The sequence below is a fragment of the Odocoileus virginianus genome, chromosome 20, assembly GCF_023699985.2.
Source record: "Odocoileus virginianus isolate 20LAN1187 ecotype Illinois chromosome 20, Ovbor_1.2, whole genome shotgun sequence".
NCBI classification, from domain to species: Eukaryota; Metazoa; Chordata; class Mammalia; order Artiodactyla; family Cervidae; genus Odocoileus; species Odocoileus virginianus.
In genome coordinates this window covers 1,837,711-1,909,077 of record NC_069693.1, presented here as the reverse complement: position 1 = coordinate 1,909,077, position 71,367 = coordinate 1,837,711, and the positions used below count along the sequence as shown (strand labels likewise).

At 44.8% G+C, this 71,367-nt stretch overlaps 3 protein-coding genes and 2 pseudogenes across 9 annotated transcripts; 1 reads left to right on the top strand and 4 right to left on the bottom strand.

Moving 5' to 3' along the window:
• The first annotated feature begins 9,870 nt into the window (after positions 1-9,870).
• LOC110123237 (non-histone chromosomal protein HMG-14 pseudogene) lies at positions 9,871-10,616 on the top strand (annotated as a pseudogene).
• Positions 10,617-23,352: 12,736 nt separating this feature from the next.
• LOC110121682 (zinc finger protein 773-like) lies at positions 23,353-32,949 on the bottom strand. 5 transcript variants are annotated; one of them, XM_070451701.1, is made up of 5 exons: positions 32,868-32,949; positions 28,128-28,153; positions 27,603-27,644; positions 26,556-26,682; positions 23,353-25,324 (listed from the first exon to the last, which is right to left on the bottom strand). In XM_070451701.1, the coding sequence occupies exons 2-5, from the start codon at positions 28,140-28,142 to the stop codon at positions 24,177-24,179; spliced, it is 1,332 nt and encodes a 443-aa protein (XP_070307802.1). In that variant the 5' UTR covers positions 28,143-28,153; positions 32,868-32,949; the 3' UTR covers positions 23,353-24,176. The 5 variants fall into 5 exon arrangements, with proteins under 5 accessions (XP_070307802.1, XP_070307801.1, XP_070307805.1 ...); XM_070451700.1 differs by lacking the exon at positions 32,868-32,949 and adding an exon at positions 30,438-30,528; XM_070451704.1 differs by lacking the exon at positions 27,603-27,644.
• On the bottom strand, positions 32,198-47,084 carry LOC110121684 (zinc finger protein 547-like). 3 transcript variants are annotated; one of them, XR_011482332.1, is made up of 7 exons: positions 46,558-47,084; positions 45,548-45,792; positions 43,951-43,989; positions 42,182-42,308; positions 39,245-40,870; positions 36,045-36,163; positions 32,198-33,016 (listed from the first exon to the last, which is right to left on the bottom strand). XR_011482332.1 is itself a non-coding variant. In XM_070451705.1 (5 exons), the coding sequence occupies exons 3-5, from the start codon at positions 43,963-43,965 to the stop codon at positions 39,699-39,701; spliced, it is 1,314 nt and encodes a 437-aa protein (XP_070307806.1). In that variant the 5' UTR covers positions 43,966-43,989; positions 45,548-45,792; positions 46,558-47,084; the 3' UTR covers positions 38,892-39,698. The 3 variants fall into 3 exon arrangements, 1 of the variants encoding a protein (XP_070307806.1); XR_011482333.1 differs by lacking the exon at positions 45,548-45,792; XM_070451705.1 differs by lacking the exons at positions 32,198-33,016; positions 36,045-36,163 and having other exon boundaries at positions 38,892-40,870.
• A 1,547-nt stretch (positions 47,085-48,631) lies between these two features.
• Positions 48,632-61,682, bottom strand: LOC139029990 (zinc finger protein 773-like; annotated as a pseudogene).
• Positions 61,587-70,145, bottom strand: LOC110121685 (zinc finger protein 548-like). Its single transcript, XM_070451681.1, has 4 exons — positions 69,897-70,145; positions 67,796-67,837; positions 64,996-65,122; positions 61,587-63,365 (listed from the first exon to the last, which is right to left on the bottom strand). The coding sequence occupies exons 2-4, from the start codon at positions 67,829-67,831 to the stop codon at positions 61,783-61,785; spliced, it is 1,746 nt and encodes a 581-aa protein (XP_070307782.1). The 5' UTR covers positions 67,832-67,837; positions 69,897-70,145; the 3' UTR covers positions 61,587-61,782.
• Positions 70,146-71,367: the final 1,222 nt, after the last annotated feature.

Below are 71,367 nucleotides of genomic sequence, written 5' to 3'. Positions count from 1 at the left end.
TGCAACTGGAATTCTATCACCTCCACTAGCTTTGTTTGTAGTGACACTTCCTGAGGCCCACTTGACTTCACATTCCAGGGTGTCTGGCTCTAGATGAATGATCACACCACCAGGTTATCTGCGTCATGAAGATCTTTTTTGTATAGTTCTTCTGTGTATTCCTGCCACCTCTTTTAAATATCTTCTGCTTCTATTAGGTCCATAATGTTTCTGTCCTTTATTGTGCCCATCTTTGCATGAAATGTTCCCTTGGTATCTCTTAATTTTCTCGAAGAGATCTCTAGTGTTTCCCATTCTATTGTTTTCCTCTATTTCTTTGCATTGATCACTGAGGAAGGCTTTCTTATCTCTCCTTGCTATTCTTTGGAACTCTGCATTCAGATGGGTATATCTTTCCTTTTCTCCTTTACCTTTAGCTTCTCTTCTTTTCTCAGCTATTTGTAAGACCTCCTCAGACAACCATTTTGCCTTTTTGCATTTGTTTTTTGGGGATGGTCTTGATCACTGCCTCCTGTACAATGTCAGGAACCTCCTTCCATAGTTCTTCAGGCACACTGTCTGTCAGATCTAGTCCCTGGAATCTATTTGTCACTTCCACTGTATAATCATTAGGGATTTGATTTAGGTCATACATGAATGGTCCAGTGGCTTTCCCTGCTTTCTTCAATTTAAGCTGGAATTTTGTAATAAGGAGTTTATGATCTGAGCCACAGTCAGCTCCAGGTCTTGTTTTTGCTGACTGTATAGAGCTTCTCCATCTTTGGCTGCAAAGAATATAATCAATCTGATTTCAGTATTGACCATCTGGTGATGTCCATGTGTAGAGTATTCTCTTGTGTTGTTGGAAGAGGGTGTTTACTATGAGCAGTGTGTCCTCTAGACAAAACTCTGTTAGCCTTTGGCCTGCTTCATTCTGTACTCCAAGGCCGAACTTGCCTGTTACTCCCGGTATCTCTTGACTTCCAACTTTTGCATTCCAGTCCCCTATGATGAAAAGGACATATTTTTTGGGTGTTAGTTCTAGAAGGTCTTGTAGGTTTTCACAGAAATGGCCAACTTCAGCTTCTTCAGTATTACTGGTTGGGGTATAGACTTGGATTATTGTGATGTTGAATGGTTTGCCCTGGAAAGGAACAGAGATCATTCTGTCGTTTTTGAGATTCCACCCAAGTACTGCATTTCAGACTCTCTTGACTATGAGGGCTGCTCCATTTCTTCTAAGGGATTTTTGCCCACAGTAGTAGATATAATGGTCATCTGAATTAAATTCGCCTATTTCACTCCATTTTAGTTCACGGATTCCTAAAATGTCGATGCCCATTCTTGCCATCTCCTGTTTGACCACTTCCAATTTGCGTTAATTCATGGACCTAACATTCCAGGTTCCTATGCAATACTGTTCATTACAGCATCAGACTTTACTTCCATCACCAGTCACATCCACAACTGGGTATTGTTTTCACCTTGGCTGATGTCTCTTCATTCTTTCTAGAGTTATTTCTCCCTTATTCTCCAGTAGCATACTGGGCACCTGCCGACCTGGGGAATTAATCTTTCAGTATCAGAAAGATGTCAGAACCCCCAGGGAATTTGACTTTGGAGGGCAGTGGGATTTGATTACAGAACTTACACAGATTGGGAAAACAGACTCTTGGAGGGCACAAACAAAACGTTATGTGCACCAGGTGCCAGGAGAAAGGAGCAGTGACCCCACAAGAGACTGACCCGGACTTGTCTGGGAGTGTCTGGGAGTCTCTGGCAGAGGCGTGGGTCAGTGGTGGCCTGCTGCAGGTTTGGGGGGCTGACTGCATCAGTGCATGCATGGGCCCTTTTGAAGGAAGTTACCATTATCTTCACTACCTCCACCATAGTTTGGTCTCACGTCAAACAATAGGGAGGGAACACAGCCCCACCCATCAACAGAACAAAAAAAAAAAAGATTTAATGAGCATGGCCCCGCCCATCAGAACAAGACCCAGTTTCCCCCATAGTCAGTGTCTCCCATCAGGAAGCTTCCATAAGCCTCTAATCCTTCACCATCAGAGGACAGACTAAAAGCCGCTATCACAGAAAACTAACCAACCTGATCACATGGACCACAGCCTTGTCTAACTCAAACTATGAGCCATGCTGTGTAGGGCCACCCAAGATGGACAGGTCACAGTGGAGAGTTCTGATAAAACGTGGTCCACTGCAGAAGGGAATGGCAAACCACTTCAGTATTCTTGCCTTGAGAACCCCATGAACAGTGTGAAACAGCACTAGTAAATTTAAACCAGGGAAACATCTTAGGTGTGTGGGCAATGTACTTCTTTCCTTGTCCTACATAATCACACAGCATAGTTCTGGAGGTTAGTCTTTGTGAAGGAGGAATCAGCCAGGAATTGAACTGCAAGCATTCAGACATCTGAGGGAATTTCTCTTAAGTCCCAAGTCCACTGGAGACTTTCACGGTAACCTCATCCTTTGGGACCTGCCTGGAATCCTTGCCAGTATCTGTTATGGAGCCTTCCCTCCTCCACTACATGGCATGGATGCAGTGCATGTGAGTCACTGTACATGTAGAAAGTAACACTTTTACCCTTCATCTGGAGGGCTCAGCAGCCTCCTGACTTTGGGATGTCTCCCTCCGCCCACCCAAGACAGTTTTGGGTGAGGTGATATACAGCTCTGGACCAGATGACTCTAGCTGCTTCTGCATGCAGCTTGTGGAGACATCCCTTCTTGGTGAGTATATCTGATTGCCTTGTAGTTGTTGGGTTAATTTTTCCACCCTCAAAGTCACCTAGGCCCGGGTTATCAGCAGAGCTCAGAAGGGATTTGAAACTCCTCTCTCCCCGCATCAAAGCTCTCTAGACACAGGGACCACCACCCTACTCACCTGTCTGACAAGGTCAAGATTCCCCATTCTGTCGCTCATGAGCTCTGTCTTGGTAACAGAGATGTTCCATTGCTCGCATCTGCTCTCACGTACGTGTACCATTCTTAATGATGCCCTTCTTCCCTGTTCATGTCTCTGTGGGCCATGTCATCCCACCCCTCAGAGCTCGGTGCTTGCTGTGTGGAGCATCCAGGCCACTGGTGGCCCCCCTCTGAGTGACCACAGCCATGAAGATGATGCAGAGAAAACTGGATGATAGAATGAACCCTAGTGGGCCCTTCGCCCACTGAGATGCAGGTCATTCCTAATTCTAGTTTGGGGGGTGGGGGGGCAGGGCCCTGGTCTCCTTACAGGCCCCTTTGTCCCAAAGCACTCCCAGGAATGGAAAGAACAACTCTCTGCTTCGAACCAAGAATCATTTCCTGAGAGTGAATTCTCCGCCATCTCCAACTCATGGATCCCAGGGCTCAGATTCAGGTACAGCTACAACCCTGCTACAATCTTGCAAGCTAAAAGAGTGTACATCTTCAAAATGTTACTTTCGCAAAGAATATAGAAACCACCAGCTATTCGTCAGACATTGCACATTTAGCAGGGAAAAATGATTATTTTCTCAATGAGAGCTGTGTGTGTCCTAACAACATAGGATAGACCACCCACAGGAGGGTTTGTGCCCTTGGCAACACAGAGTGTGCATTTGATTATATAAAAGGCGCCAAGGAGGGCTCAGAGTGAGGACTTGTTATATCTTTGTGGACAATGCTTTTTTTAAAAACCAAAGATCACATTGATTATTTAATCCAGTTTTGAAATTAGCCCCAAAGATTTTTCCAGCCATAGAAGGGAATTTGAAAACATCCTGACTGATAAGAGCGTCCTAGGGGCATCAGACTATAGGCGTTGACTGTGGGACTCACACATGCTACGGGATCACCCTGGTTTGCCTGGTAAAGTTCTAGGCTCTTTTTAACACTTCACAGAAACTTTTTTCTTTTTTTCTGCAAAAAGCATTGTGGTTTCCCTTTGATTGTTTCAGCTTGAGGCTGAACCTTCGGAAGAGAAACTCGCCCAGCCCAGCCTGGGGACCAGCCAGCCTGTGGAGGTTGGTCAGGTGGGCAACCATCATCATCTGAGTTTCAGCTGCTTCTGCAGGACGTGGCTCCAGGAAGTCAGGGAGGTGGACACGGCATGGGGAAAACCTGGGGCCTGGGGACCCACGAAGGCCTGGCTTAGGTTCTTCTCCATGAGCAGGGTGGCCCCATGGCGTCCGGGGTCTGACCCCCTCATCCCCAGACCACTTCTGCAAGTCCTGGAAGAGGGCGAAGCCACAGCGCTGGATCTGCATTTTCAAGAGGCTCGGGGACCTCCTGCTTCTCCTTCATCAATCTGAGGAACTGTGTCCCACCCCCTCCAGAGTCACCTCCTCATTGGGGGTGGAAAGAGACGCCCTCAGAGGTAGGGTAGGAGGCCCGCAGATGCATGTTTACCAGGCAGGTGACGTGGCCTCCATCTGGGTGGAGAAATTATACCGAATCTGGAAGCTCACAGCTGGCTGGCAATAAGCAGCTCAGCTCAGAAAACGGTGTTGGCTGGTCCCAGAGTCCAAGGATGTTGAGTGGGTGATCCTGGAGGTTACGACTGAATAAAGGGTTGGAGGGGGATCGCAGGCTGAAGGAAGGGGCATCCTGGGTCTGTTCCGACCAAACACTGTGGAAGTTAAGAGACAGACCTGTGGGATCGCCCAGAAGCTTTCATAATATTAAGCCATGAGATTTCTTCTCCATGTTTGTTTTTCTGAATTTAACAGGAATTTACCTTGCATGCATGGTTAGTCGCTTGTCACACAACCCTTTGCGATCCTGTGGACTAGATCTCCACTGTCCATGAGATTCTCCAGGCACGAATACTGGAGTGGATTGCCATGCCCTCCTCCAGGGGATCTTCCCAACCCAAGGATTGAACCTGTATCTCTTGTATCTCCTGCACTGGCCCACGTGTTTTTTTTTTTTTGTTGTTGTTGTTGTTGTTTTTACCACTAATGCCACCTGGGAAGCCTGGAATTTAATTTAGATATGTATTTTACTGGGATTTGTGTAGCTGCAATTCAATACATAGCAAACTTCTCAGGTAGTCTTAGAAATGCTTGTCCCCTTGAGAGGAAAGACTTGAAGAAACACCAGGAGGAAGAAAGAATTAGGACTCACCCAAGACGGTCACACAGCTCAGTGATCATCTCTGCCCCTCTGGGTAAAACAAACCATCCAAACAATGGCTAACACTCCAGATAAATAGTTCTTCCCTTCCCCAAACCGTTCTTAATCCACTGTCACTGAAACTCACTCGGCGCATGCTGACCCTCCAGTAGAGACCATCTCCTCCACCAGCCCTGTCACCAGCTCTGTGCCCTTCAGACCGGGCCCTCACAGCAGGCATTTCCCATAAGGTTTGCTGCTTCCCGCACGTGGGTCCATTGCTCCTGTGTGCAACTGGTCTTCAAACGTGAGTCTGCCAGAGACGCAAGGTGAGCACCAGCTCCTGTTCCGAGCGCCATCAGTGTAGAACCCTAGGCAGAGGTGACTGGGCAGAATCAGTCCATCTCCATGGCAACCACTGTCATGGGCCATCTTGTTTGTCATGACCCATCCTGTCCCTAATCAGCCAGTTCCCATCTCCATATTAGGTAGGCCAAGTGGGCACCAAAAGAGCCCGGACCAATGACTTAATGCCATCCCTGTCCATAAGAATTTTCTTTATCCCAAGCCTATAAAAATTGGCCAAAACCCCACAAAAGCATTGGCTCTCCCTGTCTGTCAGGAAGTCAGCCTGCTGTCTTCTCAGTGCCCCTCACTACCTCTTCCTTTTGCTCTCAATAAACTCTCTCTTCTAAAATACTGCATCTGGAAACTCTTCCAACCCATGCTCAGACTGCCCCAACCATCAGCACACCATCAAACCTGCAGGGGTGGTGCTAGGATGGGGAAGGACGGGGCTGTCTCCCAGCCAGGTAGAGGCTGCCTGGTCACACTAGTCCATGTGCGTGATTGTGGTCCTGTGTGTGACCCACACACCAGGACCTAGGGCCTCCCTCTCCCGTGCCTGCTCCCTGGAGCCTGTGTGCATTTGTGTCATCACACTCCTATCCATTCCCACGAGCCTCTGATGTGTGTCGCATGCCCTGGTTGTGTTCTCACGTCTCACGACTCTCACACGCCTCTTCGGTCGTGGATGTGGAGGAACGTGTATGTGTGCACAGGCTTGCAGAGGGGTGTCAGCCTGCAGACCCCACCACAGTGCCCCTAGGATGTCTGTGCACGACCTACACGTTGTGCTTAGTGTATCTTCGGTTCCTTCCCTTGGCGTGCATAGCCAGGGAACACACCAAGAACTTTCGGGTAATTCAGAGGCATTTATTCCTTGTGACAAAGAGACAGGAAGCTAGCTCACCAAGCCATGCACTAGGGAAGAAGTTGTACTCCTGAGGGCATGCATAAATGCATATTCATGAAAGACAGCCTGGGAAAGGTCACTCGAGTTTGCCACTATCTGGGAGTCAGTAGGCCCCAGGCTGTTTGCTCACACTGTATAATCTTTTCTCTTGGGATTCAGTGTAACCTTCTCAGAACTGTTGGGTTTTGCAACTTCCTGCAGTGAATCTGCAATCTCTTAGAGCATTTCCCTTAGCAAACAAACCCCTGGTGGTAAAGTCTTTCTCTGTCCCTTTGAGATACACGGTAAAGCTTCTGAAGTACTTCCCTAGTGGCTCAGCGGTAAAAAAAAATCCGCCTGCCAACGCCAGATACACAAGAGATGTGGGTTCGATCCCTGGGTGGGGAAGATCCCCTGGAGGAGGAAATGGCAAACCTACTCCAGTGTTCTCACCCAGTCCATCGACCAGCTGCTGCAGGGAGTGGGAGAGGGTCTCCCGAGACTGGCCCGACCCAGCCTGCCTGTGGGCAAACCAGGAAACCCCGAGGCCAGGCTCCGCCTCCCCTACCCTCGGACCCTGGGGTCTGGGACAGCGGGAGGGCCTGGGCGCCTGGACCCCCATGCACGGGCGGAAGCAGGGGTGGTTTGATCTCAGTGCGGTGGTTTTCTTCACAGGAAACTAGCGCGGCGCCCCGGCCCACTGGTGGCTCAGTGGTGAAGAACCCACATATGACGCAGCAGACGTGGGTTGGAGCCTTGGGCTGGGAAGATCTCCTGGAGGAGGAAATGGCAATGCACTCCAGTAACCTTTCCTGTAGGGCTACAGTCCATGGGGTCACAAAGAGTCCTCACAGCCAAGGTGAAAGGTCACACTGACCGCGGGCGGGAACGCGCCAGCTGGAAAATGCTGACAGAGAAGCCCCCGCCGGAAAGTCCCAGGGACAGACATCCACCAATCAATGGCCCGTTGCCAGGCAGACTGACGGACACAAAGGTGCCAAGACTCCGGCCAATCAAAAGCTGGCACGAGACCAGAAAGTCCGACCAGCACTCTAGAGCCCGACCCTAACCGCATATGGGAAGGTCCCCCCGCGTCCGCAGCCGCCAGAGTATATAGGTGTCGCCCCCCTTCCCGCGGGTTGCAGACTCCCGCTTTCCCCCTGCGCGCGCCTGGGAGCTCTGCCCGGGAGGATTGCCCAGTAAAAGCCTCTTGATACTCCGGCGCTCTCTCTGTCTTGCCGCGGCGTTCTTACACAAGGGTTGTTTTTTTTCCCCCTAATATTTGGAGCCACCTCTTTAGAAAGGGAAACCATTGAGGAAGATGGGGCCTCCATATCCCAGGCTCCTGGCGTGTAACAGAGGCGTCATGCTCCGGGATGAGAAGTTCTAGGATTCCTCTGGATACAGGCAAGTGGCTCGTCTAGTATCATCTGAATTTCCAGGCACATTCAGGATAAACTAACAAATGGAGTTTTGTCAAGCCTCCTCTCCCTTGAAGACAAATGAGCGTTCATCTTGAGTTCCTGAGTGTAGTGGGCCTCTAACTGATAACGGGCCTCTAACTAGCAGGGAAAACCACTAGACCATTCAGGTATGACCTAAATCAAATCCCTTACGATTATACAGTGGAAGTGACAAATAGATTCAAGGGATTAGATCTGATAAGCAGTGCCTGAAGAAGTATGGATGGAGGTTCAAGACACTGTACAGGAGGCAGGGATCAAAACGATCCCCCCCGCCCCGAAAAAAAACCCCAAGAAAAAGAAATGTAAAGAGACAAAATGAATTTGAAAAAAAGAAAAAATGATTGCCTGAGGAGGGCTTACAAATAGCTGAGAAAAGAGGAGAAGCTAAAGCCAAAGGAGAAAAGGAAAGATATACCCATTTGAATGCAGAGTTCCAAAGAATAGCAATGAGAGAGGAGGAAACCTTCCTCAGTGATCAGTGCAAAATAGAGGAAAACAACAGACTGGGAAACACTAGAGATCTCTTCAAGAAAATTAAGAGATACCAAGAGAATATTTCATGCAAAGATGGGCACAATAAATGACAGAAATGGTATGGACCTAACAGAAACAGAAGATACTAAGAAGAGGTGGCAAGAATACACAGAAAGGAAAAAAAAACAAGAATACACAGAAAGAAAGTGAAGTCGCTCAGTCGTGTCTGACTCTTTGCGACCCTAAGGACTGTAGCCTGCCAGGCTTCACGGTCCATGGAATTTTCCAGGCAAGGATACTGGAGTGGGTTGCCATTTTCTTCTCCAGGGGACCTTCCCGACTCAGGGATGGAACCCAGGTCTCCTGCATTGCAGGAAGACTCTTTACCATCTGAGCCACCAGGGAAACATAAAAAAGATCTAATGACCCAGATAATCATGGTGGTGTGATCACTCACCTGAAGCCAGACATCCTGGAATTCGAAGTCAAGCAGGCCTTAGGATGCATCACTACAACAAAGCTAATGGAGGTGACGGAATTCTAGTTGAGCTATTTCAAATCCTAAAAGATGATGCTGTTAAAGTGCTGCACTCAATATGCCATCAAATTGGGAAACTGAAGCAGTGGCCACAGGACTGGAAAAGGTCACTTTTCATTTCAATCCCAAAGAAGGGCACTGCCAAAGAATGCTCAAACTACCATAGAATTGCACTCATCTCACATGCTAGCAAAGTAATGCTCAAAATTTTCCAAGCCAGGCTTCAACAGTATGTGAACCGTGAACTTTCAGATGTTTAAGCTGGATTTAGAAAAGGCAGAGGAACCAGAGATCAAATTGCCAACATCTGTAGGATCATCGAGAAAGCAAGAGGGTTCCAAAAACACATCTGCTTCATTGACTATGACAAAGCCTTTGACTGTGTAGATCAGAACAACCTGTGGAAAATTCTTCAAAAAATGGGAGTATCAGACCACCTGATCTGCCTCCTGAGAAATTTGTATGCAGGTCAAGCAACAGTTAGAACTGGACATGGAACAATACAGTGGTTCCAAATCGAGAAAGGGGTATGTCAAGGCTGTATACTGTCACCCTGCTTATTTAACTTTTATGCAGAGTGTAAGGTATAATTTGGGCCAAGGCAGAAAAGGAAAGATGACCTCAACGGAAGTAGGTTATCTTTATTCAGGCAAGGAGGGGCGACAGTTGGCCTAACGACCAGGCTGAGCACCGAGAGGGATCAGGGAGGCTTCATATTTATAGGGAGGTTTGTGGAAGCGATAAGGGAAATGTTAATCAGGTGGGATATTTTGAGTATTCTTTAGTTGAGATGACATTTGTAGTTGGGCAGTGGGTGACAAGTCTTCTGGGCAGGTTTTGGGGGTGGAAGGTTTCTGGACAGGGGGGGATAAGTACCAGACAGACGCAGCCGGCATGGAGCATCAGGGCGGAACTAAAGTTCTGTCTTGTTTTCTCTGAAGTTAGATGATTCAGCAACGGGCCTTTGAGACTGTTGTTTTCTTTTCTAGGCCCAAAAGACTCCTTCACAGAGTACATCATGAGAAATGCCAGGCTGGACGCACCACAAGCTGGAATCAAGATTTCTGGGAGAGGCGCGGGTCCCAGCAGCTCGGGCGGCGGGAGGAGAGGCAGCGGTCAGGCTACTCAGCTTCGCGAAGGCTCTCGGCGCGGCGCGGCCCTCAGGCACTCGGCTCTCGCCCGCCCCGCCGCCACGATGCCCAAGAGGAAGGTCAGCTCCGCCGAGGGTGCGGCGAAGGAGGAGCCCAAGAGGAGATCGGTGAGGTTGTCAGCTAAACCGGCTCCTGCAAAAGTGGGAACGAAGCCAAAAAAGACGCGGGAAAGGATAAATCTTCAGACAAAAAAGTGCAAACAAAAGGGAAAAGAGGAGCAAAGGGAAAACAGGCGGAAGTGGCCAACCAAGAGACTAAAGAAGACTTGCCTGCAGAAAATGGAGAGACTGAAAACGAGGAGAGCCCAGCCTCTGATGAAGCAGAAGAGGAAGAAGCCAAGTCTGATTAATAACCACACGCTCAGTCCTGTCAGTGGTCCCTGTTTCCCTTCTTGTACAATCCAGAGGAATATTTTTATCAACTATTTTGTAAATGCAAGTTTTTTAGTAGCTCTAGAAACATTTTTAAAAAGGAGGGAATCCCACCTCATCCCATTTTTTAAGTGTAAATGCTTTTTTATAAGAGGTGAAATCATTTGCTGGTTGTTTATTTTTTGGTACAACCAGAAAATAGTGGGATATTGGATATGGGAGGCTTTGATTGTCTTGGGTGTCAGCTTAACATTCCATAGATGGGGGGTAGCTTTTATATCCTATAATACAAAAGCATACTAAATGGCAGTTTGGAGTCAGTTGTGCATTTAATGTCCTGAACACTTTAAATTACTTCTCTTCCCATATTGTTTTGGTAGAATTATTTCCTACAGCAAACCACTTTTTGATCTTGGCTCTCCTGGTCAGAATTTTGTGCACTATACTATAACATCTTTGGTCGTGGTAGTCCAGTTTTCCTAGTAACTTGGTTAATGTGCTGTGAAAGATTGACAGTTTGGGTATGTAGTGTATATGATATTAAATTGTGAATCAGTGGGACTTATGATGTAACAACATATCAATATTTGAAGATACTGGTACTTGATATCCTGATAAGGAAAGTTTGCTCCAAATTTTAAGCTGGAAAGTCACTGGAATAACTGTTAAGAATCACAACTACATGATATTTTAGATTCCTGGTACGTATGTGAGAATTGTGTACAAATTGAAATGTCTGTGTAGTGATCCTCAAAACAACCAATAAAATCTCAGTTATAAAAAATTCCTTGAAATGCAAAAAAAAAAAGATTTCTGGGAGAAATATCAATAATCTCAGATATGCAGATAATACCACTCTTCGGGCAGAAAGTAAAGAAGAACTAAAGGACCTCTTGATGAAAGTGAAAGAGAATGAAAAAGCTGACTTAAAACTCAACATTCAAAAAAGAAGATCATGACATCCAGTCCCATCACTTCATGGCAAATAGAAGGGGAAACAATGGAAATAGTGACAGACTTTATTTTTTGGGCTCCAAAACCACTGCAGATGGTGACTGCAACCATGAAATTAAAAGACACAGCTATGACCAACCTGGACAGCATATTAAGAAGCAGAGACATTACTTTGCCAACAGAGGTCCAGACTAGTCAAAGCTATGGTGTTTCCAATAGTCATGTGTGGATGTGAGAGTTGGACTATAAAGAAAGCTGAGTGCTGAAGAACTGATGCTTTTGAACTGTGGTGTTGGAGAGACTCTTGAGAGTCTCTTGGACTGCAAGGAGATCCAACCAGTCCATCCTAAAGGAAATCAGTCCTGATTATTCATTGGTAGGACTGATGTTGAAGCTGAAACTGCAATACTTTGGCTACCTGATGCGAAGAACTGACTTACTGGAAAAGATCCTAATGCCGGGAAAGACTGAAGGCAGGAGGAGAAGGGGATGACAGAGAATGAGATGACTGGATGGCATCACTGACTTGACGGACACGAGACAGAGCAATCTCCAGGCGTTGGTGATGGACAGGGAGGCCTGGTGTTGCTGCAGTCCATGGGATCACAAAGAGTTAGACACGACTGAGTGACTGAACTGACAGCAGACTATTAGCTATAAAAAAGGAACAAAGTAATATCATTTGTAGCAACAAGGATGGACCTAGAGATTGTCATGCAGAGTGAAGTAAGTCAAACAGCAAGAGACAAATACCATATGATATCCCTTATACGTCAAATGTGAAAAAAGAAGAAAAAAAAAAAACCAAATGAACTTGTTTACAAAGCAGAAATAGACCCACATATGCGAAAAGCAAACTTGTTACCAGTGGGGAAAACAGGGATGAAGGGGACGGAGAAGTAGAAAAATTGAGATATATAAAAATATATGTATATTTAAATATATTTATAAATATTAAATATAAATATATAAACACATATAAACATCCCTATATATAAATCAGGGATCACAGCCTTGTCACAGTGAAGTGAAGTGAAAGCCATTCATTCATGTCTGAGTTTTTGCAACCCCATGGAAAAAACAGTCCATGGAATTCTCCAGGCCAGAACACTGGAGTGGGTAGCTATTCCCTCCTCCAAGGAATTTTCCCAACCCAGTGATCAAACCCAGGTCTCCCGAATTGCAGGCGGATTCTTTAGGAGCTGAGCCACAAGGGAAGCCCACGAATACTGTAGTGGGTAGCCTATCCCTTCTCCAGGGGATCTTCCCAAATCAGGAATCAAACCAGTGTCTCCTGTATTGCAGGTAGATTCTTTACCAGCTAAATACCAGGGAATATATATATGTGTGTGTTTGTATATATATATATATTCATGGTGAAGGGGTTGTATAACTTCACTGTATAACTCAACAAAACTATGAGTCATGCCGTGAAGGGCCACCCAAGACAGACGGGTCATGGGGAGAATTCTGACAGAACACTGTCCACTGGATGACAAACCACTACAGTATTCTTGCCACAAGAGCCCCATGAACTGTATGAAAAGGCCAAAAAAGATATGACACTGGAAGATGGGCCCCCCAGATCGGAAGGTGTCCAATGTGCTACTGGGGAAGAGGAGAGGGCAATGACCAACAGCTCCAGAAAGAATGGAGTGGCTGGGCCAAAGTAGAAACAATGCCCAGTTGTGGCTGTGTCTGGTGATGAAAGTAAAGTCCGATGCTGTAAAGAACATTATTGCATGGGAACCTGGAATGTTAGGTCTGTGAATCAAGGTAAACTGGATGTGGTCAAGCATGAGATGCAACAGTGAACATCAACATCTTAGGAATCAGTGAACTAAAATGGACAGGAATTTATTTAATTCAGATGACCATTATATCTACTACTGTGGGCAAGAATCCCTTAAAAGAAATGGAATAGCCCTCAGACTCAATAATAAGAGTCTGAAATGCAGTACTTGGGTACAATCCCAAAACTGACAGAACGATCTCAGTTCTTTTCCAAGGCAAACCATTCAACATCACAGTAATCCAACTGTGGATTACTACAGTAATAATTCCAACTACTGCTGAACAAGCTGAAGATGACCAGTTCTATGAAGACCTACAAGACCTTCTAGAACTAACACCAAAAATAGGTCATGTTCCTCGTAAGAGATTGGAATGTAAAAGTAGGAAGTCAAGAGATACCTGGAGTAACAGGAAAGTATGGCCTTAGAGTACAAAATGAAGCAGGGCAAAGGCTAATCAAATTTTTCCAAGAGAACGCACTGGTCATAGTAAACCCTCTTCCAACAACAAGAGAGAGGACTCTACACATGAACATCACCAAATGGTCAATACTGAAATCAGACTGATTATATTCTTTGCAGCCAAAGATGGAGAAGCTCTATATCATCAGCAAAAACAAGACCTGGAGCTGACTGTGGCTCAGATCATGAACTCCTTATTGAGAAATTCAAACTTAAATTGAAGAACATAGGGAAAACCATAGGCCATTCAGGTATGACCTAAATCAAATCCCTTACGATTATACAGTGGAAGTGACAAACAGATTCAAGGGATTAGATCTGACAGAATGCCTGAACAACAATGGACAGAGGTTCGTAACACTATACAAGTCAATGACCAAATCCACCTCAAAGAAAAAGAAATTCAAGAATGCAGAGTGGTTGTCCAAGGAGGCTTTACACAGAGCTGAAGAAAGAAGAGAAGCAAAAAGCAATACAGCAAGAGAAAGATGTGCTCAACTGAATGCAGAGTTCCAAAGAATAGCAAGGAGAGATAAGAGAGCCTTCCTAAGTGAACAATGCAAAGAAATAGAGGAAAACAATGGAATGGGAAAGACTAGAGATCTCTTCAAGGAAATTAGAGATACCAAGTGAGCAGTTCATGCAAAGACGGGCTCAATAAAGGACAGAAATGTACGGACCTAACAGAAGCAGAAGAAAATAAGAATAGGTGACAAGAATACACAGAAGAACTATACAAAAAAGATCTTAATGACCCAGATAACCAAGATGGTGTGACCACTCACCTAGAGCCAGACATCTTGGAGTACGAAGTCAAATGGGCCTTAGGAAGCATTCCTACAAACAAAGCTAGTGGAAGTGAAGGAATTCCAGCTGAGCTATTTAAAACCCCAAAAGATGAATCTGTTAAAGTGCTGCATTCAGTATGTCAGCAAATTTGGAGAAGTCAGAAATGGCCACAGGACTGGAAAAGACCAGTTTTCATTCCAAACCCAAGGACAGGGCAGTGCCAAAGAATGTACAAGCTACCATGCTTGCAGTCATTTCACATGCTAGTAAGGTCGTGCTCAAAATCCTTCAAGCAAGCGTTCAGCAGTACATGAACGAAGAACTTCCCTATGTATGAGCTGGGTTTGAAAAGGCAGAGGAGCCAGAGATCAAACTGCTAACATCCACTGGATCACAGAGAAAGCAGGAGAATTTCAGAGAAACATCTACTTTTACTTCCTCGACCACGATAAAGCCTTTGGCTGGGTGGATTACAACAAACTGTGGAAAATTCTTAAAAGAGATGGGACTACCACACCACCTTACCTGCCTCCTCAGAAAACCTGTATGCAGGTCAAGAAGCAACAGTTGAAACTGGACATGGAACAATGGACTGGCTCAAAACTGGGAAAGGATTACAAAGATGTATATTGTCACTCTGTTTGAAAGTCAAAGTATTAGTCACTCAGTTGTGCCCAACTTTGTGACTCCATGGACTTTAGCAAGTCAGGCTCCTCTGTCTATGGAATTCTCCAGGCAAGAATACTGTTGTGGGTTGCCATTCCCTTCTCTAGGGGAGGTTCCTGACCCAGGGATAGAACCTGGGTCTCCTGCATTACAGGAGGATTCTTAATCATTTGAGCCACCAGGGAAGCTGTTTATTCAAGTCACTCTGTTTGTTTAACTTATATGCAGAGTACATCATGCAAAATGCCAGACTAGATGAAGCTCAAACTGGAATCAAGATTTCCAGGAGAAATATTAACAACTTCAAATGGCAGAAAGTCAGTGAACAGGAATTAAAAAGCCTCCTGATGAGGGTGAAAGAGGAGAGTGAAAAAGCTGGCTTAAAAACTCTCATTCAAAACACTAAGATCATGGCATCCAGTCCTATCACTTCATGGCAAATAGATGGGGAAACAATGCAAAGAGTGACACACTTTATTTTGGGGGGCTCCAAAATCACTGCAGATGGTGACTGCAGCCATGAAATTAAAAGACACTTGCTCCTTGGAAGAAGAGTTGTGACCAACCTAGACAGCGTATGAAAATGCAGACATTATTTTGCTGACAAAGGTTCATCTAGTCAAAGCTATGGTTTTTCCAGTAGTCATGTACGGAATGGCGAGTTGGACCATAAAGAAGGATTAGCCCCGGAGAACTGGTGCTTTTGAACTGTGGTGCTGAGAGGACTCTTGAGAGGCCCTTGGGCTGCAAGGAGATCCAACCAGTCAATCCTAAAGGAAATCAGTCCCGAATGTTCGTTGGAAGGACTGATGCTGAAACTGAAACTCCAATACTTTGGCCACTTGATGTGAAGAACTGACTTACCGGGAAAGACCCTGATGCTGGGAAAGATGGAAGGCAAGAGAAGAGGGCAGCAGAGGATGAGAGGGTTAGATAGCATCACCAACCCGATGGATATGAATCTGAGCAAACTCAAGAAGACAATGAAGGACAGGGAAACCTGGTGTGCTGCAGTCCATGGGGCTGCAAATAGCTGGACACAACTTAGCAACTGAACTTGTTGCTATATATAAAATAGCTAACTGATAAGAACTTAGTGTATATAGCAAAGGACTTCTACTCAATACTGATGAATCACATGGGAAAAGAATCTACAAAAGAGTGGATATATGTATTTGTATACATGATTTACTTCCAGTACACCTGAAACTAACACAACATTGTAAATCAACTACACTCTAATAAAAATTATTTGTAAAAAAATTATTAATAAAAATTATTTGTAAAAAAACCCTCTAAACGTGTGTATGTATAAAGCTGTAAGTTTATGTACTGTATAATAAGTGTTTTCAAAATCTACAAATGGAATAGATAAAACATGTATAATATATAATAATTTCATGCACAGAACTAAGTGAACACTAGTAAGAGAGAGCAAAACAAAATTAAAAAGTGGACATGTACATTTAAATACAATAATTCCAACACACACATTAGAAAATGCAGGCTGTATATACCCCAGAACACATGGCAGGTATGGCCACAGCAGTAATATTTATAAATACAGGAAACAGGGCAAAAAGAAAAATAAAGAAAAAACAATCCATAAACAAAGAAGAGCTTTCCACAGGAGTACTTATAAAGACATCTTACTCATATATTCACACCTACAGAATAAAGCCCAAGAAAGGAAAAACCATGTGTTAGGGAACTGCTGACTGAAACTGCCTGCCCTGGCCAAGCACAATGACAACCACTTGCCTGGGATGCCTACCAACAGAAGGTCCTGAGAAAGACCGAGGTGCTGTCTCTGAAAACTAACTGGGAGATTTCGCGCGGGTCTGAGAGGAGGGAAGAGATGATATGTCCTGCCTACCTCCCAGAATCCCTCACACTAGAATCCATCTTGGCAGGGAGGTGTGGTGTGCCTCCAGGAAGGACCCTGAGTCAGAGAGATGGGCCAGAGACAACCCGCAAACGAACCCCATTACCATAAAACTGGAGCCGCGTGGTGGGGCTGCTCTTCTGGGTTCCCTGGCCCTGCTGCCCCCACCCAGGTGCCCCTTTCCAATAAAGCCTCTGGCTCTGTCAGCACCTGTGTCCCTTGTAACAATTCATTTCTGAGTGTTAGACAAGAGCCCACTCTCAGGCCCAGGAAGGGGTGCCTCTGAGACTCTGCAACCCATATACCAGGACTTGAACTGGCCAGAACCCACATGGGGACTTTTAATTGAGATGGCACATCTGGTTTCAGATCTTAATGAAGTGCAGGTTCTTGATGCCTCCTCACAAAAAGAATTCGGTGAGAGATAGGTAAGAACTGGATTTACTGAGAGAGAAACACTCCACAGAGTGTGGGCCATCTCAAAAGCGACAGGCCTCAAAATATGATGAGGTTGCTTCTTACGCCCTGGGTAATTTTACAGGCTAATGTGTAGGAGAATTATTCCAACCATTATGGGGGAAGTGGCACTTGGTTCTACCCAGCTTTGGTCACCTCCTATGGACATGTCGTTCTTTTAAAGGCTGTGACCGCTCCCCTTACCTCTTCACCCCTTCCTGCAACAAATGCATAGCCATGAAAAACATGGGTAAAGTCACACCATATTGTGCAAAAGAAAAAAGTCATAAAACATTCATCTTCATAAAGTTTTAAAACAAATGAGTGAAACTAAACAAAAGTCATCAGATATTTTCCACATGGTTGGCACAAAAAGCAAGAAAGGAAAGGAGGGACTTCCCTGGTGATCCAGTGGTTAAGAATCTGTCTGCCAGTGCAGGGGACATGGGTTCGATCCCTGATCCGAGAAGATTCCACAGGCCTCAACTACTGAGGCCTGCTTGACCTACAGTCCATGCTCCGCAACAACAGAACCTTGCCTACTGCAACGAAGAGCAGCCCCTGCTCACAACAACTAGACAAAGCCCTTGGGCAGTAAAGAAGACCCAGTGCAGTAAAAATAGATCAATTAAAAAAAAAAATAAAATAAAGGAAATGTTTACTTAAAACATTAACCAATAACCAATATATTAACTTTCTGAGTACGGGCAGAGCTGTTTTGAAAGAACCCCACACGCAGCTTCTGAGGTCCGATGTACATACCACTTTTGACATGAGCAGTGAATAGATATTAATTTTACAGCTTATTCAACTGCACATTGAAGTTCTTGGCACTCCCACCCACCGCACAGGTCATATTTCAAAATTAAGAGAGCCAAGGTTTTGGGGGACAAAGGAAAATAACTATAGTTTCCCTGGTGGCTCAGTGGTAAAGAAGGGGCCTGCCAATGCGGGAGACATTAGTTTGATCCCTGGGTTGGGAAGACAGTCCCTGGAGAAGGCAACAACAACTCACTCCGGTATTCTGGCCAAGAAAATCCCACCGACAGAGGAGCCCGTGGGTTACGGCACATAGGCCCCAGACTCTGAGAAACCACACAGCTTACGCATGGACATGCTTGTTCAGTCATGTCCAACTCCTTGCCTCTTCCAGGGGATCTTCCTGACCCAGGCATCGAACCCAGACCTCCTCCTGCGGCTCCTGCATTGGCAGCTGAATTCTTTATCGCTGAGCCACCTGGGACACCCCCGTGTAATTTAACAAACTAATAAAAAGTATTTCTCTCTGAGAATCCTTGGCCTTCTAAAGCATCTTAAAGTTAGCTGGAGGTTGAAAGAAATTTTAAAATCTGTCAGATATTTAACCAAAGTAAAAAGACTTCAACAGCAAACACAGATCACTTAAAGGCAAAGGAACGCACCAGCTGTTATCAAAAGCAGTATTCCAAGAAAACTCTGAAGGGAGAAACAGACTCCGGTTTTGTTCTAGCCCCTTCCCAACAAAATCCATTCACCCAACTAGATTTAATCCAATCTAAGAAAACCCTGCTGGTACACAACTCTAAAAACATGTACTTTCTTACAGAAACTAGCTCAGGGTTGCTAAAGGTTCCAAGCACCTTTAGTTTCCTAAATAAAATACCTTTTATCTCTCTCTGTCAAGGGAAGCCAATATTAACTAATTAATGTTTCAGTATCTTATTTTCTCTAGGCTTCCCAGGTGGCTCAGAGGTTAAAGCATCTGCCTGTAATCTGAGAGACCCAGGTTCAATCCCTGGATCGGGAAGATCCTCTGGAGAAGGAAATGGCACCCCCACTCCAGCACTCGCCTGGAGAACCCATGGATGGAGGAGCCTGGTAGGGTACAGTGCACGGGGTCGCAAAGAGTCGGACACGACTGAGCGACTTCACTCACTTCCCAGGTGGCTCAGTGGTTAAGAGTCCGCCTGTCAATGCAGGAGACGCCGGTTCGATCCCTGGGTGGGGAAGATCCCCTGGAGAAGGGAAAAGCAACCCACTTCAGTATTCTTGCACGGAGAATTCCGTGGACGGAGGAGACTGGTGGGCAACGGTCGACGCGGTGACGAAGAGTTGGACACGACTGAACGACTAAACAACAGCAGACCACAGATAAAGAACAAAAGCGCTGCTGAATGAGAAGAGTTGGGGGAGGAAGACGCGGCATTTACCTGAATGGGAGACACCTAGGCCGAGCCGGGGAGCAGCGACATTTGCTGGCGAAGACGCAGCCGAGCACAAAAGCACCTCCCGGCCCGAGACAGAGTCAGGCCGAATGGCGCCCATGCCAATCCTCAACTCAAACTGAGCAGTGGGTGCAGCGCTTCCCAGCTCCCCGACCTCGGCCGGCCAGCGTTCAGAGGTTCCCCACGAGCACGCAGGAGCGCGGGAACGACTCGCGGGTAGATACCGGAAGGCCCGCCCACACACCGTCCGCTAGAACGGAAGTGCCTCTGTCCTGAGCCGTCATTGGTCCAGAGGCGCCGAGGAAAGAGTGCCTGATTTTCGTGTCCTGTGGACTTGGCAAGGGGCGAAGCTCCCCGCCTGCGGGAAGCGTCCCGCCTCAGCACCAGGCTGGCTGAGTAAGACAGTCCTGAGGCTCTGAGGATGGGGGTGGGGTTTCACGCTTCCTAAAGAGGATGAACTAAAATTTTTCATGGAACGTGGTCTTAGCTGATCAGAGAGGTGGCCAGACATAATATTTCAGTTGCTTCCAAACCAACAAAACCAAGTGGGTACATGATACCAGCTTGTCACTCAGATATAAAGTGCATCCACTTACGTTATTGTTCAGTCGCTAAGTCGCGTTCAACTTTTTGTGACCGCATGGACTGCAGCATGCCAGGCTCCTCTGTTCTCCACTATCTCCCGGAGTTGCCCAAATTCATGTCCACTGAGTGGGTGATGCTTTCTATCTCATCCATGCATATCTGGGATCTGATAGACATTGTTTTATTGCTCTTCCAATGGATGTAGGCTAAAGTTTTAGACTCAATTTATGAGTTGCATTCTGTCAGGTCAGAGTCAAGAGAAAAGACTCCAGACACGGTCATGGTGAACAAGGCAGAGTAAGGATGTGGGGCGACAAGAAGCCGGTGGACCCTGCGTTGTTTCTCTGGTTCCCTCTGAAAACAGCAGAGCCAGTGATGGTGTCCCATTCAGGGAAACCACTTTTCTATCTGTGAAGAAGCACGTAATGCACACACCAATTACCTCACCTTTTCGCTAACCTGTCCCCACACCTAAGACCACGCTCTCTCTTTGACCCCTAAATATCACAAGCACCTGGCCTTCAGGAAGGTAGATATGAGACTGTCTCCTGGCTTGGCTGCATTGAGAATGAACTTCCTCCCCTGCAACCCTTGGCATGTCAGCATTTGGTTCCTTGCACCTCTGTTGCGGTAAAAACTTAATATTCATAGCATGGAATTGCCCACAGTTGGAGTACTCATATCAGGGAAATTGGCAAACACAACCATCAAAAGTGGGGTGGGTATATTTTTTATATGTGTCTAGACATAAAGTAATGGAAACTGTGTTAATAATGAGGAAGGACTATACTTGGTGAATAATATTGTGAGCACAAATATTTATTCCATCCAGCAAAGACACTGAAAAAAATTTCCAGCAAATTTTTGCTTTCTCAGTTACTAATAAAAGACTCACATTTTATCATAGACACACAGCTGGCAAATGAATATAAGAATGAATCATTCAGGAACTTCAATCAGCATAGTGAGATACAGCTATATTTTATTTTTGGCTTCACTGGGTCTTCACTGCTACAGTCTTTCTCTAGTTTCAGAGAGGAGGGGCCACTCTGATTGAGCTGCAAGAGCTTTTCATGTTGCAGAGAAGGGCTCCAGGGCACCTAGGGCTCTAGGTGCGTGGGCTTCAGTAGTCGCAGCAAACATGCTCAGTAGTTGCATCACGTGGGCCCTAGAGCATGCAAGTTCAGTAGCAGTGGTGCGCCAGATTAGTTGCCCCACATGAATAATCTTCCCAGGCGAGGGATCAAACTCATGTTCCCTACACTGGTAGGCTGACTCAACCACTAGACCACCAGGGAAGTCTACCGCTACACTTTTTAATGAGGTAATACTCAAAATACTGGCCATATCAACCAACTACTAGTGAAGAATACAAGAAAACTGGAATGCTCCAATATCGATGGGATGGCAATAGGGTATCATCATTGACTTTTGAGTATGAAACCACATGGTCATATAATTTTATGTATATCTTCATATTATCTGTAATAAGCAAAATCACACACTTTTAAAGATTAATGGAGGGACTTCCCTGGTGTCCAGTAGCTAAGACTCCACACTCCCAGTGCAGGGAGCCCAAGATCAATCCCTGGTCAGGGAACTAGACTCCAAGTGATGCATCCAAGAGGTCCCATGGTACAACTAAATATACTGTGTACCTCATCTAACACCAGGCACAACAAAATACATTAAAAAAAAGAAAAAAGACAGGTGAACAGTCAATGGGTGGTATATCCAAATAGTGTATTTTTCAGAAAAAAAGAATTACTCATAACAGCAAATCATTCTCCAAGTAATTATGCATCATGAAAAAATATATAAAAGTAAACATTAAGACCCCAATGATATTGTCTAGAAATTACAAAGAAAAATTACATAGGAAAAAAGTAAATCAATACTAGTTGCCTGGGACTTCTAAAATGGATGTTAGGTGCATATGGCAGTGATGGATGTTTGTAATGATGATGATGGTTCTGTGGATTTACACGTATTAAAACTTGCCAAGGTGTACATTGTAGGGCTTTTCATTTCAATGCATACCAACTAAACAGCACAATTAAATTTTAGTAGAAATTGACACCTCATAAAAATCTGAATTTTTTTCCCACAGCTGGGTGGCTTGCAGATCTCAGTTCTCTGTCCAGGGATCAAACTCAGGGTCCTGGAGGTGAGAGAGCAGAGTCCAGACTGCTAGGGAAATCCCCTGACACTGATTCTGAAACTCCTTTTCAGTAGCACCCTGGCAACCACACATTAACACCATCACATCTCTTTGTCTCATGTGAGGGATTTTGTTGCAGTAGTGAAGATTGGTGAGCAATGAAAGGTGTTTCCATTTGTGTTATCCAGGAACTCTGCCTGGGTCCTAAAAAAATCACATGACTGGACTACAGGATTTTTACTCACTTTCCCCAGTATCTTAAATGTGCAGAAATGGCTCTGAGTTAACAAGGCTTCCCTTGTGGCTCAGCTTGTGAAGAATCTGCCTGCAATGCAGGAGACCTGGTTTCAACCCCTGGGTTGGGAAGATCCTCTGGAGAAGGGACCAACTACTCACTATAGTATTCTAGCCTGGAGAATTCCATGGACTGTGTAGTCCATGGGGTTGCAAACAGTTGGACACAACTAAGCGACTTTCACCTTCACAATCTGCAGATACTATGGGATGCTAAAACCTTTAATCAGTTTGACACTGACTGGGGCCTCTGGAGGAAACAGCTCTGCAGCTCTGGACAGTTCCTACAAAACCCTGATCATAAACAGCCAAACTCACATTCTTGGATGCAGCTTTAGAAAAGACCCTTTTATACCTGTTTGCTAGTCTCTTACTTCCTTTTAATGCCCTGATGCTTTCTGTATCAAGTATGATTCCCTGCTGATGTTTATAACCTAACATTTAGCAACACCAGCCTGCCCACATTCTGGATATCATGGCATGACTCTGCTCCACCCACAGAACTTCTTCCCTTGAATTATACTGGGGGAATGATGTGACATCCCATGTGAGAAAGAGAACAATTTATGCTGCTCCAAAAACCACTGGTGGCTCTCACTTGTCCTCATCTCAGGATAACTTCAGGACCCACCTAAAATTCTCACACACAGGTCTCAACATTAGTCCCAAGGAACCCTGCAATCCACCCCAGAAGGCCTTGGACAACAATGCAAAGTAGACCCAAACTAGAGTGAACACTATTCTCTGTTATGATACTATTCTCAGTGAGGAATACAAAGATTGAAACACACACAAATGCAGTGACTTTAAAAAGCTTTATTTATTAAAAGAAAGAATTGCTTAGAAGAAAGCACTTGTCAAGTAGGGTGACTTGAAGCTAGAAACATGTCATAAGCATGACATGACTCAATGCCATCGAAGAAAGTAAACCTCTGTCAGTAACCATCAGAACCCAGAGTGCATGTGCAAGGTCAAAGCTGCTTAGTTCCTTTCCTAGGCAGTTGATAGGATCTAAGAGCATGACACCACCCAAGTGCTCAGGTTACACATGCTTTCCTTCAAGGAACCGGAGAGCACAAAGGTCTACCTACTCTGTTCACAGAGGGGACTGACGCCCATATGAGGATCTGCCACTTGGTAGAAAAAACTCACAATGACCAGAAATCTGGCAAGGCCGCTGCACAGGTTAGGAAGTAGATCTTAGCTTCTTAGAAACTTCCAATGAATCGGGTACCCACAGGCCATCTCCATACTAGGGCTGTGTAGGTGGCTGGCATTCAACTTCCAGGCGATGATTCCCTCACAGAGCCTGCTGAGTAAGATGTATTCACTAGACACAGCTCACTTGCTGGTCTCTTCCTCTGGTTTGAAGGCCTTTCTCAAGTATGAACTTTGTGGTGATAGATGAGGTTAGACCTTCAGCGGAAACTTTCCTACATGCTCTGTACTCTTGGGTCTACCTGTGCCACAATGGTTCTGGTGCTTGGAGCAGACGTTTGACCAAAAAAAAAGAAAAGAAAACCACCAAGTTTCCACAATACTGTACTTGTGAGGCCCTTCTGTGGTGTGAAACTCTTTTCCGGTGAACTTTGGCTAAAAACTTCTCCACATTCAGTGCATTTAGGTAGCTTTTCTCCAGTGTAAATTCAGGTGCTTAATGAGACTAGTTCTATCCCTAAAGCATTTCGCACATTCACTACACTTATAAGGTCTTTCTTCAGTGTGGACTCTCTGGTGTTTAGTAAGAACAGACTTTTGGCTAAAACATCTCCCACATTTACTGCACTCAAAAGTCTTTGCTCCACTGTGAATTCTCTGGTGGCCTTGAAGGTGGGCCTTTTGCCTAAAAGACTTCCCACATTCACTACACTCATAAGGCCTTTCCCCACTGTGAATTCTTCTATGCATAAAAAGGCTGGAAAAGTACCTAAAGGCTTTCCCACACTCATTGCACTCATAAGGCCACTCTCCAGTGTGGACTAGCTGGTGTTGCTCAAGCATGCGTTTACAGGTGTAAGTTCTCCCACATGCTCCACATTCATAAGGCCTCTCTCTGGTGTGGACTCGCCGGTGCTGATCAAGTTTGGTTTTAGTACTGAATGTTTTCCCACATTCACTGCATTCATATGGTCTGGCTCCAGTGTGAATTCTCTGGTGCACAACAAGCTGGGAGTGTTGCCTAAAGAATTTTCCACATTCTCTACACTCATAAGGCCTTTCCCCTGTGTGAATTCTTCTATGTATAGCAAGGCTGGAGCTGCATCTAAAGACTTTCCCACACTCACTGCATTCATAAGGCTTCTCTCCGGTGTGGACTCTATGGTGCTGAGCAAGCCTAGACTTCCGGTAGAAGAGTTTCCCACACTCATTGCACTTGAAACGCTTTTCTCCATTGTGAAACTCTGCTACAAACTCCATCATTTGTGGTTTAACCTGGTGCTGGACATGGCCAGAGCTACCAGGGAAATCCTTCCTCACCTCCTGGCACACAGAAGCCTTCTCCAATGCATGGATGGTGCAGTTCTTCATTAAGGCCTTACCCAAATCTCTTCTCATGAGTTTCTCTCCACCGTGCTGGTGGGATTTCACATCTGTCCCACACAGTGTCTGGCCAGGGTTTGTTCGCAGGACCTCGGGTACACACAAACCACCTTCTAAGGCCAGGTTACCCATCTCCCAGGGACAGATCTTCTGGCTGGACAGGTCTGTCTTTTTGGTATTTCTCTGCGGCACTTCTACAGAAACATTCTCTGCTGTATGCCAACACCCTGAAATTAAAAAGAAAACCTGGTAGTGAACTTCATGGAGAAAAATGTACAAAGAGGCAACTCCATCACAAATTTGTGTCTGACATAGAAAGATTAAATCCAACAGGAAAAATGAACTGTGGGTAGGACAGGAAAGCCCCGATCTGCTGTACTGGGCCTCTGCAGATCACAGAATAGGGAAGATTCACCAGGCAAACATACAAAGATGGGAAGTAGTGCAAAGAGCCACAATCAGACAATATACTCCTATAGGAACAGTTTTCACCAGGGCCTTGGCTGCTGGTGACACATGTGTGCTGTGTGGAAAGCTATGTCCAGGCCCAGGATATTCTGATTGTCACTGAACAGCTGGCGTTCAGGACTATTTCAGTGCTAGATGCAAGCCTCGTGACACATTAAGCATAGGTGAAAAATGGAAAGCATGAGAGTGAGGATGCTGAAGAATAATGAGGAGTGGAAGAAAGAGATATGAGAAATAATCCTGGGTTGGAAGCTAGAGTAGAAATCACAGAAGGAATCTGTCAGGAGCTGAAGAGAAACAGAAATGAGATAATCAGTCACTGGTTGTGGACTGTAGACAGCATTGGGGCCAGGGGAGGCTTCAAATTTGATTTGAACCTAGCCATATCATCTCCTCCCCATGCTGCCAATCACCAGGACCAGACCCACTTTGAGCCCTTCTTCCTGACGATAGAATCATGTCCACTTTGGTCCTATATACCAAAGATTCTCCACCCAACTCCAACTGGACAGTAACATGGGACCTAGAAGATGTAAGTGCTAAGAGAAAGAAAGGACAGGTGAGTGGTCAGTAATGGCTCAGGAGTCCAAAATAATAGTACAAAGAATCTTCTATGATGGTTTCACAGAAACAGCCAAGAGTACCTCTTAAATAGGGACCACGTTGGATCCCAACAATTACTGGAATAGTGAGCCCCAGGAAATGTCAGCTGGAAGGGAAAAGACTCTGGAGGACAGAGGTGCAGAGGTCTACAGAATCAACTTAGCACACAATGGTTGAGAGAAATGGAACTCACTGAGCTGATTCAAATCATTTGACCTATAAAAGCTTCACTGAGAAAATTTCAGAATAGCTGGCGTTGGGGCTACTTGTAAGCATTAAGAGAGAGGTGCCCACTGTCCAGCTGTTTAAGACAAACAGACTTGCCTTTGGAGAAAGGGGAAAGGCAGAAAACTGGCCAGAATGCTAGGACAGGGGTGAGGGCCTTACCCAGGGATGCAACCAGTGCAAAGTTCTCCAGCATAACATCATGGTACAGGAGTCTCTGGGCCTCACCAAGGAGCCTCCATTCCTCTTGGGAAAAGTACACAGCCACATCGTCAAAGGTCACAGGGCCCTGGGATGATGGGGACAGTGTGTGCATAAGCAGCCTCTCTCCCTAGGACCCCGTAAGTACCCTAACCCCAGTCCATACTCTGGACCACAAAGTTGGCATATCTCCTGTCTCCTCATAGACCCTTCTGCACATGGCAACAGAAAATCCTTGTCAATGTAACAGGTTCCCACCACACCCCAACTCTTCACTGGTAGCTCCCCAGCCCTGTTCTGAAGGTTTCCCTACCAGCCCTTGGTCCTGACTTTATCCTCAGTCACAACATGCATTATCTAGATACCCCTGGTCCAGCTACACTTCCATACTGCACATTATGTCTTTTCAACAGGTACAATCTTTGTTCATATAACACCCATTTAAAATGGTGTTATATGAACACACCTGCTTGACACATCTTCAGTAAACTCATCTGACATCCTGTCACAAACTTCCCAAGTTCGACCACAAAAGCCAGGTGAGTCACAGGAAGGGAAATATGCACCAGCCTGACTTTGCTATCACTTCTTCTCCATTTCTGCTTTCATTCTGCATCAATTTCAAAGCCATTCTCCCAAAGAAACCTGACCTACTATCTGGACTTCCCCTTCCCTTCTCGATGATGACCACTCCTCTTGTCTGTCTTGTGACAGTACCCCCTCTCCTCCTCTGTCCCCTAATGGCATCCTGAAGCCTCCCCCGCACTCTAGATCTACATGTTCAGTCATCCACTTGTCTCCTACACTTGGGAGTCACTGGAACATCTGAGGCTCAACAGGGTTGAAACTCAATTCCTAATACTCTCACTGAAAACCACTGACTTTCCCAAATCAGTTGATGACACTTCCACTCTTCCAGATGCAAATAAAAAGACTTTGGAGGCATGTGAGCCCTCCATATTGGAAAATCTGGTTAGCCTCTACTTAAAATCCAAATATTCCTCCTACCTTTACATCTACCACTTTGATCCAGCTATAACCAATGCAAATCTGGAAAATTAAGACAGTCCTTTGATTATCTTTTTTTTTTTCCTTTGATTTTCTCTTGTCTTCCTCTCCCCCAAGAGATTGTGCACTCTGCAGCCAGAGGCAGCCTCTTAAAACCTAAGTCACATCACTTTTCCTCTCCATTCCAAAAATTCTATTTCCACTATCATTCTCAGAACAGAAACCCATCTCATACTACCAGTCTACCCTAACTCTTGTCCCCTTGCTCTCTGTTCTTACCAGACTTTTAACAGAGACATACAAATTCTAAAACACACCCATCTCAACTGCATGCTCAAGCATCTGTGTGGACTTTCCCATGAACTTAAGACAACTTCTCAGTCCAGTGGGTGCCCAAAATGGAAATCTCTTCAAGTTATCTCTGACCTGGACTTGTAAACCTGGGCTGAGGGTTTCTGAACGGTTTCCAGGTACCAAGTCCAGGAAGAATAGCAGCAAAACACTTCCAGGACCCCCGACACTCACCAGTGAACAGTCCATAAGTGGTTCCGCTGAACGTGGAAAGAGCAGGGAATGTAACTTTAATTTCCACCAGCTACATAAACAAAAAAGATGACTAACGAGTGAACCATTTAACATTTAAGGCAAAGACAAATACTCAAGGGAAAACGAAAGCATGTAAAAGATGAAAGAAAATGTTATGGAGTTATGCAATAAAGTCATGTGGATATCTTGAGAAAAGGTTTTCCAAGAGTGGGACAAATAAGTGCAAAGCCTATCAGTCATGTCTGATGTGCCTGAGTAGTATCCACGAGTCTAGTATGACTGGAGCTCAATGATCCAGAAGAATGAGATATCAGGTTGCAGATGAAATGCTGTGGCAAGTCATATAGGACTATTATAGCTCTGTGTGTGCATGCTCAGTCACTACAGTTGTGTCTGACTCTCTGTGACCCAATGGACTGTAGCCCTCCAGGCTCCTCTGTCCATGGGATTCTCCAGCCAAAAATACTGGAGTCAGCTGCCATGCCCTCCTAAGTGTTAGTCACTTAGTCATGTCTGACTCTTTGTGACCCCATGGACTATAATCTACCAGGCTCCTTGGTCCATGGGATTCTCCAGGCAAGAATACTGCAATGGGTTGCCATTTCCTTCTCCAGGGGATCTTCCCAACCCAGAGATCGAACCTGGGTCTCCCACATGGCGGGCAGATTCTTTATCTTCTGAGCCACCAGGGACTCACTTGGGACCTTCCCTATTCAGAGATCAAGCCTGTGTCTCCGAGATTGCAGGTAGATTCTTTATTGCTGAGCCACCACGGAAACCCCTATTATAGCTGTAAGCCAGGTATTAATATATCAAAATTAAGTATATCTGTTTCTGACACTTTCATTTGACTGGCTTCTTCTCTTTTCTCCCTTGCCAATAAAACATTTTTCTGTTCTCACAGATTACTACAGTTTGACCTAACTTCTGAACAGTTTATGATTCCTTTTCCAATTTTACTTTGGTAATCTTAAAAATTACTTTTTAAAAAATTGCTATACACTAAATTCTGATCTAAAATTATTAGAACATTATATAATAGAATTCAAGATGTTCAAACAGACTAAAACAGAGTTACAAGAAAAAAATGGGACCAGAAAATTAATCTGTGATAAAGGGGTTGTTACTAGAATCTAAAACTGCTTGGCTTCCAACAGTTTGAGATAACTGGACATCACTGATGACTCTTCAAACCCAAAACAGAGAAAAAAACCTATAGGACCTGACCTTTATTCCACCCTCATTATATAAACATGGAAGTATCTTCTTGGGTTCTAAACATCTTGATAGGAATTTCAAGCATTATAACATTCTATCATCACAATGATTAATTTAGTCTCCCTGAAAACAAGTATTTTAACAAGATATGTTAATCATTTTCTCTTCCAATAGCATCAGAGGACGATGACTTAATAGTAAAATAAGTATTACTAGCAGAATACGATCACTAAAAAAGCAGAAAAAAAAAATTAAAAAGCAGAAAACCTCCAAGTGGCTGTATATTGTAAAACTGTTAACTTTACATAATGCATGAGTGTGTATGAAAATACAACTACAGGATCCATTAGTAAGTACAATCATCTCATTCAAAGAACTAAGCTAAAATTAATAACATGGAGCAAAAGATCAAAAAGTGGAAACGTTCATTTAAATACACACTAACAAGGTATGGCTAGAATAGCAATGATTATAAATACTGAAAGCAGAGAGAGAGAGAAAGCCTTCAACAGCAGGATTTATAGACATTTTACTCACTCACTATATAAAATTACAAAAAATGAAAAATTAGCAAATAGCCATAAAGAAAATGGGAAAAGTCACACCATCTTGTGCAAGTGAAGAAAAACATAAAATACTTATATGATTTCAGTCACAGGAAAGTTTTAAAACTGAGCAAAGGGAAACTCAGTCGTCGAATATTTTCCACACAGCCGGCAAAACTACCAAGTAAAGCAATGCTCACCTGAAACATCAGACAACGCCTTAACATTTGGGAGACAGGATAATTGTTTTGGCAGAACCTCCACAGGCGGCTTTTGGGTCCTACCTGTATCTCGTTTCCCGACTTGACCAGTGAGCGGCTATTAATAACAGCTGCTTTTTCAACTGCAGGTGAAAAATCTCAGCCATTTTTTTTCCCCACGCAGATATTTCAAAATTACAAAAACAGAGGTTTGGGGAAAGAAATACACATACACACAGAGGACACTAGTAAGAAAACACAGATAAGAACAAAAATACCGCAGAACGGTAAGAGTTGGCTGAAAGCCCGGAGAGGGCAGCGTTTACCTCAAGCGGATCTGTCAGCTGGCCGTCTCAGCAGAGCCTGAGAGCGGCGGGGCCCGGGCACGGCGGCGCCTGTCCCGGACCCAAGTCAGAATCAGGCCGGATGGCGCCACGCAGCCTCAGACCCTCCTCAGAACAGCGGGCACAGCGTCTTTACCTGGGGACCTTTTAAGACCCAAACTTCCCCAGCAGCTACCAGATCAGAGTTTAAAAACGTCGCCGCTCTGAACGCCGGAAGACCCGCCTGGACGCCGTCCTCTACAACGGAAGTGCCTCAGTCCTGAGCTTTCAGTTGGCCCAGTGACCCATACGCCCCGCGCCTTGCATTCCGGGTAATGTAGTTAACATCGCTCTAGGGCACTGCAAGGGGCGCTGCTACCCTAGTGAGGGAAAATTTAGCCTCACCCTAAGGCTCCGAATACTGGCGGGGTTCACCCTTCTTAAAGGGGACGCACCCAGATTTCCTTGGAACACATTACTTAAAGGGGACACACACAGATTTCCGTGGAATGTAGTCTGTGCTGATCAGAGGGAGGAACCCAGATATTGGGACTTCCCTGGTGGCCCAGTGGTAAAGAATCTGCCTAGCAATGCAGGGGAAGCTGGGGTTGGATCCTTGGTCCCGGAAGATTCCACACGCAGAGGGGCAACCAAGTCCATGGTCAAGGAAGTCCACATGCCACTACTAAGACCTGAGGCAGTCAAAATTAAAAAAAGAGAGGAACCCAGATAGAGTATCTCAGATGTCTCCCAAACCTAAAGAGCAAATGGGCACATGATACAAGGTTGTCACTCTGACAGAAAGTGCATCTAATAAACTATCTTATTGCTCTACCAATACCTGTATGCTGAAGCTTTAGATTTATGAGTGTCACTGTGTTTGGTCACGGTCAAGGAAGCAGAGTGAAGACAGAGCCATAGCAAGCAAGACAGAGGAGGGGTGACGGGTAACCAGAAGCAAGCGGGCCACGTGCTGTCTCTGGTAGCCTCAGAAGAAATGTAAACCAAGTGACAATGTCCAATCCAAGACCTGATACATATTTCTTACTTCACATTTTGATGTGTATTCATTACTTTTCTAGCAGCTAAGATCTACCTATCTGAAAAGTGACTTCCTGCATGCTATTTTCTCCCCGGACAGTGACTGTATAATCTCAGTCCTAGTATATTTCCAAAGGGGGCAACTGAAGCCTGAGATAAAGTATTGGATTACAAGATCCTCCTTCCTGGCTGGGGACAATATAATTTCACCAGCAACTGCAGTAAAAATGCAAGAAGACTTGAAAATATTTGTGAAGTGTTATAACTGCTGAAACCAATCATTATTTTATTATTCAGTTAGTGGTCAAAATCACTTTTCACCATGTGAACATTTAGATCTCAGCAAGGTCCCTAGACACAATGATTTCTGAGAAGTAAGGGAATGAAGCAGAGCTCACAGTTACCTAGGAAACTTTGCCAACCTGTGATTATAGTTTTGTAACATGTGATCTATTAATTTATTTTAAAAAGTTTTAAGTACACCTGGATGGGCTATGAAAACAGAGCAGACAGCTTTGCCAGAATACTTAAAAACAAATAAAGTATCTATAGCATCATATTTACTCCCTCTTTAAAAAAAACATATTAACTATCTATCCAATTACAGGTACTATTTTGGCAGCATGGCACACATCAAGGGCCACAGAGTCAAAGACTAAAGCTTTCATGAGGCTATCATTCAAGTTAAAGGCAATGGACAGTAAAAATTAATGACAACATAGTAAATTACATGATACTTTTATTACTGAGCATTAACCAAAATTTCAGAAATGAAGACCTAATTGAACTAAACAAGCATTTATTGAGGGCTTGTTAGGACAGCAGCCCAGGAGACAGAGATGCGAGAGGCACTTGAATTGTTCGACCTTGAACTGAAAAATGGAGAAAGCTTATAATGGCAAAAAATAAAGGCCAGAGTTGTTTCCATAAGTTGTTTGCCAAGAATTAAAATTGGACCTGGCAACAATCAACAGTGCTTCTATTTATTTATTGATGGCTTCACCGAGTCTTCGTTGCTATGTGTGGGCTTTCTCTAGTTGTGGAAAGGGGGGCTCTTCCAGTTGCGGTGTGCAGGCTTCTCACTGCAGTGGCTTCTCTTGCAGAGCATGATTTCTAGGGCATGGGCTCAATAGTTGTGGCTCATGTGTTTAGTTGCCCTGCAGCATGTGCAATCTTCCTGGAGCAGGGATCAAACCTGTGTCCCCTTCACTGGCAGTTGGATTCTTAACCACTGGACCACCAAGGAAGTCAAGGGTACTTGCAAAGCAAAGATTGGTTTGGGTCTGAAATGGCTGTACAGTTACAAGGGAGAATGCTGAAACTGCAAAGTTGCAGCTAGCAGATATTTTAAACAGTCTAGTGTGTTACTGAACTGAACCTGTTTGCACTCACCTACTTTCCTCTGATTGGTTGGTAGTAAGTTAACAAGGCAATGCTTCAGGAAATCTTCATCAGCAACCTTTTGGTTCCAGGAAGACTCAGGTCAATGTGCTTGTGGTCAGCATGTAGTCACCATCCTCAACCCAGGTATAAATTTCTTTCTGTAAAACACCACAAGGACATGCCTTAGATTATTGTTTACATCCCTTTGGGAAGCAGTAGACTTCCTCTGATTCCTCTATCACCGACTTATTGTTCAAGGTATCATAACTTTTCTTACTTGACTGCTTTTCCTTTTTTCTGGACTCTCTAGAATCTCTGCTTAGGAACTGCTTAAGACTGCTCTTTGCAACCAGGGAATGTCTAGGAAACTGGAGCCTTTCTCTACAAACAACAAATGAGGCTGGGTGGAAGCGGGGTGTCCCTGCTGGTCCAGTGATTAGGACTCCAAGCTTTCACTGTTGTGGGCGCAGGTTCAATCTCTAGTTAGGGAACCAAGATCCTACAAGTCATGTGGTGTCAGGGAAAAAAAAAAAGACAAAAGAAATGAAGGACAAAGATGGACTTGGGCCAGCCACCAAGTCGGTTCTCATCAAATGGTTTTCAACACACATATGGCCACTGGTGACTAGTGAGCGCTGTGTTGAACACTGCTGATGGACATAGACATACCTGACTCTCAAAAGCAATGCCTCACTTCAAGGACTGTAAGAATATGTACAGACTTCATAACATCTAACATGTAGGTCAAAAGTGAAACACCGTAAAGGGAGCAATGAAAGAGCATATGTGACCAGTGAAGGCTGCACAGGTGTCACTGGAGTGTAGCAACAAAAAGAAAAAAGGGGAAAAAACGATGTGTGTCCAGTGATCAAAGCATCAGTCAATGATGGACACAGGACAGGCACCCAGCTCTGTCATTACAACTTTCCTAGTAACCTCACAACATCATGTACTTTTAAGCAGCTCTTGTCATTGATATAGTAACGTTCACACTATCACACACCCAGGGTCCTTACTGCTCCGCTGATGTGGCACCTGAAAGAGGTCAGTCCTATGTGAAAGACAGAAAAAGGAGGGGCCAGCACACATAGCAAGAGATCAAACACACGGCATCCAGCATTCTAAAATTCTGAGAACTTAAGAACATGAAACTGAGAATGTGGCAGATCCCAATTAGGTACAGGACTCAATAATGTCAACATTTTGGAAAATTTTTTTACAAGGTCATACTTAAGAGATTAAAGGCAATTAATCTACAACAAGTAATGTTTTGCATCATGACTGCAATGAATATACCTTAAAACAAACACATTATTAAAAGACTCAGAGTCAAAGTGGCAGGCTGATTAATATCCCCAGAGACAACTGGTTCCTCATCCCTGAACCTCGCAGCTATTACCTTACACGGTCAGAGACTTTACCAGTGCAATTAGGGATTTTAAGATGAGACTGGCCTAAAGTTCATGTTTGCCTGGGGGTGTACACACAAGTCTCCTCATAAAAGAAAAGCAGAGGGAGATGTCCTCTGCAGAGGAAGGCGATCTGATGACTGAAATGCTGCACTGCTGCTCTTGGAAGATGAAAGAAGTGGTCTTGAGTCAACAAACACAAGGAATGCAGCTCTGGAGTTTGGAAAAGGCAAGGATGGGGATTCATCACTAGAGTCTCTAGAGAGACCATGCCCCTACCAACACCTTGACTTCACCCCTGTGAAAGTGACTTAAGACTTCTGACTCCAGAACAATGAAATAATTAAACAGATGCTGTCTGAAACCATCAACTTTGAGCTTATTCATTACAATGGCTGTAGGAAAGGAATACAATTTAGTAACATACACTACAGGTTGCTCCTGCCATCCTGAAGCACAGCTTTCCTAGAAAACATTTCGCAAACTGAGACGCCATAAAGCAGGAGTATACCCTTCTTTCTCAAAGTTCTGATACACCACTGCAGTTTTATGGAAGAACCTCCATTCATATGGTGTAATGGCTTTTTCATAAAAGTGACTAAAATCCTTCACAGGTTTCTTTCGATCTTGTGAAAATAAGTACTAACATGAGTCTTTTGAGACAGGACAAGGCTAGGCGTTCTATGTGAAAATGACCCATAATGTGAGAGTATGAATGAACAATACCCAAGAAATTATCAATAATGGTGGAAAATTGCAAATTGGTTCCCTGGGCATCAAACAGGGCCCTTCCCATTTTTGTTATGTTTGAAAAATATCTACTCCAGAAAGGATTTTCAGGTTTGTATTTTATAGTTAAAAGGGGGACAACTCTCAAATGGCATGAGAAAACTTTTGGCTTGAGAAGTATAAGCATGGGAAAGACTTTATCAAAGCCTGCACTGCTGAAATGTTTTACATCAACTATCCTTAAGGAAAGCCTTTCAAAACAGAATTACGTTCCGGAATACCCAAGACCACCCTCAGATTCCATAGGACTCATGGAACTCATGGAAGCTGTTTAACTGAAGGAAATGGCAACCCACTCCAGTGTTCTTGCCTGCAGAATCCCAGGGATGGGGTCACACAGAGTCAGACACGACTGAAGTGACTTAGCAGCAGCATGGCTTATTACAGTGAAGGATACAGATAAAAATCAGCAAAGAAAGATGGCACAATAGGACAGAGTCCAAGAGAGATCACGTTGCCAGCTTCCAGTCGCCCCCTACCACTCCACTTCAGTCTGACATCGACACATGACAATGCACATCTACTATTCCTAAAAGGGAACCCCATGCAAGCCTAGGTGTTGCCCAGGTCTTCTGAGTGTCTGTCACACAGACAAGGGGCACCCGTGTGACTGACCTGTTACTCTCTAGCTTCTCCAAATGTCAAACTGGTATCGAGAACCTAAGCCTCTCAATATCCCAGTACAGTATTAACATAAACTGCATAGCCCAGCACAAGGAAGGCCCCAGGTAAACAAAGACACTCTTACTGAGCCAAATATGTCAACTGCTTAGAGGTTATCTCCCAGGATTGGGCAAGTCAGTGCCAGACATTTCTTTGGAATGAAGAGGTTGCACAACTCAGGCCTGTATGTCTTCCTTTACATAGGACAAGTAAAGATACTCAAAACTCATGCCATTCCTATTTCAATGCATTTTAGTATTATCTGGGTTCTCAAGGATAAAGCCATCTGATAATGGGAATAAAGTACAAAGGTGTGCTACTGCACCTGTCTTCCCACGTCCACATCGGGTGACCTTGAAACATGCACATCGGGTGACCTTGAAACACGCCCCAAGGATGAACAGAAGCTGACAAACGACAAATTCCTGGGCTTGTATTACAGAACTACAGAAAAGAAAATAGCATGTTAAAACCCTCCTGCTTGTAAGCTGCCTTCACTGATTAAGCTTGCTCGGGGGACCCCTCCCCTCCCTTTAGTTGTATATAAGTTTCCCATGGCCAAGGTGCTAACACAAGAAGTGACATCTTAACAAGCCCTAGAGGTGACACCTCTGACATATGGGTCACTATAGTAAAGGAGTCTCAAGTTCTTGGGAACCTGGAGTCAACTCTTTTCCAGTCTGAGCAGGCTACAAATGATCAAAACTATCAACCCCTAAAACTGGGCCTGCCCAGGTGTCTGATGAATGAATTTTGACATCAGATGGCTAAAATTCCATGCTCAGATCATGCAAAGTGCCTCCATTTATGAACATGTATCTGTGAAGAAGCATGTAATGCACACACCAGTTAACTCACCTTTTCTCTGATCGCGTGTCCCCACACCTAAGAGAAGGCTGCCTCTTTATCCCCTAAATATCACAAGCACCTCACCTCCAAGAAGGTGGTGGTTCTGAAACTTGTCCTTCTGTGTCCTCATGTGGCTGTCTTGTGAAAGAAAATTCCCCCCAGCAAACCTCGGCATCTCAGCATTTAGCTTGCTGCGCCTCTGGTTCAGTAGCAACCACACACAAACAGCATTAATTGCCCACAGTTGGAGGACTCATGCCGGGAAATTGGCAAATACAACAAGGAAAGGTCAGTTGCCTTTTTTATTAACTGTCTAGGCCTAAATAGAAATATGTTAATAATGAGGAGTATACATGGTGAATAATGTTGTCAGTACAAATATTTATGCCACTCAGCAAAGTCAGTCACTGAAAGAAAGTCAAGTTCCCACATATTTATCTTATTCTCAGTCACTAATAAGAAAGCAGACATTATGTCAAAGAAGACATACACTTGCCAATAAAATACAAAAATGGTCAACATCATGAATCAGTAGGGAAATGAAATCAAATCATAGGGAGATACATCTCCACACTTCTCAAACAGGTATATTTAAAATACTGACCATACCAACCAAGTACTGGTGAGGAATACAGGGGAACTGAATACTGTTGAAGGGAATGCAAATGCGTACAGTAATTCATTTTAGAATATGAAGCTGGATGTTCATATAAAGGATTTTATATATGATTACAGTAAGCTCATCTGTGACAGGCAAACTAGAAACAAACCACAAAACCCCATTTTTTTAAGAGATGAGTGGATTAAAAAATAAAATGAAAACATATCAAATAGCATATTTATCAGGAAAAAATGAGTTATTCACATTGGCAACTTAGATGATTCTCAAAATAACTGTGCATGGGGAAAGAAAACGACAATTACAAAAGTAATCATTTAGACTTCTTCAATGATATTGCTGTGCTTAGTCCTGTCCAAGTCTGTGCAACCCCATGGGCTATAGCCCGTCAGGCTCCTCTCTCAATGGGAATTCTCCAGGCAAGAATACTGGAGTGGATTGCCCTGTCCTCCTCCAGGGGATCTTCCCAACCCAGGGATCAAACCCAGGTCTCCCTAACTGCAGGTGGATTCTTTACCATCTGAGCCACCAGAGAAACTAATGATATCAGAAGTCTGGAAAACACTAATTTAATGAGAGAAAAAGCAGTCAATAGTAGTTGCCTGGGATCCTGGGAGACATATGGTAGTGATGGATGTTTGCTATGACGACGGTTCTGTGACTTTGCAAGTGTTAAAACTTACCAAGCTGGCAAGTTTGGTAATTCAGCTGCAGTTATGCCCAGTGCATGGCAACTGTACATCTCAACCAAATCGGGAAATTGGCTTCATATAAAAATCTGAATCTCCATTTTGGAAAAGAACTCTGCAAGCACACCTCAAATCTATCACCTCTCCTGGTCTCATGGGAGGAATTCTGTCACAGTAGAAATGAAGACTGCCGAACAATAAAAAGGTGCTTACACTTGAGTTATTTAGGAACTCTGCCTGGGTCCTAAAAATCACATGCCTGGACTACAGACTCTCACTCTCATTTACCCACTGCTTTCACTGTGCAGCAATGGCCTTAAGATAAACACTTTGCAGACGCTATGCGATGCTAAAACCTTTACATTCTTCAGTCACTGACTGCAGGCTCAAGAGGAAGAGAAACATGTCTGTAACTTCTGAAAATTTCTGCAAAAACCTTATCAACAGCCACAGTTATGGGAACATTTATGAACACCCTTTTAGAAAAGTTGTATCCCTTCCTGTTGCTAGATTGTCAGTTCCTACTAATCCCCCGTTTCTGAACCAAGTATGGTTCCCCCCAATGTCTGTAGCCTAACACTCAGCAACACCAGCCTGCCATACTATGCACATTATGGCACATGGCTCTGTTCCAGCTGGACCTAGAGAACTTCTTCCATTGAACAGTACTGGGGGGATGATGTGATATCCCACGTGAAAAGAGAGCAATTCACGCAGCTCCAAAAACCACTGGTGCTGCTCACAGTCCTCATCTCAAGGTGGCCTCGGGACCCATCAAAAATCCTAACATCCAGGTCACAGCATTAGTTCCACAGAACCCTGGAGTCCGTACCAGGAGCCCTTGGACAATGCAAATTAGACCAAAACCATACTGAACATTGTTCTCTGTCGTATCATTCCAACTGAGGTATTATACAAAGTCTGAAACACCCATAAAACTTTTTTACTCTTCATCTTGACAGTCCGGTTTAGTTCTTAATAGCAGTCTGAAGGTGAACAAACCCCAAGATGCATGTTGCCTTAAACAATAGTCTTTATTTTTACACAAAGCAGTGCAAAATGAGGCAGTTCCCCAAAGGGTGACTTGGAGCTAGAAAATCCATCTTGAACATGACACAACCCAGTACCACCAAAGTAAACCTCTATGAGCTGCCAGTAGAACCCACACTGGATGCCCAAGATCAAAGCTGCTTAGGCCATATCCTAGGCAGCTGACAGGATCTAAGAGCATGACATCACCCAAGTGCTCAGGCTACACATGCTTCCCTCCAAGGGACAGGCGAGCACAAAGGTCTACCTACCCTGATCACACTGGGGGACTGACAACCAGAACGGGAATCTGCCGCTTGGTAGAGGGAAGAAACTCACAGTGACATGAAGTCTGGCAAGGCTGCTGCACAGGTAAGGAAGTAGATCTTAGCTCCTTAAAGCTTCCGGAGAACCGAGTATCCATAGGCCCTCTCCACACCAGGGCTGTGCACATGGATGGCATCAGCTTTCAGCTGAGCCTGTTCAGTAAGATGCATTCAGTAAGGAGACAGCTCACTGGCCTCTCTCTTCATCTCGCTTGAAGGTCTTTCTCCAGGATGAACTTTCTGGTGACCAGTGTGGCTATACCTTCAGCTGAACGCTTTCCTACATTCTCTGCACTCTTGGGTTTAGCTGGGCTGTGAAGGTCCAGTGCTCAATCAGAGCTGACCTATGACAGAAAATATTTCCGTATTTGTTGCACTTGTGGGGTCTTTCTGTGGTGTGAACTCTTCAGCTTTTTTTTTTCTCCTTCAGGTGCTATGGTTAAAGAAATTCTCCACATTTGGTGCACTCAGGTGACTTTTCTCCAGTGTAAATTCAGGTGCTTAATGAGAGTAGATTTCTGGCTAAAACATTTCCCACACTCACAGCACTTGTAAGGCCTTTCTCCAGTGTGAACTCTCTGGTGTGTAGTAAGAATAGAATTTTGGCTAAAACATTTTCCACATTCACTGCACTCAAAAGTCTTTGCTCCAGTATGAATTCTATGGTGGACTTGAAGGTGGGCTCTTTGCCTAAAGGACTTCCCACATTCACTACACTCATAAGGCCTTTCCCCACTGTGAATTCTTCTGTGCATAACAAGGCTGGCCATGTATCTAAATGCTTTCCCACATTCATTGCACTCATGAGGCCACTCTCCAGTGTGGACTAGCTGGTGCTGAATAAGCATGCGTTTACAGGTGTAGGTTCTTCCACATTCTCCACATTCATAAGGCCTCTCTCCGGTGTGGACTCGCCGGTGCTGATCAAGTTTGGTTTTAGTACTGAATGTTTTCCCACATTCACTGCATTCATATGGTCTGGCTCCAGTGTGAATTCTCTGGTGCACAACAAGCTGGGAGTGTTGCCTAAAGAATTTTCCACATTCTCTACACTCATAAGGCCTTTCCCCTGTGTGAATTCTTCTATGTATAGCAAGGCTGGAGCTGCATCTAAAGACTTTCCCACACTCACTGCATTCATAAGGCTTCTCTCCGGTGTGGACTCTAAGGTGCTGAGCAAGCCTAGACTTCCGGTAGAAGAGTTTCCCACACTCATTGCACTTGAAACGCTTTTCTCCATTGTGAAACTCTGCTACAAACTCCATCATTTGTGGTTTAACCTGGTGCTGGACATGGCCAGAGCTACCAGGGAAATCCTTCCTCACCTCCTGGCACACAGAAGCCTTCTCCAATGCATGGACTGTGCAGTTCTTCATTAAGGCCTTACCCAAATCTCTTCTCATGAGTTTCTCTCCACCGTGCTGGTGGGATTTCACATCTGTCCCACACAGTGTCTGGCCAGGGTTTGTTCGCAGGACCTCGGGTACACACAAACCAACTTCTAAGGCCAGGTTACCCATCTCCCAGGGACAGATCTTCTGGCTGGACAGATCTGTCTTTTTGGTATTTCTCTGCGGCACTTCTACAGAAAAATTCAGCTCAGAAGGTGTCTGTTCATCCTCTGCTGTATGACAACACCCTGAAATCAGAAAAACGCGGGTGAACTTAATGTAGGAAACGGTTTTTTAAAAAGGCAGACGTGTTGCGCCATATGTGTCTGACACAGAAAGAATAAATCCATGGGACTAGTTCAGGACAAAGGAGTTGTGGGCAGGTAAGGAAAAGCCCCAATCTGTAGAACTGGGCTTCTACACATCACAGAACAGGAAGGACTCACCAGGCAAAAGACACAAGAGGGAGGATATTAAATGGAGGAGCCACGGGTCCACAACGCACTCCTACGGGAACGGTTTTCACCAGGGCCTTGGCTGCTGGTGACACATGTGTGCTGTGTGGAAAGCTACATCGAGGCCCAGGATATTGTGTCACTGAGTAGCTGGTGTTCAGGACTATTTTAAGGAGGTGCAGGTTTTATGACACAGTAAGCATGGGCAAACAGTGGAAAGATTTAGAGTGAGGATGTTGAGGAACAATGAGGAGTGGAAGCCAGAGAGGTGAGGGATAATCCTGGTTGGAAGCCAGAGTAGAAATCACAGGGGGAATGTGTCAAGAATGGAGGAGAGAAAGAAGTGAGATAACAAGTCACTGCTCTTAGACCACAAACAGTGTTGGGGCCAGGACATATTCAAAATTTTACTGAATCCAGCCACAAGGTCACTGCTCCCTGTGATGCCAATCACCAGGACCAGACCCATTTTGAGCCCTGCTTCCTGTGCCTGGAATCATGTCCATTCTCTCCTATACCCAAGGTTGTCTTCCCAGCTTCAACTGGACAACAACATGGGACTTAGAAGATCCACGTTCTAAGAGAAGAACAAGACAGGTTAGCGTTAAGTACTGTCCATAAGAAAACAACCAATCTCAAAAGAATTCGAGAAAAAAATAATGATAAAAATAATCTTTGAGTCTCACAGCTATAGCCAAGTGCACCCCATAAGTGGTGACCATGCTGGGTCCCAACAATTCCTGAAAGAGTGAGGTCCAAGGAAATGTCAGCAGGAAGGAGGCAGAAGCTGCACAAAGGTACAGGGGTCTAGAGAGTCAACTTGGCAGGGAGAGGCTGAAATGAATGGAAATCACTAAGCTAACTCCAAGGCTTATGATACAGAAAATTTTTACTGAGAAAACTTCAGCCACTGGCATTGGGGCCACCTGTGAAAGGAGGTGGAACACACACTCACTCAGTCTTGGCACCCACAGCACAGAGGGGAAGGACGCAGTAATAAAGAGGTGCCCACCGTCTAGCTGTGAACAGAACAGACTTGCTCTTAGAGAAAAGGGGAAAGGCAGAGACCTGTCCAGGATGCTGGGATAGGGGTGAGGGCCTTACCCAAGGACACAACCAGTGCAAAGGTCTCCAGCATGACATCGCGGTACAGGAATTTCTGGGCCTCACCAAGGAGCCTCCATTCCTCTTGGGAAAAGTACACAGCCACATCCTCAAAGGTCACAGGGCTCTATATGATGGGAACAGATGTGTGCATGAGCAGCCTCTTTCCCCAGGACCCCATGAACACCTCCAACCCTAATCCACATTCACTCTGGTGTCATCATCCTCCCTGGCTCCCTAATTTAGAGGGCAGTGGTACCCAAAACTCTTCATGATTGAGCACGAGCTCCGAATCCCAGCAACAACACGCAGGTCTACAGACAGATGCCCTCTAGGCTGTGGGCCTGGCATGCAGGGCCCCTTTCTTCTCCTGTAAGACAACAGCCTGACAGTCCCCAGGGTGATCCACTCCAGACACCAGCAACTTGAACCCACCCTTCTCAAAGTACTACTACAGAGCCCTCAGTCAATCAGTTCACACCTTCCCCACATGCATATCATATCACTCAATGGACGTTCTCAGACATCTGACCCCCATCATCACCACCTGGACCACAAAGTTTGCTTTCTCACCAGGCCTTGATCCTGACTTTATCTCAGTCACAAGACATATAATCTAAATACCTCTGGTCAGATTCCACTTCCATACTGCACATTATGTCTCTTTAACAGTTACAATCTTTGTTCATATAACACCCATTCAAAATCCACACCCACTTGACACAGCCTACAGAAACTGTGACATTCTGTCACAAGCTTCCCAAGTTCCACCACGAAAGCCTAGTGAGTCAGAGGAGAAGAAATAAGCACCAGCATGACTTTGCTATCAATTTATCCCATTTCTGCTTTTCTTCTGCATCAGTATCATAGCTTTTCCCCACAGAAACCTGACCTACCAACTGGCCTTCCCCTTCCCCCTACCTTCTTGCTGATGACCACTCCTCTTCCTTGTCTGTGTCTCCTCTGTCCCCTAATAGCATCTGAAAGCCTCCCCATTACTCTAGATCTACACGGTCAGCTATCCACTTGTCTCCTACACTTGGGAGCCACTGCAATATCTGAGGCTTAACAGGGCCGAAACTCAATTCCTAATATTCTCACTGAAAAGTCCTCTTACCAGACTTCCCCAAATCAGTTGATGGTACTTCCACCTTTCCAGATGCAAAAGGAAAAAACTTTGGAGGCACGTGACTCCTCCACATTGGAAAATCTGATCAGCCTTTACTTTAAAAAAAAAAAAAAAGTAGAAATCAAGTATTTCTTATATCTCCACATCCACCACTTTGGTGCAGCCAGAGCCATGCACATCTGGAAAATTAAGACAGCTTCTATGTTTCTTTGTCTTCCTCTCCACCAGGCTGTTGTGCATTCTGCACCCAGAGGCAGCCTCTTAAAACTTAAAGTCACATCACTTTTCCTTTCTATTACAAAAATCCCATTTCTGCCATCATTCTCAGAACAGAAACCCATCTTATCAGGCTACAAGTCTAGCCCTGACTCTGGTTCCCTTGTTCTCTGTTCTTGCTGCATAAACAGAGACCCAACAGTCCTAAAATACACTCATCTCAATTGCATCCCCAAGCATTTGTACATACTAACCCCTATACCTACAATCTTTCACATTTCAGTCCCCTGGTTGCCAAATTTGGAATCTTTCCATATACCCTCTGGCCTGGACTTGGAATTCTGCACTCAGAGTTTCTCCAGGGTGTCCAGACACCAAGTTCACAAAGAGCAGCAGCAAACTCTTTCAGCACACCAACACTCACCAGTGAAGAGTCCATAAGTGGTTCTGCTGAACATGGAACCTGTAGGAAGAGTAGGGCCATGTAACTTTAATTCCCATCAGCAACACAGACAAGAAAGATTAATGAGATAACTATTTAATATTTCAGGTGAAGACAAATTACTCAAGAGAAAACTAAAGCACAAAGAGGGCAGAAAATGTTATGGAGTTGTGCCATAAGGTCATATGTCTGACTTCAGAAAAGGTATTCTAGAAGTGGAACTAATAAGTGCAGAGCCTCTCTATCAGATTCATGTCTGATGTGTCTGAGTAGCTCCATCAGGCTAATACGACTGGAGCCCAATGATCCAAAGAATAAGTTATCTGGTTAGATAGGAGATGCTTGTGGCAGGTCATATAGGGCTATTATAGCCCCAAGCCATGCATATAAAAAGTAAGCAGAGCTCTTTCTGACATTGCCATTTGATTCCATTCTTCCATTTCTCCCTTGCCAATAATAACTTTTTCCTCTCATAGCTTGTAGTTGGACCCAACATTTGGACAGGAGGCCCTATACTCCTTTTCCAATTTTACTTCAGTTATCTTAAAAATTGTTTTTTAAAAAACTTATACTTTAACCATATTCTTTAATATATCAAGTTTTTTCCCCATAAATGTTCAAACAGATTATCTTTAACTTCCAACAAGCTTTTTTCTCCTGTTGTAGAGAATGGAAACACCACTGACTAACTTCACTTTGAAAATGAATCTCAGAATTCTATGGTTGCCCAGTGGTTAGAATGTGATACTTTCACTGCAGTGGACCCGGGTTCTATACCTGGTTGGGGAACCTAGATTCCACAAGCCAAGCAAGCAGTGCAACCCAAAACAAATAAAAAAATAAAAAATAAAAAGAGAGAGAATTACAAGAAGAAAATGGCACCAGAAAATTAATCTGTGAGAAAGGGGTTATTGGTAGAATCAAGAGTAAAAGTGCTTGGCTTCCAACAGTTTGAGATAACTGGACATCACTGATGACTCTTTAAACTTAAAGCAAAGGAAAGAACCTATATGACTTGATCTCTGTTCAATCCTCTTTAAATAAACATGAAAATGCCTTCTTGGGTTCTAAGTATCTTGGTAAGGATTCCCAGCATTATGAGTTTTTATTGTCACAATGATTCATTTAGTCCCCCCTTTAAAACAAGTGTTTTAACAAGATAACTTAATCATCTTCTTCCAATACTACCAGAGGAGCATCACATAACGGTGAAATAAATATTAACAGAGTACAATTACTGAAACAGAAGAAAAACTCTTAAATGGCTGTATACTATAGAATTGTTAAGTAGGCATAATGCAAAAAGAGAGTGTGAAAACACAACTACAGGATCCATTAAAATTAAGTATAATCATCTCATTCAAAGAACTAAGTTAAAATTAGTAACATGGAGCAAAATAAGATCAAAAGGTGGAAATATTCATTTAAATACAATAATAATTTTAACATATATGCTAGACAGATATGTCCTTTACACACAACAAAAGGCAAAGAAGTTATGGCTAGAATAGCAATGGTTATAAATACAGAAAGCTGACAAAAAAAGCCTTCAACAGCTGATTTTATAAAGACATCTTACTCATATAATGTTATGTGCTCAGTCACTCAGTCCTGTCTGATTCTTTGTGACACCATGGACTGTAACCCGCCAGGCTCCTCTGTCCACGGGATTCTCCAGGCAAGAATACTGGAATAGGGTGCCAGGGGACCTTCCACATCCAGAGATTGAACCTGCTTCTCTTGTGTCTTCTGAACTGGCAGGTGGATTCTTTACAACTAGCGCCACCCCAGAAACCCCATAGACTGTACACTCACTATATAATACTGCAAAACAAAAGAAAATTAGCGGATAGACATGAAAAAATGGATGAAGCCACACCATCTTCTCCAAATGAAAACAAAAACACTTAATACTTATATGATTTCAGTTGTAAAAGTTTTAAGACAACTGAGCAAAGGGAAATTACGGTCGTCGAATATTTCCCACACAGTTGGCAAAACTATGCGTGTGTGCTAAGTCGCTTCAGTCGTGTCCGACTCTTTGCGACCTTATGGACTGTAGCCCGCCAGGCTCCTCCGTCCACGGGATTCTCCAGGCAAGAATACTGGAGTGGGTTGCCATTTCCTCCTCCAGGGGATCTTCCTGACAGATCTTCCACCGAGAGATGGAACGCACGTCACTTATGTCTGCTGCATTGGCACGTAGGTTCTACCACTAGCGACATTTGAGAAGCAAAACAATCAAGAAAACAAAAAAATGCTCACCTGAAACAAAAGACAACATCTTAACATTTGGGAGATGGGATAATAGTTTTGGAAGGACCTCCACAGGCGGCTTTTGGGTCCTACTTGTACCTCATTTCTTGATTTGAGCGTTGAAAGGCTATTTATAACAACTGGTTTTTCAACTGCACGTAGAAGGTCAGAAGCATTTATTTTCCCCCAAGCAGGTCATATTTCAACATTAGAAAAACCGAGGTTTGAGGAAAGAAAAACACACACAAGACACTTGAAAGAGAACACAGATAAGAACAAAAACACCGCAGAATGAGAAGAGTTGGCTGAGGGCTCGGAGGGCGCAGCGTTTACCTGAAGTGGATCTGTCAGCACGGCCGTCACAGCGGAGTCTGAGGGAGAAGGTGGGACCCGGGAACCGCGGCGCCTGTCTCGGCCCCAAGTCAGAGTCAGGCCGGATGGCGCGGCGCAGAGCCTCTGACCCTCCTGAGAGCAGCGGGCACAGCGCCTTCCTGCCTTCCTCTACCTCAGGCCGGCCAAGTTCCGAAGTTGCACACACGAAATCACACTGGCGTTTAAAAATGTCGCCCGCGGCACCGGCCGGAAGATCCACCCAGACGCCGTCTTATAGAACGGAAGTGGCTCGGTCCTGTGTTTTCATTGGCCCAGTGACCCACACGGGCTGCGCTTTGCTTTCGGGGAAATGTAGTTAACACCGCTGTCTGCCATGGCTAGCGTCGGAGCCCCAGACTTCCAGGAAAATTCCGCCTGACCCCGGTGGGTGGCTGGGAAGCAGTTTTCCAAGGCTCCGGGTTACTGGCGGGGTTCACGCTTCTTTTTTTTGGTGTGGGGGGGGCGGGGTTCACGCTTCTTAAAGAGGACGCACCCAGGTATCCGTGGAACCACTCTTCTCAAAGACAGAAAAAGGAGGTGTCAGCACACGTAGGGAGTCGTGCCACACATGGCATCAAGCATTCTAAAATTTTAACTTGTCAGAGTGAAATTGAGAATGTGGTAGAGGTAGAGGACTTAGTAACGTCAATATTTTGGGAAAATTATGAGGTCATACATACTTAGAGGTCAAAGACATTTATGATACGCACCTACAAGTAATATTTTGCATTATGATTGCAATGAATATACCTTAAAACAGACATATTTTGAAGGACTTTGACTCAAAGTGGCAGGCTGATGAATATTCCCCGAAGACAACTGGGTTCTTATCTTTGGATCTCAGAAATGTTACCTTATATGGTCAGAGACTTTGCCAACTCGATTAGGGATTTGGAGATGAGATTACCCCAAAAGTATGTTTGTCCGGAGGTGTACTCCAAAGTCTCCTCATAAAAGACAGGTAGAGGAAGGCGATTTGATGACTGAAATGCTGCAGTGCTGATCTTTGAAGAAGGAAGTGGTCTTCAGCCTTCAAACACAAGGAATGCAGCTCTAGAGTTTGGAAAAGGCAAGGACAACACCACATTCCTAGAGCCTCCAGAGAGACCAAGCCCCTAGTCACACTTTGACTTTATCCCTGTGAAAGTGACTTAGACTTCTAAAGTCCAGAAGAGTAAAATAATTCATAATGTTTCATCTGAAACCATTAACTTTGTGGTTATTCATTATAGCAGCCATAGAAATGAATATGATTTAGTGACTTGGGCTTAATTACAGATTGCTCCTGCTATCCCAATGAACAGTTTTCCTAGGAAATATTTCATAAACTGAGATGTCATAAAGCATAAGTATTCCCTTCTTTCTCAAAATTCCGATACACCACTTCGGTTTTCTCAATGGACAGCCATTAATATGGTGTTATGGCTTTTTTCATAAAAATGATTAAAACACTTCAGAAGTTTCTTTGGATTTCATGAAAACACATACTAAGATGTCTTTTATAAAACCCAAGTGATGTAATCTGAACTTTTGCAAAGCAGGAGATTCCTGTATTTGATCAAATTATGGAAATTATGAAAAAGTGTCAATGTCTGGAAATACACTTTGAATTATTTAAAACTTAAATGGGGCAGGGTGGGGCTAAGTGTCCTATGTAAAAATGAGTAAACATTTTCTATGTATGTCAAGTATGTTAATTATTAGAAGTATAAATGGTGAATAATGTTATGAGAACCTAGCCAAGTCATTCACTGAAGAAAACTGAAGTTCCAACACACTTATTGTCTTCTCAGATACTAGTAAAACAGACACTGTATCAAAGAAGATATTTATCTGGCAAATGAAAACAAAAATGTCCAACATCATGAATTAGTATGGAAATGCAATCAGATGATAGTCTCCACACTTTTAAAACAGATAATATTCAAAATACTCACCATACCAACCAACTACTGGTGAGGAATATAGGAGAACTGAATATTGTCAAGGGGAATGCAAATGGGTAGTCATTCATTTTAGAATATGAAACCAAGTGTTCATATAAAGCATTTTATTTATGTGTTTGCTTACTTGTGGCAGGCGAACTGGAAACAAACCACAAAACCCCACCCTTTAACAGATGAATGGATAAACAGTTAAATGATGGACTATCCAAATAATATATTTATCAGAAAAAAATTATTTACATTGGCAACTTGGATGACTTTTAAAGTAACTATGCATGTAGAAAGAAAATGACAAATAAAAAAGTAAACATTAACACTCCAATGATATTAAAGTTCTGGAAAACACTGAGTTACTGAATTGGAGATGTACCCACAGGCCATCTCCACACTAGGGGGTGTGCATACAGATGGCATTCAACTTACAGTTGAGGAGTCCCTTACAGAACCAGTTCAGTAAGATGTATTAACTAAGGAGACAGTTCATTTGCTTCTCATCTCATTTGAAGGCCTTTCTCTAGTATGAGCGTACTGGTGACAAATGAGGTTAGACCTTTGGCTCAAAGCTTTGTCACATTTACTACACACACAAGGGCTCTATGGGTAGTGATGGATGTTTGTTATGATGATGTTTCCATGCATGGTTGAAACTTATCAAGTTGGACAATTTAGGGACGTTCTATTCAGTGCAGACCCACTATACATAAGTTCAATTAAATCTGGATAAAAATTGACTTCACATAAAAATACAAATCTTTTTGGAAAAGGAGAACTCTGGCAATCACACCTCAAATCCATTATCTCTCTTGGTCTCATGGGAGGGATTCTGCCACAGTAGCAATGACTAGTGAGCAATCAAAGTTATCCAGGAACTCTGTCTGGGTCCTAAAAATCACATGCCTGGACTACAGGATTTCTGCTGTCATCCCCCACTATCTTCACTGTGCAGCAATGGCCTTAGATAAACAATTTGCAGATGTTATGTGATGCCAAAACCAGTTCTGTAACACCTGAGAATTTTTGCAAAAATTTTTATCATAAACAGCCATGGGAACATTTGTGGATGCAGTTTTAGAAAAGTTGTGTCCCTTCTTGTTTGCTAGTCTCTCAGTTCCTATTAACTTCACGCCTGTTTCTGTAACAAGTATGATTCCCACCCAATGTCTGTAACCTAACACTCAGCAACGCCAGCCCCAAGTTGTGGACATTATGGCATGTGGCTCTGTTATGGCTGGACCTAGGGAACTTCTTCCCTTGAACAATACCAGGGGCATGATGTGACATCCCATGTGAAAAGACAACAACTTATGCAGCTCCAAAAAAAAAAAAAAAAACACTGATGCTGCTCAAAAATATCCTCATCTCAGGGTGACCTGAAGACCTACCAAAAATTCTGACATCTGATCACATTAGTCCCACAGAACCCTGCAGTCTACCCCAGGAGGCCTTGGACAACAATGTAAATTAGATCAAACTAGACTGAATACTGTTCTCTGCCATTATCATTCCCACTGAAGTACACAAAGTTTGGAACACCCACAAAACCTGTTCCTCTTCATCCTGATAGTTCAATGTGGTTCTTAACAGCAGTTTCAAAGTTAACAAAACCAAAGACGCATGTTATGTTAAACAATAGTCTTTATTTTTACACAAAGTAGTGCAAAATGAGGCAGTTCCCCAAAGGGTGACTTGGAGCTAAAAAATTCATCCTGAGCATAAAATGATCCAATACCACCAAATAATGTAAACCTATATGAGCTTCCAGCAGAACCCAGACTGGCAAAGCTGCTTAGACTGTGTCCTACGCAGTTGACAGGACCTAAGAGCATGACACCACCCAAGTCCTCAGGCCACTTGTGCTTCCCTCTAGGGGACAGGACTGATCCCACTATATGTGGATCTGCCACCTGGTAGATGCCCAGTATGAGGATCTGCCACTTGGTAGAGGTAAGAAACTCACAATGACATGAGGTCCATCAAGGGGCCTGGGAGGTCACAACATATAGCCTAGCTCCTCAAAGTTTCCTAGGAACTGGGTACCCACAGACTATTTCCACATTATGGCTGTGCACACAGATGGCATTCAACTTACAGTTGAGAAGTCCTTCACAGAGCCAGTTCAGTAAGATGTATTAACTAAGTCAACAGCTCATTTGCTTCTCTCATCTCATTTGAAGGACTTTCTCTAATATGAGCTTACTGGTGACAAAAGAGGTTAGACCTTCAGCTCAAAGCTTTGTTACATTCACTACACACATAGGGTCTCTATGGGCTGTTAGGTTCTGGTGCTCAGTTAGAGCACACATTTGACAGAAAATATTCCCCCACTTGCTGTGCTGGTGCTGCACTTCTGTAGTGTGAACCTTTTGGTGTTAATTAAGTTGGGTGCTTTGGCTAAAGACTTCTCCACATTTAGTGCACTTGTGTGGTTTTTCTGTTGTGAACTCAGATGCATAATGAGAGTAGAGCTTTGGCTAAAACATTTCCTACATTCACTGCACTCGTAATATGTCTTTGCTCAAGTATGAATTTTGTAGTGGACTTTAAGGTGGGAGCTATGCTTAAAGAACTTTCCACATTCACTACACTTGTAAGCCTTTCTCCAGTGTGAATTCTTCTATGTTTACTGAGGCTGGATATGAACCTAAAGACTTTTCCACATTCACTGCATTCATAAGGCCTCTCTCCAATGTGGACTCTCTGGTGCTGAACAAGTTTGCTTTTAGTGGTGAAGCTTTTCCCACATTCACTACACTCATATGGCTTGGCTCCAGTGTGAGTTCTCTGGTGTATAACAAGTTGGGAGCTTTGGCTAAATAGCTTTCTACATTCTCTACCTTCAGAAGGCTTTTCTCCTGTATGAATTCTTGTATGTATAACAAGGCTGGAATTACATCTAAAGACTTTCCCACATTCACTGCACTTGTAAGGCCTTTCTCCAGTGTGGATTTTCTGGTGCTTAAAAAGTATGGGCTTACAAGTAAAGGTTTTCCCACACTCGCAACACTCGTAAGGCCTCTCGCCAGTATGGACTCTCTGATGCTGAGTAAGTCTGTATTTGTGACAGAAGGATTTCCCACATTCACTGCACTTGTAAGGCCTTTCTCCAGTGTAAATTCGCTGCTGCCACACAAGTACATGTTTGTCACTAAAAGCTTTCCCACATTCACTGCACCCATAAGGCCTTTCTCTAGTGTGGACATTCCAGTGCTAAACAAGTATATATTTATAGCTGAAGGCTTTCCCACATTCAGCATATTCATAAGGCCTCTCTCCAGTGTGGACTCTGGTGCTGAGCAAGCTTGGACTTCCAGGAGGTCTTCCCACATTTGTGGCACTTATGCTGCCTTTGTCCATTATGAGAAAGCTCCAAAAACTCAGTGTCCTTTTGCAGTTTAATCTAGTCCTGGAAATAGTGAGAGATACCAGGGAAATCCTTCCTAGCCTCACAGCACATAAAAGCCTTCCCCAGTGCATGGACTGTGCATCTCTTCATAAAGGCCTTACCCACGTCTCTTCTAAAGAGTTTATCTCCACTGTTCTGCTGAAATTTCACACCTGCCTCACAGAGGGTCTGGCCAGAGTTTATTCCCAGGTCCTCAGCTACATACGCACAACCTTCTACATTCAGGCTACACATCTCCCAGGGAGAGGTCTTCTGGGTGGAGAGGTCTATCTTTCAGGTATTTCTCTGCGGCACTTCTACAGAAACATTCTGCTCTGAAGTTCTCTGCTTGACCTTTATTCCATGCCAATAACCTGAAACTAGAGATATGAGGAGGAATTTCACATAGATTTTGGTAGAATGGGCAGCCCCATCACATATATGTGTCTGACACAGAAGGAATAAAACCATGGGACTATTTTGAGGACAAGGAAGCTCAGACAGGTTAGAAAAGCACTGCTGCACAATAATGGACCTCTCCACAAGACAGTCTGACAGCAATAGCCAAGTGGACACCACAAATAGTGACCACATTGGTTCCCAATAATTCCTGGTCAGTCAGGCTCCAGGAAATGTCGACTGGATTGAGGCAGAACCTGGAGCACAGAGATGCGGGGGTCAACTGAGCCAAACTGGCAGTGAGTGACTGAGAACCCAGTGAATTCATTCCAAGTCTTTTGACTTAGAAAATCTTCATTGAGAAAACTTCAGAGCTGCTGGTATTGGGGCTGCCTGTGAAAGGAGGTGGTACACACATTCACTCAGCCTTAGCACCCACAAAACAGAGGACAGGGAAGTAGTATCAGACATGAAACCACTGTCAAACTGTGAACAGAACAGACTTGACCTTGGAAAAAAGGGGAAAGTCAGAGACCTGCCCAGGATGCTGGCAGGGCCTTACTCAAGGATGCAACCAGTACAAAGGTCTCCAGCATGACATCATGGTACAGGCATGTCTGGGCCTCATCAAGGAGCCTCCATTCCTCCTGGGAAAAGTACACAGCCACATCCCCAAAGGTCACAGGGCCCTCTGATGATGGAAAGAGATGTGTGCATAAGTAGCCTCTCTCCCCAGGACCCCATAATCAACCAACCCCAGCCCACTCTAACTCTGGCGTCATCATCCTCCCATTTCCTAACATAGAGGGCAGTGATACCCAAAATACTTCATCCTTCCTTGCACACTAGGTACAATTCTCAGTGACAACAGGCAGGTTGATAGACTGAGGCTATCTGTGTGGTGAGCCTGGCATGCAGGGCCCCTTCCCTTTCTTGTAAAACAACAGCCACAGTTCCCAGGATCATGTCTCCCAGACATACAGAAACTTAGGCCCACCTTTCTCTCAGACTCCTAGTACCTCAGGAAGTTAGTTCACACACCTTCCCCACAAGCATATCACTCAGTGGACTATACATCTGACCCTCATCACCGCCACCTGGTTCACAAAATTGGCATACCTCCTGCTTCCTCTCATCCCCTTCTGAACATTCAGCAAGTGCCTGACAAATACAACACAACCCCACTGTACACCACTTTCCACTGGCAGCTCCCTAGCCCTGCTCTGAAGGATTCCCCACTAAACCTTATTCTTGACTTTATCCTCAGTCACAACATACAGATCTAAATACCCCTGGTCAGGTTCCACTTCCATACTGCAAATTATGTCTCTTCAACAGTTAAAATATTTGTTCACATAACAATCATTCGAAATCCACACCCAGTTGACAGATCTTGAGTAAACTCATCTGACATTCTATCATAGACTCCCCAAATTCCACCACAAAAACCTAGTGAGTATACAGGAGGATCAATAAGCACCAGCCTGACTTTGGTATCACTTCATCTCCTTTTTCGCTTTTCCTCTGCATCAATTTCATAACCACTATCCCATAAATACCTGGACCACATGCTGGACTTTCCCTCCCCCTATCTTCCTGCTGATGACCTTTGTAACAGCCCCCCACTTCCCTTGTCCCCTAATGGCATCATGAAGACTCCCCAGCACTCTGGGTCTGCAAGTTCACCCATCCACTGGTCTCCTATACTTGGGAGTCACTGAAACATCTGAGATTCAACACAAGACCCAATTCCTAACAGTCTCACAGAAAGGGACTCTGTTTGCTGACTCCCCCATCTCAGCTGATAGCACTGCCACCCTTCCACTGTAAAGGGAAAAACCTTTGGAGTCATCTGTGACTCACTCCACATTATAAAATCTAGTCCACTGTTAAAACTTTAAAAACAAATTCAGGAGCCAAATATTTCTCCTACCTCCATATCTACCACTCTGGTCTAGGCACAACTACTGCTAGTCTGGATGATTACAATAGCCTCCTTGCTATCTGCCTGTCTTCCTCTTCCCCAGTCCACTGTGTACTCTGCAGCCAGGGGCAGCCTCTTTAAACCTGAGTCACATCACTCTTCCCTCTATACCAAAAATTCCACATCTGCCATCATTCTCAGAAGAGAAACCCAACTTCTCAGGCTACCAGTTTAGGCCCGACTCTGGCCCTCTTGCTCTCTGTTCTTACCAGACATTAACAAAGACCTACAAGTCCTAAAGCATTCCCACCCCTATCAAGAGCTCAAGCATTTGTATGGACTACCCCTGTACCTAAGACAACTTTTCACATCTCAGTCCACGGGCTGCCAAAAATGGGAATCCCTTCATATAACCTCTGGCCTGGACTTGGAAATCAGGACTTGGGGTTTCTCCAGGGTCTCCAGACACCAGGTCCAGGAAGAGAAGCAGCAAAGCACTTCCAGAACACCTGACACTCATCAGTGAAGAGTCCATAAGAGGTTCTGCTGAATGTGAAACCTGTGAGAAGGGCAGGGCCATGGGCAACATCGTCAAAAAAGAATATCAATGAGTGAAACACTTTAGATCTAAGGCAAAGAGAAATACTTAAGGGTAAAATTAAGCATGTAAAAAATGACAGAAAATATTATGGAGTTCTGCCATAAAGTAATATGGATGTCTTGAGAAAAGGCTTCCCAGAAGTGGAAAGTACAAGTGAAAAGTCTATCCGAGTTATGTGCAGTGTGTTTGAGTACCATGTATGAGGGTAGTGTAACTGCAGTTCAATGAGACAAAATGAAAGCAACCATGTTGGTGAGGATATGGTTGTGGCAGGTCATATAACATTATTATACCCTAGGCTATAAATGTCAAAATTAAGTCTCACTTTATGTACAGCTCTGACACCTCCATTTGATTTCCTTGTTTCTCCCTTGTCAATAATACAGTTTTCTCTTTTTCTCGCTTGTAGTTGGCCACAACAGGGGACCAGGAGTTCTTATACTTCCCTTTGAAAGTTTACTTTGGTTATGTTAGGTAGTTAGAATAGGAAAAAGGAGTCCAGAATGCTGGTGGCTAAAACATGAAGAAGGGAAAAGCCTGTGAAAATAGAACAAAGGAAGGTCTGAGGACAGGAGTGAGAACCTCAGGCAAAGCAAACAGCCTTCCTGGCCAGCCCAGTTAAAGCCTGTGAAAATAGAACAAAGGAAGGTCTGAGGACAGGAGTGAGAACCTCAGGCAAAGCAAACAGCCCTCCTGGCTAGCCCAATTTACATAGAGCAGGCTGAGGGGGAGGAGAAAAAATATATAAAAAGAGGGGCCAAAATTGAACAGCTGGCTTCTATTCTCTTCGAGTCTTTTGAGTCGGCCTGCTCTCACGCCTTGAGGATGTATTTTTCTTTGCTTGTCAAATAAAACTGAGTTGTAACATCAAGTTGTAAAACAGATCCGTCCATCGCTTCAAATTTTTGCTGTGGCAAGACAGAACGGAGGAAATTACACATTTCCCCCAACAGTTATGTTAAAAATTGTTAGATACAAAATTTCAGCTTACATAATTCATATATTAAACTCTGATTTGAAGTTATTATTACATTATACAACAGAATTAAACAACATGTACTTTTTATTTATATTTTGATAAATTTATATGGGTTTTTTTCCACCAATGATCAGAGAGATCACTTGTAAATGTTCTTGGATTCTAAAATATCTTGATATGGAGTCAAAGCCTTATAACTTATTACCCTTAAAATGATTCACTCTGTTCCCCTTATAACAAATATTTTAACAAGATATCTTCATCATTTTCTCCTCTGATACCACCAGAGTAAAGACTTAACTTAAATAACTTAAAAATGATAAATATTAGAAGAGTACAATGGCTGAAAAAGCAGAAACTCTCTAAATGGGTGTGTAATATAAAACTGTAAATGTACGTAGTGCATAATAAGTGTGTAGCAAAATTAACTACAGGTAGATTAAGTATAACCAAGCCATTCAAAGAACTAAGTTAAAATTAGTGACAAAGAATTTAAAAAAATTAGTAACAAGGAATAAAACAAGACTAAAAAGTGGAAACGTTCATTTAAATAAAATAATAATTTTAACATATACGCTACACAAATGTGTGCTGGGTATATCCCAGAAGACATGGCAGGTATATCTACAGTAGCAATGTTTATAAATACCAAAACAAAACAAAAACAAAAGAAGCTTCAACAGCTGAATTTATAAGGACATTGTCCTCATATGTGCATACTATAGAATACTGCACAAGAAAGGAAAATAAATGAATAGCTATGAAAACACGGATAAAGTCATGCCAAGTTGTGCAAATGAAGAAAACACATATTTATGTGATTCCACTCAGAAGAGAGTTTTGAAACAACAAGCCATAGTCCTTGAATAATTTCCACAGAGCTAGCAAAATTATCAAGAAAAGCAAGGAAATGCTTCCATGAAAGAAAAGAGATAATACTTTAACTTTTGGGGGATGGGATAATTGTTTTAGAAGAACATCCACATCTATGCAGCTTCCAGGATCCTATCTATACTTCTTTTCTTTTTTGTTTTTTAAATTTGGCTGCATCAGGTCCTAACTGCCACACTAGGGATCTTCACTGCCTGCTGCAGGATCTTCTCCACGTGGTTCAGGAACTCTTGAGTTACGTCATGTGGGCTCAGCAGCTGTGGCTCATGGGCTTGGTTGCTCTGAGGCATGTGGGATCTTAGTTCCCCGTGTGTATGTGTGCTAAGTAGCTTCAGTCGTGTGGACTCTGTAATCCCACGGACAGCAGCCTGCCAGGCTCCTCTGTCCATTGGATTCTCAAGGTAAGAATACTGGAGTGGGTTGCCACGCCCTTCTCCAGGCGATCTTCCAGACTCAGGAATCAAACCTGGGCCTTCCACACTGCAGGCAGATTCTTTACCATCTGAGCCACCAGGGAAGCCTCCTAATTTCCTGAGCAGGAATCAAACCCTCCTCCCCTGCATTGCAAGGCAAACCATTTGCCCCTGGACCACCAGGAAAGTCCCTATATCGGATTTCTTGGCCTGAGAAGAGAATGAATATTGGAGCTGCTTATTCAACTTTACCAGGAGGTTCTCTGCAATTGTTTTCTATACACCTCACATTTCTATATGTGGAAAACCAACCGTTTGGGGAAACAATAAGTAGAAATATATGACACTTGTAAGAAAACAGTGTTAAGGACAAAGGTACCACAGAATGCTAAGACTTGACTGAGGGGCTTCCCTGGTGGTCCTGTAACTAGGACTCTGAGCTCCCAATGTAGGGGTCCCTGGTTGGATCCAAGGTCAGGATCCCAGCCACATGCCTCAACCTGCATGCTGCAAAGAAGACCTGGCGCATCCAAATATATGAATAAAGAGAAAACATTTTTTAGAAATGAAGAGTTGAAAGTGAAGCCATTCAGTCGTGTCCGACTCTTTGCCACCCCATGGACTGGAGACTGCCAGGCTCCTCCGTCCATGGGATTTTCCAGGCAAGAACACTGGAGCGGGTTGTCATTTCCTTCTCCAGGGGATCTTCCAGATCAGGAGATCGAACCTGGGTCTCTGGCACTGCAAGCCACCTCTACCGCGTGAGCCACCAGAGGGCCTCCTCAACGGCTCAGCGGTAGAGTCCGAGTCCACCTGCCCATGCAGGAGGCATGGGTTCCATCCCTGATCCGGGAGGATCCCACAGGCTGCGGAGCAACTACGCCTCTGCGTCAGAAATAATCAGCCTGTGCTCTAAAGCCGGACAGCCACGACTACTGCGCCCACGCCCTAGAGCCCCGGCTCCGCAATGAGAAGCCCGAGCTCCACAACAGAGAGTAGACCCCACTCTCCGCCCTCAGAGGAAGGCCAGCGCAGCAACAGCAAATTAAAAGTATTGGGGGAAAAAAACCCAAACCAAAACAATGCTGGCTGAGCGGCCCAGAGGGCAAAGCGTTCCCCCCATCGTACTATCCGCGCAGCCGTCCCAGCCGTCTGCAGGCGAAGGAGGGGCCCGCGCACGGCGGCTCCCGTTCCGGCCCGGAGACAGCTTCTGGCCGAATGGAGCCCACGCCGAGCCTCAGATCCGCCTCGGCACAGCTGTACCAGCGCCCACCCAGCTCGCCATACCTCAAGGCGGCCCAGGGTTCCCCAGGTCCCCACCAGGGAACTGATTTCACCAAATGTCAACTGAGTTCACAGCAAGTCGCTTTCGGTTGACGCCGGAAGGCCCGCCCAGACGCGGCCCTCTAGACCCAAAGCGCCTCTTCTGATCCTTCATTGGTTCTGTGCTGCAGGAGGCGGCGCCCTGCCTTCCGGGTTATGTAGTTTACGGAGTTTCAGGTGCTGGCAAAGGGCGGTGCGGCCCACCTCTGGGACAGTTCAGCCTCAATCAGAGGGTTGCTGGAAGGGGTGTCCCCAGGCTCTGAGTACTGGGGTGGGGTTTCACGCGTCTGAAAGGCGATGCATCCAGATTTGCGTGTAATATACTCTGTGCTGATCACGACAGGTACAGAGACAGTATTTCAGATGGTCCCCAAACCTACAAAACCAAGTAGGCACAAGATACCAGGCTGTATCGTGGGGACGAGAGAGGATGAGGTAGTCGGATGGCATCACCGACTCAATGGACATGAGTTTGAGCAAGCTCTGCAAGATGTTCAAGGACAGGGCAGCCTGGCGTGCTGCAGTCCATGAGGTCACAAAGAGCTGGACACAACTGAGCAACTGAACAACTACTAGGCTGTGGCTCAGACACACAGTGCATCCATCCACAGTTCGGGGCTAATAAATGGTGTCCTGCTGCTCTGCAAATACATGTAGCCTAAGCATTGGATTCATTTTATAACTCTCACTGTGGTAGGTCAGGGTAAAGCAAGCAAAGATTAAAGACAGGGCCATAATGGGCCACACAGGAAGGCGGACTTCCGTGCTTGCCCACTGCTTAAGAATTCACCTCCCAATGCAGGGAATATGGGTTTGACCCCTGCTCTGGGTATATTCCACACGTCACAAGGCAACTAAGCCCATTCTCCACAACTACTGAGCCCGCTGGCCTAAAGCCCATACTCCAGTCAGAAGTCACTGCAGTGAGAAGCCCGTGTACTGCAGACAGTAGCCCCACCACCACCCTGCATTAGAGAAAACTAGCACACACGGCAACGAAAACCCAGCAAAGCCAAATACAATTAATACATTTTAAATATACATATATTTCTTTTTCTGTCTTTACACAAATGCATGTGTGTGAGGATGCACACACACACACACACACTGATGGGTTGTTGTGCTGGAGATCCTGATATATCATGGAACTAAACACTCAAAATAGTGAGATGATAAAGTTTATGTTGTGTATTTCACCACAAAAATTCCCTAGGAACTTTTATGACACAAAGATGTAGGATAATGACACTAGAAAAGCCAATTAAGAAGAGAAAAATCTAGAAAAATGTCAGTGGAAGCTGTGCATGATGCAAAAGGTTCAAAAATTTTTTATTCATAAAGAATTCATACAAAACTGAATTTCAGTTTAGTTTCAACTTCAGTTCCCACTTTAAATAACATTTTCTCAGTGATAGTGAGAACAAAAAAACCACCCACATTTGCTTACAAACAATGCACCTATAATACATAAGAAACTCTTGCTTATTTTTATTTGATGTTATTCCTTTGCACAAATATAATAAAAAAATATATTTATGAACTCAGTGAAAATTCATATAAGAATACCTGTAGGATTTCTTTTATGTAAAATTCTAGAAAATGTAAACTACAATGTCTACCTGGAGATGGCAACTTGGGTAGGGTTTGTGCTAATGGAAACTCTGTAAGTAATGGACATGTTCATTATCACAACTTTGGTGATAGTCCCACTGTGTACACCTATGTGAAAATACAGTTTATAATCTTAATAAATGAAATTGAGTATGCCAATACCTCAGTAAAGGTATTAACATATGTTCCATATAAAATCAGGATATCCTGTTTCTCTAAATGTCATCATATCAGACAAACTTGTATCGACAATCAGCACCCTTCCCCATATCTTAGGCAGGTCAATTCTGATTCCTTCTCAAGACAGAAGAAAATGCTGACAAATGCTTCAACATGGGGACATTATTCTAAGCTAAATAAGCCAGGTGCAAAGAGAAGAAAAAGTGTATGATTACACTTATGAAAAGTATCCAGAGTAATCAAATTCATAGACAAGAGTATATAACAGAGGTAGACAGGTAGGGTAGGGAGGGAGAAGAGAGAGATGTTTAAGGGGTATAGTTTCATTTTTGCAAGATGAAAAAGAATTCTGGAGACTAGGTATTAATTTTTAAACACACTACACCAAACATTAAAAGGGAGAGGGTAAATTTTGTTACACATGAAAGTGAAAGTTGCTCAGTTGTGTCTGACTCTTTGCAGCCTCATGGACTATACAGTCCATGGAATTCTCCAGGCCAGAATACTGGAGTGGGTAGCTTATCCCTTCTCCAGCAGATCTTTCTTACCCAGGAATTGAACCAGGGTCCCCTGCATTGCAGGCAGATTCTTTACCAACTGAGCTATCAGAGAAACCCTAAAGTCACTCAGTCATGTCCAACCCTTTTGCGACCCCATGGACTATACAGTCCATAGAATTCTCCAAGCCAGAACACTGGAGTGAGTAGCCTTTCCCCTCTCCAGCAGATTTTCTCAACCCAGGGATCAAACCCAGGTCTCCTGCATTGCAGACAGATTCTTTACCAGCTGAGCCACTGGGGAAGCCCAAGAATACTGGAGTGGGTAGCCTATCCCTTCCCTAGCAGATCTTCCCAACCCAGGAATCAAATCGGGGTCTACTGAATTACAGGTGGATTCTTTACCAGCTGAGCTACCAGGGAAGCCCAGCATTGTTAGATATATTTTACTACCATCAAAAAAAAAGATGTTCTCAGGGACAGATTAGAGCAATTTGCTAGTCTTTCCCCATTTGCAATACTCTCTCTGGTGTAAACTTTTTGGTGCTGAATAAGGTCGAAGTTTTGGCAGAACATATGTCTATAACTGCTGCACTAAGGCCTTTCTCCATTGTGAAATCACTGACATTTAATTGGGTTGGAGTTTAAGATAAAAACTTACATTCACTGAAAAGGTCTGCTTTGGTATGAACTCTTGATGTCTAAAGTGGGGAGCTGTACCAAAACAACTTTCCATGTTTGCTGTACTCAGAAGTGAACACAGCCCAACATAACTCATAGGGGCTTCTCCAGCACCTATGGGTTAGAGTTTGGAGTAGTACCTCATTTACCATAGCTTCTGTACTTATAATGGTCTTTTGTTTTTTAATTGAAGCATAGTTGATTTACAGTGTTTCAGGCATATATCAAAATGATTCAGTTTTATATATAAAATTCTTTCCCAGATTATTTTCCATTATAACTTATTACATGATATAGAATATAGTTTCCTGTGCTATAAGCAGGCCCCTTCATAAGGTCTCTACTATTGAACTTCTGCTTCATGAGGTTGGAGTTGTATCTAAAGAGTTCCCCACATTCACAGCACTCATAGTGTCTTCAGTGTGAATCTTCTGGTGATGAACAAGGTGGGACTTCCTAATGAAGGCTTTGTGACATCTGCTGCACTCATAAGGTCTTTCTCCAGTATGGATTTTCTGATGCTCAACAAGTATATGCTTGTGGCTAAAAGCTTTCCCACATTCTCTGCACTCATAAGGCCTCTCTCCGGTGTGATTTCTCCAATGTTTAATGAGGTTGGAGTTGTACCGAAAGAATTTTCCACATTCGCTGCACTCATAAGGCCTCTCTCCACTGTGAACTCTCTTATGTCTAATGAGTCTGCAGTGATACCTAAAGGCCTTCCCACATTCACTGCACTCATAAGGCCTTTCTCCAGTGTGATTTTGCCAATGTTTAATGAGTTTGGATTTGTACTTAAAGTATTCCCCACACAAGCTGCACTCATAAGGCCTTTCTACCGTATGAACTCTCTGATGTCTAATGAGGGTGGACGTGTACCTAAAAAATTTTCCACATTCACTGCACTCATAAGGCCTTTCTCCGGTATGAACTCTCTGGTGTTTAATGAGTGTGGAATTGTACCTAAAGAATTTCCCACATTCATTACACTTATAAGGCTTTTCTGCAGTATGAACTCTCTGATGTCTAATGAATGTGGAGCTGTACCTGAAAAACTTCCCACATTCAATGCACTTATAAGGAGTTTCTCCAGTGTGAACTCTCCCATGTCTTATCAGTCTATAGTTATACCTAAAGAATTTTCCACATTCTCTGCACTCAAAAGGCCTTTCTCCATTGTGCTTTCTCTGATGTTTCATGAAGTTGGCATTGTACTTGAAAAATTCCCCACATTTGCTGCACTCATAAGGCCTTAATCCAGCGTGAACTCGCTGATGACTAATGAGCGTGGAGTTGTACCTAAAACATTTCCCACATTCGCTGCACCGAAAAGGCCTTTCTCCAGTGTGGATTCTCTGGTGCTGAACAAGGTGAAACTTTCTAATGAAGGCCATCCCACAGATGCTGCACTCATGAGGCCTTACTCCAGTGTGGATTTTCTGGTGCTCAACAAGTATCTGTTTTCGGCTGAAGGCTTTCCCACACCGAGCGCACCTGTAACCACTCTGTTCACGACCAAAGGCCTCCTGGCACTCAGTGTCCCCACATGGCTGCCCCACACCATGAGGGCCCAGCTGCTGCAGAAGGCCTGTGCTGCCTGGGAAGGGCTTCCCTTCTCCACTGCACGTCAAGGTCCTCTCTCCTGTGTGAACACTGCTGTTGGTCAGAAATGAAGGCTGCCCCTCAGCCCTTCTGCAAAGTTTGTCTCTAATCTCCTTCTGGTGCTGGAAAAGGTCTGCTCCACAAATGTACAGTCCTTCATCAGGGTACATTCCATCATGCTCAGGCAGGGGCAAAAGGTCTCTGGAGAGTGGGCCACACATGTCACTGGGCTGGGCCTTCCTGGAGGATGGATCTGGCTTTGCAGTCCTGACCTCTGACATCCCTATAGAAACACCTTGCTCAGAAGAGGGCTCCTCACCCTGGGCTCCATGCCAACAACCTGTAACCAGATAGATGCTAGTAAAGTGCATGTTGACTTTGATGGAAAGGACAGCCCCATCAGAAATATGTGTGTCACACACACCCAAGACCAAAGCCAGATTCAGGAAGGTCTGCTGTGCAGAGATGGACCTGGGGAGCTCCCATGATAAGACAGTCCTGTCAACAGGTAAAGACTTAAGGAAGAGTTACTCTTTCAGTCCATTTAGGATCCTATGATAAAATTATAAGCTGACTGGCTTATAATGAACAGAAGTTTATTTCTCACATTTCTAGAGGATGGAACCCAGAGACCAGTATGCATTTTTCTAGGTCACAGACTTCTCGTGTCCTCACACATGGTGCAAGGAGCCTGGAAGCTTTGTGGGGTCCCCTTCTTTTTTTCTTTTAATCTTTTGGGCTGAACTGCATATCATGTGGGAGCTTAGTTCCTCCAACAGGAATCTAACTCAGGCACTCTGCACTGGAAATGCGAAGTCTTAACCACTAGACCACCAGGGAAGTCTCAGTGGGGGCCCCTTTTAAAAGGGCACTAACCTCATTCTTAAAGGCTCTGCCCTCATGACCTAATCACCCCAAAGACCCCATCTTCTAATACTGCCATCTTGGGCATGAAGTTTTCAACATATGGAATGTGTGCAGACACAAACATTCAGACCACAGCAGGCCTCCAAATCAGTCCTCTGCAAAAGGCCTCCACCACACCCATGGCTATGGTTGACAGGTGAGCACTATGATGAAGATGGTGCCCAGACCTTGAAACATCTGATACAAAAGAGATGCTAAAGTTCTAGCACTATTTAAGGATACATACATGCAGACCTCAGGACATCTTACATACAGAGCAGTGATATGGAACGCGTGACAAGTGAGGGTCACAAAGGTGTGGCTGGAGGGTGACAGAAGAAATAAAATTGGGAAGAAAAGGAAGAAATGGGGTATGATCAGCGGGTCACAGCATCAGTCAATGGTGAACACAAAACAAGTTCCCAGTTCTGACATGGTACCATTTCCCAGGACCTCACACAGAGCTCGGGTAATTCTGAGTCGCTCCTGCCATAGATGCAGTAATGTCCACACTATCAAGCACCCAGGGTCCTCCCTCCTGCACCAGGTGAGCACTGCTGTGGCATCAGAAAGACGCCAGTCCTACATGAAAGAGAGAAATAGGAGGGGCCAGCATATGTCCAGAAATTCAACACAGGACATCTGACATGCTAAAATTCTAACAGCTTCACAGGGGAGACTGCAGAAGCAATAATGGTCCCAAAATTCGTATATTGGTTGGTGCCTGAAAGAAATGTCAGCAAGAGGAGGGGAAGACCTGGGCAACAAGAGTCCAAGCATCCAGTCTGATCACCTACCAGGGACAAGCCAGGTCAGAGGGGGGTCTCAGACAAAATTTAGATTTCTGACTCCTGAGCCCTGTTGTGCAAGTTCTCAGAGTGAAGAGGTAGGGCTCTGTGCGGAGAACAGTGACACTGTACACATGGTCCAGCCCCAGCACCAACAGCACACGTGCCAGGAAACCAGGAAAGGAGCATCTCAGTGTGGGGAGCACAGAGCTGCCCCTGGGAAAAGGGGCAGAACAGAATGCAGCCCAGAACACCAGGCGAGTGTGCAGAGCTTACCCAGGGAGGTCACGAGTGCCAAGTTCTCTGTCATCACAGCACGGTACAAGTGTCTCTGAGCTTCATCAAGGAGGCCCCACTCCTCCTGGGAGAAATACACAGCCACGTCCTCGAAGACCACACAGTCCTGCCAAAATCAAAAGAGTCTGGTTCATGAACAGTTTCTTGTTTTAACTTGGTTTTGTGGATTCTGTATTTATCTATTTGTCATCCATTAATTACAGGGCTAAACTTAAGGCCAAATTTGTTCACATCTCCCTTGCTTCCAGAGCTCATACTCTGAGCTAACTCCTGAACTAATACTCACTCACCAGGTCAGTATTTCCCCTGCCCTAAATCAGTCCAGAGCCAGGTACCAGACAGCTACAGACAGCTCCCATACTCCAGGTACACAGAATTATTCAAACTAGTCATCCCTAAGCCTTCTGTCCAACCCTCCCCACATTTCCCCTGAAAATCCAAAAAAGGCTCTGACCACTGGTTTCCCCAAACTGGTGCTTGCACCTGCTAACCAAGTCTGGTGCTTCCCCACATGAGCCTGGGTTACACAGTGAGCCTCCTCTCAGGAAATATAAGTAATGAAATTGTCATGAACGTCACTGGCCTCTCTGTGTCACCACTCATCACCACTTACTCACTTCCGCAAGTTAATATACTCTGAGTACGACCACTGATACATGTCACTCTCCAGGACTTTCACCCTCTCCCAAAGCATCTGTCCCCACTCAGCCTCATCCCAGATGTCCCACCCTCAAGATACACCCTAGGGGCATCAGTGCCTGTTCTCTCCTCATGACCATGGACCCCTGTGTCCAGTACACAGCAGAAAACAAACCACCATGTAGGCTGTGGACTGCCATGCATGGCCCTATTGCTCTCCTGCTGGACAATTTCCCTGGGGTCCCTCCCCCAGATGCTGACCCTCAAACAAACTCAGATTTGTCCTTGTCTTTATAAGCCCAGTGCCAAGGCTCAGGGCCAACCGTTCACTCTCCTCCTCACTGCATCTCACTACCTTCAGCACCTTCCTGACAACTCTGACCCCTCCATGGTGACAGCACCACAGACACCCCAGCCCACACCACAGGCACTTCCTTCACCTCCTTACAGGGTGCTCTGCACATGGAGTCCAGGCAGTGAATGGCAAATGCATCCAGTATTTAATGCAGCCAACCCTGCCCCCGAACACCAAAGTCCTCTAAAGCCAGGCCCCACCCCAAGCCCTGGAGGCACACCCCAGAAGGTCTCCCCACAGGGCCTGTTTTTTGCTTCCTCTCTAGCCATCCTGCCTGCATGAGACCTCACGTGCCCTTAGCTCTCCTCCTCTTCTGAACTGCAAGGACTGTCCCACAAGCAGTCAACACCTTCCTCTCTCTTCACGCGAAGCCCAGGCACGCAGACCTCCCCAGTCACACTCCCACTGCACCCTAGGCCGAGAGACTCTCCCAGCTAACCCTTTTCCATCCTCGACATCCATCTCCTGTCCTCACTGGCCTGAAGACTTTCTCACACCTACACCCTGCTGTCACACAGACACACGGACACTTTGCTTCCTCATCTGTCTTGGTGAAGCCCATCACCACCAGCCAGGTATCCAACCCAGAGACCTACTACTCAGGCCCTTCATCCTCACTCCTTGTCCTCTAATGGCATCCGCACCACCAACTAGAAATGATACTACCTAAATCTTACCTGCAGCTTTATCCTAGTCCACACCAAAGCCCCGATGCCATGGCTGTCTCCACCTTGGATCTTTCCCCTGAAACCCAGACTCTGTGTCAAAGTGATTCCCTGGGGTTCCTCCCCCAGATGCTGACCCTCAGACAAACTCAGATTTGTCCTTGTCTTTATAAGCCCAGTGCCAGGGCTCAGGGCCAACTGTTCATTCTCCTCCTCACTGCATCTCACTTGTGGGAATGCACCTTCCTGACAACTCTGGGATACCTCCCCTTGGGATCTCTGGAACATCTGTGATTTCCAAATTTGGAAATTTCCATGTGGAAATTCTCCCTACTACTAGAGCTGCTTCCTCATTTTAGCTGATGAGGTACCCATCCTTCCTAATAAAGCCAGAAACCTGGGTCTTCCCTGATTCTTCCTATCAGCCGACCTCCTTAAGTCCCTCATTCTCCATTACCTAAAATATGGACAACACATCATTGTAAACCACCTATACTTCAATTTAAAATATATGATTAAAAAAAAAAAAAACCATGGGTAGCTCTATCCCTACCTTCACAGCCACCACTCAGGTGTAGCCCCCACCAACATACACATGGATGATTGCAGAAATTCCTCTCATATCTCCCAGCCTTCATGCACACCTAGTCTAGTCTTCTACTCTGCAGTCACAGAGGCCTGTTAAAATCTGAGACATGGCACCTTCCTGCTCTGCCTCAAACCTTCCCTACCTGCCCTCAACCTGAGGGTTAGAGAACCAGGACCTCAGGCTATCAGTCAAGGCCTGATACCTGTGCACCCCTATCCCAGCACCTCATTCCCACCAGATATGACAGAACCAACAGTTCTCTGCATATTCCACCTCAGTATCACCTGCAGCCATCTGGACATTCTAAATCCTGTGGTCAGGACTCCCTGCCACACCTTCCCCCATCAGTTGTCAGCAATAAAATCACTGATCAATCTATAACCCAGGACTAAATATAAGATTCTAGGCATGGTGAGAGTACATGGTCTACAGATGCAAGACAGAAAATAGGGATATAAGTCTTGGGACATTGCCATTACTCAAGGGCATATATATCAGGATAAAATTATCAGGTTGATAATTATGACTCACCTGTACAGGACTCATGAGCATCTCTACTACTGCCATGGGGCCCTGGGAGAAGAAAGAAGTCATGAGACAAGGACAACAGTACTAGAATCCTACAGCAGAGTTGGACCTCCACCCCTTCCAGGCCCTGGTGTAACAGGACCTCTGCCTGTCAGTCTAAGCTCAGACTTCCCTGATAGCTCAGTTGGTAAAGACTCCGCCTATAACACAGAAGACCCTAGTTTGATTCCTGGGTTGGGAAGATCCCCTGGAGAAGGGAAAGGCTACCCACTCCAGTATTCTGGCCTGAAGAATTCCATGGACTGTATAGTCCATGGGGTCACAGAGTCGGACACGACCAAGCATGTCAGAAAACAGTACTGCCTCTTACCAGGTGACCCTGTAGAAGGACTGAGACTCCCTGAACGTCAGACAAAAGAAAATTCTACTGAAGATAAGAATTATTCCAACCTCAGAAGACTCATATTGGTATCTAACGTAAGGAGGACATACCATGTATCAGCTATGACTGTCCATAGGAACAATAGTTTTATATGTTTGCAGGCAATTGAAGTGGTATAGTTTTGAAATTTGGGGTCTTTACATTTTTTAGGATCTCAGAAGATGTTATACATAAAACTTTACCTTGCCTGGAGGAGGAAATGGCAACCCACTCCAGTATTCTTGCCTGGGAAATTCCATGGACAGCGGAGCCTGGCAGGCTACAATTCATGGGGTCGCAAAGAGTTGGATACAACTAAGCACGCACACACACTTTTTCTTGAGATATGCTAAGCAAAAATAGTAATGTTGCATAGTGCTTTTTAGACTTGTTTTATGAAAATTTTAAAAAGAGAATTTGAATAAAAACAAGATAATCTGGTGAGAAAAAAAAAAACCTTACCTTGTAAGCAAATATATACAGGTAAAGCAATGACAAGCCAATTACAAGTGTTCACAAAGATTTAACTGAGTGAACAGGCTCATTTCTAACTGCCTGTGTGTGTATTTAGAGAAATATTGATTAATTCTTGGTTAATTTTCATACAGTCTTTAAGTTAATGAGTCACCGGGAGGGGCTGAGCAGGCAATTCAGTTACTAGTCCAGCCAGCAAGCAGGCCTACTCAGTAAATAAACCTCAAAAGGGAGCTTGCTGGGAGCCCTTGACTGAAGCAGAGTCTCATCCCTCCTGCCCTGAGGGGTGAGGTGAGGGGTGAGGTGGGTCTAGGACCCGCTGGCCACACCAGCCTGGTTGATCTTTCCCTCCTTCCATCCAGGAGGCAGTGAGGGTCGGCAGAGCCTGCCAGTGGAGAATCCACTCCAGCACCCACAGCAGGCTTCACAGAAGCAAAGCTCTTTACCTTGCAGACACAAGCCAGAATCCCTCCTCAGACAGGTATGCTGTTTCATGGAAGGAGCATCAGGGATGCCAGCACCCAGCCTTCACGTCCTGCCCTCTTACTCAGCCCTCCCCTCCCTCAACACAGGGCCCATCTCAGGCAACAAGCTTATGGCCCCCCCCTCCTCAATCTGATTCCCACGCCATGCTGGGCCAGTCCACATCCTCCTGGCCACACATGGAGCATCAGAAAGTCCTGTAGACTCTACTGAGGAAACCTACCCAGAGTCTTATCCCATCTCCGATGTCCTGCTATCTCCCTGGCCCAGCCTCTCCCAAAATTCTCCTGGGGTCTATAGCACCTCCCACTGCTGAGGTGGCCTCCTCAGCAGTCTTCCTGCATCCGTTCGCATCCTTTTCTCCCAACTTCTAACTCTAGACACGGTTCTCCCAGTCCCACCTCCTTCACAACAACGTTCCATGGCTCTCACCTGCTCAGGTTGCCATTTCAGATAAGGCACTTCGTTCCCTTCTGTCCCAGAAAAAAGTGACCCCAAGTTTCCCCAAGGCTGCCGACTAGGGGAGCACCTGCAAGCCGTGCACTGTCGCCTCCGAGGGAACTCTCTCCCTCACCCCAGCCCACTAGCTGAAGGGCGACCCCTCACAAAGCCGCCCTCAGTTCTGGACTCTGGGGCTGACCGGCAGGGATCTGAACGGGCACCCTTCCGTCCGGATCTGGGACTCGGAGTCGGGCCAGGTGGGGGCCCGGGAGACGCAGCACCCACCTGCGCCGACCTCGGTCACTGGCCGGTGGGATGAGTTGGGCCGGGAGATGCGGCGAGTGGGGCGGGGAGGAGGACACCGCCGCCAACTACGGGCTCAAAGGGCCTCAGAGCCGATTCTGGAGAGCGGGGACAACTTGTCTCCTCCCGCTTTTCCGCTAGGTCACCTCACCGATCGGCGGGCTAAGGCAAGGCCCGTAGCTGGTGAACAGCCGAACAGCCTCCCAAATACTACAAGAGAAAACGCCGGAAGTCCCGCCCGAACGCAATGCGCACGCACGTACGCGTGCCTCTCTTAAGCTTTCACTGGCTCAGTCACAGCCGCCTCGCATCGTACAGACTTCTGGGTGATGTAGTAGTTTCCGCTGCCACCACACTTGCCTCTGGTCAGAGCAGAACTGACTTCCGTTTTTTTCCACGGGCTGAGGGAAACCAAGTTCTCAGGCTCCAATGATGCGGCGAAGCTTCGCTTGATTTTACAAGAAGTGCACCCGGATTTCTGGAGAGCAGTCTAGGAAATTCACAGAAAGTTTCAGTTCAGTTCAGTCGCTCAGTTGTGTCCGACTCTTTGCGACCCCATGAATCACAGCACGCCAGGCCTCCCTGTCCATCACCAACTCCCGGAGTTTACTCAAACTCATGTCCATCGAGTTGGTGATGCCATCCAGCCATCTCATCCTCTGTCGTCCCCTTCTCCTCCTGCCCCCAATCCCTCCCAGCATCAGGGTCTTTTCCAATGAGTCAACTTTTCGCATGAGGTGGCCAAAATTGGAGTTTCAGTTTCAGCATCAGTCCTTCCAATGAACACTCAAGATCGATCTCCTTTAGGATGGACTGGTTGGATCGCCTTGCAGTCCAAGGGACTCTCGAGTCTTCCTCAACACCACAGTTTAAAAGCATCAATTTTTCGGTGCTCAGCTTTCTTCACAGTCCAACTCTCACATCCATACATGATCACTGGAAAAACCATAGCCTTGACTACTTTGTTGGCAAAGTAATGTCTCTGCTTTGTAATATGCTATCTAGGTTGGTCATAACTTTCCTTCCAAGGAGTAAGCGTCTTTTAATTTCATGGCTGCAATCACCATCTGCAGTGATTTTGGAGCGCCCCCCCCCCCCAAAAAAAATAAAGTCTGACACTGTTTCCACTGTCTCCCCATCTATTTCCCATAAAGTGACGGGACCAGATGCCATGATCTTAGTTTTCTGAATGTTGAGCTTTAAACCATCTTTTTCACTCTCCTCTTTCACTTTCATCAAGAGGCTTTTTAGTTCCTCTTCACTTTATGCCATAAGTGTGGTATCATCTGCATAGCTGAGGTTAGTGATATCTCTCCCGGCAATCCTGATTCCAGCTTGTGCTTCTTCCAGCCCAGTGTTTCTCATGATGTACTCTTCATATAAGTTAAATAAGCAGGGTGACACTATACAGCCTCGACGTGCTCCTTTTTTCTGTTTGGAACCAGTTTGTTGT

Coding starts and splice junctions, on each gene's coding strand:
- LOC110121682 (XM_070451701.1), bottom strand. Junction 26,683..27,602: donor TCAAAGTGGTAGATGTAAAG/GTAGGAGGAATA, acceptor CCATCATCCCAG/GGCCCTGTGACCTTTGACGA. Junction 25,325..26,555: donor TGCACTGGTTGCATCCCTGG/GTAAGGCCCTCA, acceptor TTTTAATTTCAG/GGTGTTGGCATACAGCAGAG.
- LOC110121684 (XM_070451705.1), bottom strand. Junction 40,871..42,181: donor TGCACTGGTTGTGTCCTTGG/GTAAGGCCCTCA, acceptor TTCTGATTTCAG/GGTGTTGTCATACAGCAGAG.
- LOC110121685 (XM_070451681.1), bottom strand. CDS start 67,831: ATGGCAGTAGTAGAGATGCTCATGAGTCCTGTACAG. Junction 65,123..67,795: donor TGCTCATGAGTCCTGTACAG/GTGAGTCATAAT, acceptor TGATTTTGGCAG/GACTGTGTGGTCTTCGAGGA. Junction 63,366..64,995: donor GGCACTCGTGACCTCCCTGG/GTAAGCTCTGCA, acceptor ATCTGGTTACAG/GTTGTTGGCATGGAGCCCAG.